Below are 72,089 nucleotides of genomic sequence, written 5' to 3'. Positions count from 1 at the left end.
TTGAAGTCGGTCCCCTAGATTCAAACCAAGTGCTATGGAGGTTATTAATCCTCCAATCACGAAAGGTTGGCGGCCTCTAACACATAGGGTGCGGATATGATGAAATAAGAAAGAAGCAGCGTTTACCTTTGTATCCATTTCAAAGACGCAGTGGAGGAAGAATAATTCCTTGGCGTTGACTTTGTTGTTGTTCGGTCTTCCAAAAACTGTGTTTTGCAGGATGCGGATAAAATACCGGATGGTTGGGTTATGTATATGGGAAGCAAGTAGTGCATCCCAATTATCGGTTTCCACACCGGATATTTTTCTAAAGAGGTCGAAGGCGTGTATGTGCCATTGGGAGTTCGGAGGGATTCTTGGGTGGACTCGGTCTCCTACAGGGAACTGTAGCATGGCACTCAACTGGTCCTGGGATAGTGAGTATTCGGCGTTGAACATGTGGAAGGTTGCGGTACCGGTTAAGTACTCGTCTTCACTGGTAGGAGTGTTGTACGAATAAGAACTTAAAAATTCTAAGGTGAGAGATGGGTAGGTAGGTTGATTGTGTGTGCATAGAAAGGTTAAATCAGCAAGGCGGAGCATCCATTGTATACCCTGAAGTAATCCTAATTCTTGTAGACAGTTTAAATCAGGATACCTGGTAGATACGACACCTCGCTGTTGGAAACGCTCAAACTGCTCCCTTTGATAATTATCATCTTCGGATCGGAAGATGATATTTCCGAATTGTTGCTTTCCCGCCATACTGATAAATGGGTTGAGAGGAGAAGGGATGAAAAAGGATTTTGTATGGAGAAATGTATGTTGGGATGATGTAGAAAGAAAGGTATGGTGGGTATTTATAGGAAATGTTTTGGAAGTTGGAAAGGGAGTGGGTGAAAAATAATTAAATGTGGGTAAATGTGAGTAAATGGGTAAGTGAATGGGGAAGGTAAAAAGTGGGGTGGTGTAATGGTCGTGTCCCCAACGGTTACTAACGTTCACCTAGTCTTAAGGTGTCACGCTCGTGACAGGGGTGTTACGGGCGTCACAAGCACTTGGTGTGACGACCGTGATGGCGTGTGTGACGCTCGTCACACAGTCAGCTTGCAACGGTCACTGCTTGCGTGGGTGCTTCATAATTTGTTTTTATTATTATATTTTATTTTTGTTATTTTGTTTTGCTTATGCTTATTTTATTTTGCTATTGTAATGCTTTTAAATTGCCTTGCATGCTATTCTACTACCATAATATATGTATTTCTTTAACAGGCATAGTAATTATTAGCATATAGTGGATATCCTTACTTGTAATTATAGAAATTGCATAAATCAAAATAAAATAAACCAATAATGCAATAGCTTCATAAAATAATCATAATGTATCATTGGAAAACAAAAGCAAACATGCGAAAGAAAAACAAATACTAATATTAAAAATAATGTGAAACAAAAACTAATAAATAGCCTAAACTAAAACTAAGTAACTAAGAAAAAACAACTTCTAGCCACTTGCAGGATCTCTGGCCGGAGGAGCGAATGAGTTAACACGGTTTAGCAACTCGTGGAATTGATTTGTCATGCTGCTCATGTATCCCAGAAATTCTTGTCCCATATTAGCTAACTCTTCTCTGAGGGCGTCTTGTTCTGACATCAAAGCTTGAATGGTGGTGTTATAATTAGCTCCGGGCATATGATGTCTAAGATCTGGTATTGCCGACTCTTCGGTCGGGATAGGTTGAGGTGGAGGGTCAATATCATAATAACCAGATGGTGTCTGAGGGTCAGACTCAGCATAAGGAATCTGGTCGTCACAAATCTCATAGTCCTGGATGGATTCAGTAGATCTAGCAGGAGAAGGTGTTCCGTTCAGGTTGTAGAGCCAGTTATTGCGGTTATGAACACTAGTCCTCGGACTAGGCAAGGTGAATAGGCAAAGAACTTGGTTGTCAATTATTAGTTCGAACTCTTCAGGCCCGAGGTTTGCTATAAACATAATGTTGAAAAGGAAGGGTATACTCATAGTCGCAATGCCACAAAAAGGGCTTAGGTCAAGCATAGGTTGACGTAATCCGATAGCATTACCAATCATGGTTATCAATCCGCCTATTTGAATCGGTGCTCGTTCATCTTGGATAAGGCGGTCAAAGTTCGCCAACATAAAAGTGGCACCATTCACTGGACGGTTCTGGGAAGCACAAAATATGATGAAGAGTTCATCACGTGATACTGTAGTAGTATTTGACTTCTTCCCAAAAAGGGTGTGGGCCAGGATCTTATGGAAATAACGAAAGGTCGGGTTATGTATGTTTCCAGAAAGAAACTCATGTTCCTCGGGGTCGTCATTTCCAGTCAAACTTCCCCAAAAATGTTCAAGTTCTCTATATTCAAAAAGGTCTTCTTGGCTCACTGTGAATGTATCAAAAGAGGTAGGGAAACCTAAAAGGTTAGTAAAGTCTTGAATGTTAAATTGATACTCCATGTTGAACATTCTGAACTGAATGAAACCTCTGCTTATTCCTTTTCCATGACTGGGTAGATAGATCAGAGAGCTAAGGAATTCCAGAGTCAGTCTCCGGTAAGTGACGAATTGTCTTCGAATAGGAGTGGTTTCCCACCCTATTTGACTCTGCAAATACATGACACTTTCTCTTAGTCCAAGGGCAGTCATTGCCCAGTCATCAGCATACAAGCTAGGTAGCATCTCTCTCTCTGCTAGTTCCTCAAACTTTTGTTTCTGAGCTTTCCTTCTGAATTTGATACCCATGCGATCAATTTGTCCCATCAGGTTAGTGTTAGCTAGAGAAAAGAAAAACAAGAGTTTTAGTCAGGATTTGGCCAAATGCCGAAAGAAGAAAAGAAGAAAAATTTTATGAATTAAAATAAATGAAGAATGAATACTAAATAAAATTTAAAAGAATAGTCAAAGAAGAAATAAAAAAAAATATTTGTGGGTTGTCTCCCACGAAGCGCTTTGTTTAATGTCGCAAGCTCGACATAAAAACTATCAAATATAATCTATAAATTCTGGAGGCATTACGTCTAAGTACAGGACTTGCGAATCTTCATTGCTCTCAGCATAATGATAATGTTTTAGACGCTGCCCGTTTACGATAAATGGTTCAGTAGATTTTCCTTTAATTTCCACCGCTCCACTTGGAAAGACATTGGTGATTTGGAAAGGGCCTGACCATCTAGAACGTAGTTTTCCTGGGAATAACTTAAGTCTAGAGTTGAACAAAAGGACTATATCGCCTTGTTTTAAGATTTTTCTTGATATACGTTTATCATGCCATTTTTTCGTTCTTTCTTTGTAGATTCTGGCATTTTCGTAGGCGTCTTGTCGAAGTTCCTCTAATTCGTTTATGTCAAGAATTCGCTTTTCACCAGCGGCCTTATAGTTTAAATTTAGATTTTTAATAGCCCAGTAGGCCTTATGTTCTAATTCTACCGGGAGGTGGCAAGATTTTCCATAAATAAGCTTAAATGGGGTAGTTCCTATGGGAGTTTTGTAGGCGGTTCAATATGCCCATAAAGCTTCTGATAGTTTTGATGACCAGTCTTTCCTTGAGGTGGCGACTGTTTTTCCTAATATTTGTTTAATTTCTCTGTTAGACACTTCCACTTGTCCGCTGGTTTGAGGATGGTAAGGTGTTGCTACTCGATGCTTTACACCATACTTAAACAGTAGTTTTTCGAGTACCTTAGATATGAAATGCGATCCTCCATCACTGACTACTATTCTTGGGACACCAAATCTTGGGAAAATTATATTCTTAAAGAGTCTAGTTACTACTCGTGTGTCGTTTGTTGGAGAAGCTATAGCTTCAATCCATTTTGATACGTAGTCAACTGCTACGAGTATGTACTTGTTACCAAAAGAGGGCGGAAAAGGTCCCATGAAATCTATTCCCCACACGTCGAAAATCTCTACTTCCAAAATGCCCTTTTGTGGCATCTCGTCACGTCTAGATATGTTTCCTGTGCGTTGACATCTATCACATTTCTTGATGGCATTATGTACATTTTTCCATATGTTTGGCCAATAAAGACCGGCTTGTAGGATTTTAGAACAGGTCTTGGATGTACTTGCATGTCCACCATAAGGAGCGGAGTGACAGTGTTGGATTATATTTTCTATCTCTTCTTCAGGTATATACCGACGAAAAATACCATCGGGGCCTCTTTTGAAAAGTAAAGGGTCATCCCAGTAATAATGTTTTATGTCATTGAAGAATCGTTTCTTTTGTTGGTAAGATAGATTAGGTGGAACTATTCCGGCAGCTAAATAATTGACGAGATCGGCGTACCATGGTGTAACACATATAGCTAGGGTGGTCTCTACCTATTTATCAGCTTTATTTTCTTCCAAAGTAGCTATAAGTTTATCGTACGAGAAATCATCGTTGATCGATGTTCTTTCCGGTTCCAGGTTTTCAAGTCTAGAGAGGTGATCTGCTACTACGTTTTCAGTTCCTTTCTTATCTTTGATATCCAAATCGAATTCTTATAGCAACAAAATCCACCTTAGGAGTCTAGGTTTAGTGTCCTTTTTTGTTAAGAGGTACTTAATGGCGGCGTGGTCAGTGTAAACGATTATTTTAGCTCCGACCAAGTAAGAACGAAATTTATCTAGTGCAAATACTACTGCTAAAAGTTCTTTCTCGGTCGTGGCGTAATTCATTTGTGCTTCGTCTAGGGTTCTACTTGCGTAATATATGACGTGAAGCTTTTTATCCTTTCGTTGTTCTAAAACAGCGCCTACGGCGTAGTCACTTGCGTCACACATTATTTTGAATGGTTCATTCCAATCTGGAGCCTGCATTATGGGCGCGGAGATCAATGCTTGTTTAAGCGTTTGAAATGCTTCTAAACATTTATTGTCGAAGATGAATTCAACATCTTTCATCAATAATCCGGTTAAAGGTTTAGTTATTTTAGAGAAATCTTTAATGAATCGTCGGTAAAAACCGGCATGTCCTAAGAAGCTTCGTACTTCTCTCACAGTTTCCGGAGGTTGAAGGTTTTCGATTACTTCTATTTTGGCTTTGTCTACTTCAATTCCTCTATTTGATATGATGTGTCCTAAAACAATTCCTTCTTGTACCATAAAGTGAAATTTTTCCCAATTAAGTACTAGGTTTACTTTTACACATTGTTCTAGAACTCTTTCTAGGTTTTCAAGACATTCTTCAAAGCTTTGTCCGCATACGGAAAAATCATCCATAAATACTTCCATGATGTTTTCGAGAAAATCGACGAATATTGCCATCATGCACCTTTGGAAGGTTGCAGGAGCATTGCACAAGCCGAACGGCATTCGTCGATAAGCGAAGGTACCAAAAGGACATGTGAATGTTATCTTTTCTTGGTCATCAGGATGAATTGGTATTTGAAAGAAGCCTGAGTATCCGTCTAGATAGCAGAAATGAGAATGTTTTGCTAATCGTTCTAACATCTGGTCAATGAATGGTAAAGGGAAATGATCTTTTCGGGTTGCTTTGTTTAGTTTCCTATAGTCAATGCACATTCTCCATCCCGATTCGATTCGTTTGGTTATAGTTTCTCCTTTTTCATTTTCAATAACTGTTATACCTCCTTTCTTTGGTACTACGTGTACAGGACTAACCCATTTGCTATCAGATATAGGATATATGATACCTGCCTCTAATAACTTTGTTACTTCCTTTTTCACTACCTCACTCAGGATCGGGTTTAGTCTCCTCTGATGTTCCCTAGAAGTTTTACAGTCTTCTTCTAGCATGATGCGGTGCATACAAATAGAAGGACTTATCCCTTTAAGATCGGTGATGTTGTATCCTAGTGCGGTTAGGTATTTTCTTAAGATATGTAGGAGTTTTTCGGTTTCAAGTTTTCCTAGGTCTGCATTAACTATCACTGGTCGTTCAAGTTCTAAGTCTAGGAATTCATATCTCAGATTTTTGGGAAGTGTTTTCAGGTCGAGGTTTGGTTTCTTAAGGCATTGCGTAGGATCCGATGTTATTGCTAAACATTGGTTAAGTCTGTCTTCTACACGATAGTCAGACAATTTGTCATTTTCTAACTCTGTTTCTTTTATGCATTCATCGATGATATCCATGAAGTAACATGTGTCGTCTATTGCAGGTGCTTTCAAAAATTGGGAAAGAATGAACTCAATTTTCTCTTCTCCTACTTCGAAAGTGAGTCGTCCTCGTTTTACGTCTATGATAGCACCGGAGGTTGCTAAGAATGGTCTTCCCAATATAATGGGTGTAACTTCATCTTCTCTTATGTCCATAATTATAAAATCGGTTGGAATGTAGAATTGACCTATGCGTACGGGAACGTTTTCAAGAATTCCTACAGGATATCTAACGGAACGATCTGCTAATTGCACAGACATTTTAGTTGGTCTTAATTCTCCCATTTCCAGTTTCTTGCATATGGATAAAGGCATAACACTGATACCGGCTCCTAAATCGCATAGAGCTTTGTCTATGACAAATTTTCCTATGTGACAGGGTATAGAGAAACTACCAGGATCTTTAAGTTTAGGAGGCATATTCTGGATTATAGCGCTGCATTCAGCAGTGAGTGTAACAGTTTCGCTCTCTTCAAGTTTCCTTTTATTAGAAAGAATTTCTTTTAAGAACTTAGCATATGAGGGCATCTGCGTAATAGCTTCTGTAAAAGGAATTGTGACGTTTAATTGTTTCAGTAAGTCAACAAATTTTTTAAATTGGCCCGCATCTTTGGTTTTAATAAGCCTTTGAGGGTAAGGGATAGGTGGTTTATAAGGTGGTGGAGGTACATAAGGTTCTTTCTTTTCTACGGTTTCCTTATTACTCTCCTCCTTTTCCTTAGGTTTATTTTCTTCCTCAGTTGACTTTTTAGAGTTTTGGTTTTCAATTCTTGGATCAGACGGTCCTTCTACCTCTGTTCCACTTCTCAATATGATTGCATGAGCGTGGCTTTTCGGATTAGGTTGGGGCTGTCCAGGAAATGTACCAGTTGGGGCAGCGGTAGGCGCTTGTTGTTGAGCTACTTGTGATATTTGTGTTTCCATCATTTTGTTATGGGTAGCCAGGGCATCTACTTTACTTGCTAGTTGTTTAATTTGTTCGCTAGTGTGTACATTCTGGTTTAAGAAATCTTTATTGGTTTGCTGTTGAGAAGCTATGAAGTTCTCCATCATGATTTCCAAGTTGGATTTCCTAGGAACATTATTGTTAGGTGTATATGGGGTCGGCTTTTGATATCCAGGGGGTATAGTTGGGGCTTGACTGGGAGCTTGTCCTGGTGCGTATAAAGCATTATTGCTCTTATATGAAAAATTAGGATGGTTCTTCCAGTTTGAGTTATAGGTATGCGAGTAGGGATTTCCTTGAGCATAATTCACTTGCTCTGCTTGGATTCCTGTTAGGAGTTGACAATCTGCAGGAGTGTGACCTTGGATTCCACAGACTTCACAATTTTGAGCTGCGGCAACCACGGTGGCTGGAGGTGATACATTTAAACTTTCAATTTTCTGGGCCAGAGCATCAACTTTTGCATTAACATGATCAAGGCTACTTATCTCGTACATGCCACTTTTCGTTTGAGGTTTCTCTACCATTGTTCGGTCGCTTCCCCACTGATAATGGTTTTGGGCCATGCTCTCGATAAGTTGATAAGCATCGGCATAAGGTTTATCCATAAGCGCACCACCTGCGGCGGCGTCTATTGTTAACCTTGTGTTATATAAGAGACCATTATAGAAGGTATGAATTACTAACCAGTCCTCTAAACCATGGTGTGGACAAAGTCTCATCATGTCTTTGTATCTTTCCCATGCTTCAAAAAGGGACTTGTTATCTTTCTGTTTAAATCCATTTATCTGGGCTCTCAACATAGCTGTTTTGCTTGGAGGAAAATATCGGGCAAGAAAGACTTTCTTCAACTCATTCCATGTGGTGACCGAGTTGGAAGGAAGAGACTGAAGCCATCTTCTAGCTTTATCTCTTAACGAGAAGGGAAAAAGACAAAGTCGAATCGCCTCTGAAGTGACACCATTAGCTTTATCAAGTATTTGTTGTCCATTAAACAATTTTCTCAATTAATTCGAATGAAAAAGGACCATTGGAATCTAGCATTCTGGTGGAACCCCGAATGATTGATCAAAAGGCTTATGTCTCGTTCTCATCAAATGTTCGTCATTCACCTATAAAAAATATTCAACCAATCAAACTATTTTTCGTCGTTGCGCGATCTCAAAAACCTTTTCAAAACGAAAGACATCTCGTCTTAAGATGATGCAAAAAGAAATGCTTCATCCATAACTGTTGAGTTGAGATAAGTGACGTTTTTCTGAATGTTGATTTATAAATCCATTCGATGTGATGTATATGTCCACTCCTCATCTGTTTTGGGTAAAACAATGTTTCTCGTCGATTAATACAAGATAGCTTTCACTAAAATCGACCAACAAACAAACATTTTCTACCCAGAACTACGTAAGCCTTGAACTCTCTATTGCACCCGGAGATACGTAAGAGCAGGATTGCGAAATCTTGTCAGGCCCATTAATAAAAAAATTAGGTTTAGTCCCTTTCTAACCCTAATAGTAAAAACTTTTTTGCATCCTCTTTCATTAATAAAAGTTCTAAAACATTTCTCTTCTCTCTTTTTCTATCCGAAATAAGTAGAAGATTAGAAGCTAACACTCAAATCAAAACTAACTAAACGGTTCCCGTTGAATACAACTGACGTGAGGGGTGTTAATACCTTCCCTTTGTATAACCGACTCCCGAACCCTGATAGTGGTTGCGATGATCATATCTTATCCTTTCTTTTAGGGGTTTTATTAATATTTTCCTTTTCCCTCTTTGGGAATAAATAAAGTTTGGTGGCGACTTTGTTCAGTCCATCCTACGAGCGTGCAATTGCGCTTCGCGAGCGTCGTGTTCTCATTTTTAGAGGTGCGACACTGGGGATGAACATTCATATTTTCCATCACATGTTCTTCCTTTTTCATGGTGTTTGATTTAAAAAGTGGTAAATTTTGTTGGTTTTCGTGTTAGTGGACAGAGAGAATGAGAGAGAAAATCAATGAAGATAGAGAAATGAGAAAGTGAAATGAGAGTGGGGCAGACTTCCCCCTCTTTTGTTTTGTATTTCATCATCTACCCTTGGAGCCAAGTGGCACTCCCTTGTCCTTTGGATGTTCTGACCTTTTCCTTTGACTAGGGGCCTTGTACAGGGAGCCCCACTATAGGTGTCATGTACCCTCATTATCCTTTATTAGATCATGACGAATTCCCCTAGTATTCTGATCAAACCCATCAGAATAGAGTCAACTTTTTTTTGACTCCTTGAATTATGAGGATTCAGCGCCTTGGCCCTACTAGCTTTTGGGCCTGGCCTTTTTTCCACACCTCTTTTTCTTTTCTTTTTTTGTTGACTTTTTTATTGTGTTTATTTCTTTTTTATTTTATTTCCTTTTTGTTTTCCTTTTGTTTTTGTTGGGTGGCCCTTAAGCCCATTTTATTTTCTTTATTTGTCACCTTCCCATTTTTGTAAGAACCTCATTCATTCCTTTTACCTTTTTTCTTATTTTTATTTTATCATCTTATTTTATTTTTATTATTTAACTAGCCAAAAATAATTTAAGTAAATAAATAAGATCAATCTTTTTCTGAGATGAAAAATCAAATACTTTATCAACATCAAGTTGGTTTTTAAAGATACCTCATTACCTCACCATATAATCAAAATTAATCAAATCCTTTTCAAACAAATACGAATAAATACTTGATCAACATCATGTCTTTTTTTTCCAAATTAATAAAAAATGCTTCAATAATCTTTTTTCATAATGAAATTGGATAAAAAAGAACTAGTTGAATGTATATCCCTATTTTCCCCGAATACTTGAATCCATGTTGTATAGCTTGCCTTTCGTGTATATGTCATCCTCAAAAGACGTTAATCATATCAAACTTTTTCGTAATAAATCATATGAAAAAGGACTAGTTGGATGTATATCCCTTTATTCTCGGGTACTTGGATGTCTGTTGTATAACTTGTCTTTCAAGTATTTTCCATCTTTAAAAGACTTCAACACGATCAAATCCTTTTGGCAATTAAATCGGGTGAAAAAAGACTAGTTGGATGTATATCTCTCTCTTCCCCGAATACTTGGATGTCTGATGTATAACTCATATCTAACTATTTCATAATTAATCGGATGAAAAAAGACTAGTTGGATGTATATCCCTGTTTTCCTCGAGTATTTAGATACCAGTTGTATAGCTTGTTGTTTAAATACTCGTCTTCCACCCAAATACAAACTCAACCAATTAAACTCATTTTGCTCCAGTGCAATCAAAATCAAAACCTTTTCCTAAACGAATGATGTTTCATCCGTTCTAGCGTAATACAAACAAACACTTAAGCCTCCCATGCGCAAGCATACAAGCAACGTTTAATTGCTAGAATGCAACCTAAATATCATTCACTAAAATCAACCAACACATACGTGGTTTTCTACCAAGAACTGCGTAGCTTTGAGTTCCCCATCGCACCTGGGGATACGTAGGATCGAGATTCAACATCTTGTTAAGCACACTAATAAAAAAAACATATTTTTTAGTCCTTTATTTCTTTTTTTGTTAGTAAGTAGGAGAAAACAAATACACATTAAGCTAACGTTATATTCTCCAATATAACTAAATCTTTCCCATTTATTACAATAGATATGAGAGGTGTTAATACATTCCCCTCGCATAACTAACTCCCGAACCCGAATTTGGTTGGACGACCATTTTCTTTTTCTTTAAGGTTTTATAGATATTTTACCTTTTCCTTTTGGAATAAATAAGCTTCGGTGGAAACTTTGTTGTTAAATAAGTCCGGGTATTTTTAGCGCCGCGACATGATCCTTCTGTGAAGGTCCAACATATAATTCCCTCGAGGGGTGACAAGGATCCTTCCGTGAATGTCCAACATATAATTTCCTCGAGGGGAGGCAAGGATCCTTTCGTGAAGGTCCAACATATAATTACCTCGAGGGGCATAAATGATTACTATGTGAAGGTCCAACATATAATTGACTCGAGAGGTGGTAAGAACCCTTTTGTTAAGGTTCAAATATATAATTGCCTCGAGGGGAGGCAAGGATCCGTCCATGAAGGTCCAACATATAATTTCCTCGAGGGGAGGCAAAGATCCTTCTATGAAGTTCCAATATATAAGATATTTTAAAGAGGGGGTATCCCTGGTAGAGTAGAATGTCTGAATAATTGTTCAAAATCACACGGGCATAACTTTTATTGGAAAGTTACAAATAACTTTAACTATAATAATAAGTGTGTTCCAGGTTCTGGGTATAAGCGATCTTCAAGCTCTTATAACTTGTACGCTCAGTGAGATAGTTTTTTGTATATGCGATATGGTTCTTCCTAGTTGATCGCGACTTTATAAGTCTATTGGGGTACTAACTGCAAGTGCACAATTCTATCGCGTAGTTTTAAAAGACATCGATCCCACAGGGACTTATGAATCGATATACCGTTTTTCTAAGGTTATTTCGTAAAGCTAAGGCGGGTGATACTTTGATGATTAGGGGGAAAAATAAGACTAATATTGGATCTAATTTAAATATCAATTAAGCGGATATCGGTATGTAGTTCATCGTAATTAGGGAATCAAATTTTCGTTGGTTTCTTGGTTTTTTAAAATAAATCTTTTCAGTAGACACTATTGATTTAAAAGTCTTATCTCAAACTCTCGCTCTGTTGAATAGACTATGACTTTATGCTAACGTAGTTGTCACTTATTAGTTAAGTCCAAAATCACTTTTTGAAAACAACAGAATCTATAGAAACTCTTTTCATTAAAATAATAACCGTTTAAACACCCTCGTCTCAAACTCTCGCTCTATTGACTTAGATTATATAATTAAACTTAAATGCTTAACTCTCGTCCTCACATTTAACCTTTAAAAATACTTTTTGAAAAAGATTAAAATTTAATTAACTCTAAAAATTGCTTTCGCCCTGATTTAGAATTAATGTCCAATTTACACTGTCCAGTTAAAAACTCAAACCGTCGTTCTATTGATTTTAACTTCTTTATGTCTTTTACTTTCGTACAAAAACCTTGGTATTAACTCTGTAAATTGAGACCATAAAAAGAGTGACTTTAATTTTAAATAAATTTAAACCAACTTAGTTTTGATTCCTTATTCCGCTTACTTTACATACCGATATCTAAATTAATTAGCCGGACATGCTAAACAGGTCTGAACAATTATCATGCTTAAATAAAACCATATCAGGCAAACAATATAAATAAACAGTAATGCAGAGCATATATAAATTAAAACAATAAATTAAAGAACCTGAATAATTAATAGAAATTTTGAACACTCCACCACAGACCGGTTAGATTTGTTCTTGCAATCTTCAATCGGACAGGAAAATAAAAGCAAAGGAATAAAATACTATGACCTAACGTAAGGTTAGATCCAGTAAAAGATACACAATAATTTCCGGTGTAGAAACTATTGTGTGAAAAATTAATTAAGTGATCTGAAAATTGACTGGAAAAGAAAATGAAATAAAAATTGCTAATAATAGAAAGCTGTAGAAAATTAATGTTGTAAATGCTTGCACGGCGGAAAAAGAAGCGAGACCGAGCCAGCTGCAGGGTTGGATCTTTGGCTCTATTTATATTACTCTCATTTGTAACCGTTTCCCTTTGGTAGGTTTCTCACGTCAATTGGTCAAGCGAAGAAAGAGGAGGAACGTGCTTCCGTTGCTTCTGTTACGCGTCAAACCCAAAAATATAGGAATGGGGGTGTGACGCTCGTCACACCTTGTGTTATGCTCGTAACACTTAGCAGGGGGCGTGACGCTCGTCACACCTTGTGTGGCGGTCGTCATAGCTTCAGCGCTTCTGGCTTGTAATTGTGGGCTGGGCTTTAGTGGAATTTGCTTTCATCCTCTTTTTGCACCCCATTTTCTTCCTTTTTCACTTATGCTTCAAATAAGTTACCTGAGACAAATAGAAGGGAAAATACCACGTAATATCGAATAATATGAAATAAATTGAAACAAATAATAATATAATTTAATTAAATCGAGTCCAAGAATGTGATATTATTTCATGTTATCAAACTCCCCCATACTTATACCTTTGCTTGTCCTCAAGCAAGATACAGTATAGAAATCAGTTTAAAGTATTAGCCAGATGAAATTTCCAAACACAAATCAAGTCGTAATAGGTTGCAAGTAAATCTCGTTTAGAAATAACCTGAGCTTAACCTTAACATCAACAACTACCGTTACAACCTCAGATAACCCCACCTTATGCAAACCAGTTCGAGTAACGCCATTATAGCTATCCTAGTTCCTTTACTCTTATTTCACCCGTTTTCATTCTAGCGAAATCACATTAAGCCCTTTATCTTTTCGCGCACATAGTGGAGTAACCGGTTAGCGATTCTGATCCCCTTTTTAGCTTGAAGTTCTGGTACATAAGTTGGATAACTTCGTTATTTAGTCCATTGCAGATTGCGGGGGATCAGACCGTAGTCCGCCCTACCAAGTTCAGCACCAGATACCTGCTGAACCAACTCATAATGGATCTTTCGTATTATGCTTTTGTATGATCTGCAACCTTTAGATTAAATGATCTGGTAAGGATCACCTAACTTAATTAGTGCATTTCCTGATATATATATATATATATATATATATATATATATATATATATATATATATATATATATATATATATATATATATATATATATATATATATATATGTTTTTTGTTATTTTGGGAATCATTCACTTATATTCATCGGCTCTCCACGTAGTTTGCTATTAAGATGGTGCTGACTTCTTGTATAAACTACTCGGGGTTACTATAAAACTAAAAGTTCAAGGGATTGGTATAATAGGTACTTTTCTGATCTAACATGTTGAGGTTTGTTTAGAGCGATGGTATGGTAATAATTTTGTCTTGATTTCACTCAAGTTTGATAAAATAAGCAACCTTTATATTTATTGATTGTGTTAAATTTTTGTTATGGCTCAAGAAAATTGAGGGGAATAGATAATAGAAATTTTTCACACTAGGGACTTAACTTAAAATAAATATATATTATAATTATTATTATTATTTTTTTTTAAATAAGGAAGGGAAATAACAATGAAAGGGAAAATAACATACTTGAAAAGGGAAGGTTGAAAGAACAAGGTTTTTCCCCCCACACTTAAATGAAACATTGTCCCCAATGTTTCAAAGAAAACAAAAGAAATAGAAAAAAGAAAAAGAAACTAAAGTCAATGCTGCCTGCCGCCTCTTGTTCTTGGACCTGGTGATCGTTGACGTACTCCTAAGTCGTCAAACCCACTGAGCAACTCGGTGAACCGTTGGTCGGTTATTGCATTCCTCGCTTCCTGTTGTTGTTGCATCTGGCGCATCATTTGCATCAATTCGAGATTCTGCGCTTGCATACCATCAATAGCATCCATGATGTCGTCGTTGGTTGCTGGCCTTCTTCGTCGACGACGTCGTGAGGATGGACCAGTTGCATTATCGGAAGGGTTGAGCGGAATTGATTGTTGCTCAGGACCTTGATCACCTTGCTCCATTTCTTCAAACTCGTCTGGGGGCGGGTTTGCGTGTGTAGGCTCTGTAGCTTCGGGAGCATTAAGGTCGTAGATGAAGCGGTTGGGGTTGGTGACATCTGTGAGGGCAATGTTGGGTAGAAAAACGCTTGGGACTTCGTGGTTATTCACCATAAGATAATACCTTCCGCCTACCCTATTTTTGATTAGGCGGCTGGACCGACAATAGCTTATATCCATAAATAGGGGTGGGAGAGCTTGTAAATTTTGAAGTCGGTCCCCTAGATTCAAACCAAGTGCTATGGAGGTTATTAATCCTCCAATCACGAAAGGTTGGCGGCCTCTAACACATAGGGTGCGGATATGATGAAATAAGAAAGAAGCAGCGTTTACCTTTGTATCCATTTCAAAGACGCAGTGGAGGAAGAATAATTCCTTGGCGTTGACTTTGCTGTTGTTCGGTCTTCCAAAAACTGTGTTTTGCAGGATGCGGATAAAATACCGGATGGTTGGGTTATGTATATGGGAAGCAAGTAGTGCATCCCAATTATTGGTTTCCATACCAGATATTTTTCTAAAGAGGTCGAAGGCGTGTATGTGCCATTGGGAGTTCGGAGGGATTCTTGGGTGGACTCGGTCTCCTACAGGGAACTGTAGCATGGAACTCAACTGATCCTGGGATAGTGAGTATTCGGCGTTGAACATGCGGAAGGTTGCGGTACCGGTTAAGTACTCGTCTTCACTGGTAGGAGTGTTGTACGAATAAGAACTTAAAAATTCTAAGGTGAGAGATGGGTAGGTAGGTTGATTGTGTGTGCATAGAAAGGTTAAATCAGCAAGGCGGAGCATCCATTGTATACCCTGAAGTAATCCTAATTCTTGTAGACAGTTTAAATCAGGATACCTGGTAGATACGATACCTCGCTGTTGGAAACGCTCAAACTGCTCCCTTTGATAATTATCATCTTCGGATCGGAAGATGATATTTCCGAATTGTTGCTTTCCCGCCATACTGATAAATGGGTTGAGAGGAGAAGGGATGAAAAAGGATTTTGTATGGAGAAATGTATGTTGGGATGATGTAGAAAGAAAGGTATGGTGGGTATTTATAGGAAAAGTTTTGGAAGTTGGAAAGGGAGTGGGTGAAAAATAATTAAATGTGGGTAAATGTGAGTAAATGGGTAAGTGAATGGGGAAGGTAAAAAGTGGGGTGGTGTAACGGTCGTGTCCCCAACGGTTACTAACGTTCACCTAGTCTGAAGGTGTCACGCTCGTGACAGGGGTGTTTCGGGCGTCACAGGCACTTGGTGTAACGACCGTGATGGCGTGTGTGACGCTCGTCACACAGTCAGCTTGCAACGGTCACTGCTTGCGTGGGTGCTTCATAATTTGTTTTTATTATTATATTTTATTTTTGTTATTTTGTTTTGCTTATGCTTATTTTATTTTGCTATTGTAATGCTTTTAAATTGCCTTGCATGCTATTCTACTACCATAATATATGTATTTCTTTAACAGGCATAGTAATTATTAGCATATAGTGGATATCATTACTTGTAATTATAGAAATTGCATAGATCAAAATAAAATAAACCAATAATGCAATAGCTTCATAAAACAATCATAATGTAACATTGGAAAACAAAAGCAAACATGCGAAAGAAAAACAAATACTAATATTAAAAATAATGTGAAACAAAAACTAATAAATAGCCTAAACTAAAACTAAGTAACTAAGAAAAAACAACTTCTAGCCACTTGCAGGATCTCTGGCCGGAGGAGCGAATGAGTTAACACGGTTTAGCAACTCGTGGAATTGATTTGTCATGCTGCTCATGTATCCCAGAAATTCTTGTCCCATATTAGCTAACTCTTCTCTGAGGGCGTCTTGTTCTGACATCAAAGCTTGAATGGTGGTGTTATAATTAGCTCCGGGCATATGATGTCTAAGATCTGGTATTGCCGACTCTTCGGTCGGGATAGGTTGAGGTGGAGGGTCAATATCATAATAACCAGATGGTGTCTGAGGGTCTGACTCAGCATAAGGAATCTGGTCGTCACAAATCTCATAGTCCTGGATGGATTCAGTAGATCTAGCAGGAGAAGGTGTTCCGTTCAGGTTGTAGAGCCAGTTATTGCGGTTATGAACACTAGTCCTCGGACTAGGCAAGGTGAATAGGCAAAGAACTTGGTTGTCAATTATTAGTTCGAACTCTTCAGGCCCGAGGTTTGCTATAAACATAATGTTGAAAAGGAAGGGTATACTCATAGTCGCAATGCCACAAAAAGGGCTTAGGTCAAGCATTGGTTGACGTAATCCGATAGCATTACCAATCATGGTTATCAATCCGCCTATTTGAATCGGTGCTCGTTCATCTTGGATAAGGCGGTCAAAGTTCGCCAACATAAAAGTGGTACCATTCACTGGACGGTTCTGGGAAGCACAAAATATGATGAAGAGTTCATCACGTGATACTGTAGTAGTATTTGACTTCTTCCCAAAAAGGGTGTGGGCCAGGATCTTATGGAAATAACGAAAGGTCGGGCTATGTATGTTTCCAGAAAGAAACTCATGTTCCTCAGGGTCGTCATTTCCAGTCAAACTTCCCCAAAAATGTTCAAGTTCTCTATATTCAAAAAGGTCTTCTTGGCTCACTGTGAATGTATCAAAAGAGGTAGGGAAACCTAAAAGGTTAGTAAAGTCTTGAATGTTAAATTGATACTCCATGTTGAACATTCTGAACTGAATGAAACCTCTGCTTATTCCTTTTCCATGACTGGGTAGATAGATCAGAGAGCTAAGGAATTCCAGAGTCAGTCTCCGGTAAGTGACGAATTGTCTTCGAATAGGAGTGGTTTCCCACCCTATTTGACTCTGCAAATACATGACACTTTCTCTTAGTCCAAGGGCAGTCATTGCCCAGTCATCAGCATACAAGCTAGGTAGCATCTCTCTCTCTGCTAGTTCCTCAAACTTTTGTTTCTGAGCTTTCCTTCTGAATTTGATACCCATACGATCAATTTGTCCCATCAGGTTAGTGTTAGCTAGAGAAAAGAAAAACAAGAGTTTTAGTCAGGATTTGGCCAAATGCCGAAAGAAGAAAAGAAGAAAAATTTTATGAATTAAAATAAATGAAGAATGAATACTAAATAAAATTTAAAAGAATAGTCAAAGAAGAAATAAAAAAAAATATTTGTGGGTTGTCTCCCACGAAGCGCTTTGTTTAATGTCGCAAGCTCGACATAAAAACTATCAAATATAATCTATAAATTCTGGAGGCATTACGTCTAAGTGCAGGACTTGCGAATCTTCATTGTTCTCAGCATAATGATAATGTTTTAGACGCTGCCCGTTTACGATAAATGGTTCAGTAGATTTTCCTTTAATTTCCACCGCTCCACTTGGAAAGACATTGGTGATTTGGAAAGGGCCTGACCATCTAGAACGTAGTTTTCCTGGGAATAACTTAAGTCTAGAGTTGAACAAAAGGACTATATCGCCTTGTTTTAAGATTTTTCTTGATATACGTTTATCATGCCATTTTTTCGTTCTTTCTTTGTAGATTCTGGCATTTTCATAGGCGTCTTGTCGAAGTTCCTCTAATTCGTTTATGTCAAGAATTCGCTTTTCACCAGCGGCCTTATAGTTTAAATTTAGATTTTTAATAGCCCAGTAGGCCTTATGTTCTAATTCTACCGGGAGGTGGCAAGATTTTCCATAAATAAGCTTAAATGGGGTTGTTCCTATGGGAGTTTTGTAGGCGGTTCAATATGCCCATAAAGCTTCTGATAGTTTTGATGACCAGTCTTTCCTTGAGGTGGCGACTGTTTTTCCTAATATTTGTTTAATTTCTCTGTTAGACACTTCCACTTGTCCGCTGGTTTGAGGATGGTAAGGTGTTGCTACTCGATGCTTTACACCATACTTAAACAGTAGTTTTTCGAGTACCTTAGATATGAAATGCGATCCTCCATCACTGACTACTATTCTTGGGACACCAAATCTTGGGAAAATTATATTCTTAAAGAGTCTAGTTACTACTCGTGTGTCGTTTGTTGGAGAAGCTATAGCTTCAATCCATTTTGATACGTAGTCAACTGCTACGAGTATGTACTTGTTACCAAAAGAGGGCGGAAAAGGTCCCATGAAATCTATTCCCCACACGTCGAAAATCTCTACTTCCAAAATGCCCTTTTGTGGCATCTCGTCACGTCTAGATATGTTTCCTGTGCGTTGACATCTATCACATTTCTTGATGGCATTATGTACATTTTTCCATATGTTTGGCCAATAAAGACCGGCTTGTAGGATTTTAGAACAGGTCTTGGATGTACTTGCATGTCCACCATAAGGAGCGGAGTGACAGTGTTGGATTATATTTTCTATCTCTTCTTCAGGTATATACCGACGGAAAATACCATCGGGGCCTCTTTTGAAAAGTAAGGGGTCATCCCAGTAATAATGTTTTATGTCATGGAAGAATCGTTTCTTTTGTTGGTAAGATAGATTAGGTGGAACTATTTCGGCAGCTAAATAATTGACGAGATCGGCGTACCATGGTGTAACACATATAGCTAGGGTGGTCTCTACCTATTTATCAGCTTTATTTTCTTCCAAAGTAGCTATAAGTTTATCGTACGAGAAATCATCGTTGATCGATGTTCTTTCCGGTTCCAGGTTTTCAAGTCTAGAGAGGTGATCTGCTACTACGTTTTCAGTTCCTTTCTTATCTTTGATATCCAAATCGAATTCTTGTAGCAACAAAATCCACCTTAGGAGTCTAGGTTTAGCGTCCTTTTTTGTTAAGAGGTACTTAATGGCGGCGTGGTCAGTGTAAACGATTATTTTAGCTCCGACCAAGTAAGAACAAAATTTATCTAGTGCAAATACTACTGCTAAAAGTTCTTTCTCGGTCGTGGCGTAATTCATTTGTGCTTCGTCTAGGGTTCTACTTGCGTAATATATGACGTGAAGCTTTTTATCCTTTCGTTGTTCTAAAACAGCGCCTACGGCGTAGTCACTTGCGTCACACATTATTTTGAATGGTTCATTCCAATCTGGAGCCTGCATTATGGGCGCGGAGATCAATGCTTGTTTAAGCGTTTGAAATGCTTCTAAACATTTATTATCGAAGATGAATTCAACATCTTCCATCAATAATCCGGTTAAAGGTTTAGTTATTTTAGAGAAATCTTTAATGAATCGTCGGTAAAAACCGGCATGTCCTAAGAAGCTTCGTACTTCTCTCACAGTTTCCGGAGGTTGAAGGTTTTCGATTACTTCTATTTTGGCTTTGTCTACTTCAATTCCTCTATTTGATATGATGTGTCCTAAAACAATTCCTTCTTGTAATATAAAGTGAAATTTTTCCCAATTAAGTACTAGGTTTACTTTTACACATTGTTCTAGAACTCTTTCTAGGTTTTCAAGACATTCTTCAAAGCTTTGTCCGCATACGGAAAAATCATCCATAAATACTTCCATGATGTTTTCGAGAAAATCGGCGAATATTGCCATCATGCACCTTTGGAAGGTTGCAGGAGCATTGCACAAGCCGAACGACATTCGTCGATAAGCGAAGGTACCAAAAGGACATGTGAATGTTATCTTTTCTTGGTCATCAGGATGAATTGGTATTTGAAAGAAGCCTGAGTATCCGTCTAGATAGCAGAAATGAGAATGTTTTGCTAATCGTTCTAACATCTGGTCAATGAATGGTAAAGGGAAATGATCTTTTCGGGTTGCTTTGTTTAGTTTCCTATAGTCAATGCACATTCTCCATCCCGATTCGATTCGTTTGGTTATAGTTTCTCCTTTTTCATTTTCAATAACTGTTATACCTCCTTTCTTTGGTACTACGTGTACAGGACTAACCCATTTGCTATCAGATATAGGATATATGATACCTGCCTCTAATAACTTTGTTACTTCCTTTTTCACTACCTCACTCAGGATCGGGTTTAGTCTCCTCTGATGTTCCCTAGAAGTTTTACAGTCTTCTTCTAGCATGATGCGGTGCATACAAATAGAAGGACTTATCCCTTTAAGATCGGTGATGTTGTATCCTAGTGCGGTTAGGTATTTTCTTAAGATATGTAGGAGTTTTTCGGTTTCAAGTTTTCCTAGGTCTGCATTAACTATCACTGGTCGTTCAAGTTCTAAGTCTAGGAATTCATATCTCAGATTTTTGGGAAGTGTTTTCAGGTCGAGGTTTGGTTTCTTAAGGCATTGCGTAGGATCCGATGTTATTGCTAAACATTGGTTAAATCTGTCTTCTACACGATAGTCAGACAATTTGTCATTTTCTAACTCTGTTTCTTTTATGCATTCATCGATGATATCCATGAAGTAACATGTGTCGTCTATTGCAGGTGCTTTCAAAAATTAGGAAAGAATGAACTCAATTTTCTCTTCTCCTACTTCGAAAGTGAGTCGTCCTCGTTTTACGTCTATGATAGCACCGGCGGTTGCTAAGAATGGTCTTCCCAATATAATGGGTGTAACTTCATCTTCTCTTATGTCCATAATTATAAAATCGGTTGGAATGTAGAATTGACCTATGCGCACGGGAACGTTTTCAAGAATTCCTACAGGATATCTAACGGAACGATCTGTTAATTGCACAGACATTTTAGTTGGTCTTAATTCTCCCATTTCCAGTTTCTTGCATATGGATAAAGGCATAACACTGATACCGGCTCCTAAATCGCATAGAGCTTTGTCTATGACAAATTTTCCTATGTGACAGGGTATAGAGAAACTACCAGGATCTTTAAGTTTAGGAGGCATATTCTGGATTATAGCGCTGCATTCAGCAGTGAGTGTAACAGTTTCGCTCTCTTCAAGTTTCCTTTTATTAGAAAGAATTTCTTTTAAGAACTTAGCATATGAGGGCATCTGCGTAATAGCTTCTGTAAAAGGAATTGTGACGTTTAATTGTTTCAGTAAGTCAACAAATTTTTTAAATTGGCCCGCATCTTTGGTTTTAATAAGCCTTTGAGGGTAAGGGATAGGTGGTTTATAAGGTGGTGGAGGTACATAAGGTTCTTTCTTTTCTACGGTTTCCTTATTACTCTCCTCCTTTTCCTTAGGTTTATTTTCTTCCTCAGTTGACTTTTTAGAGTTTTGGTTTTCAATTCTTGGATCAGACGGTCCTTCTACCTCTGTTCCACTTCTCAATATGATTGCATGAGCGTGGCTTTTTGGATTAGGTTGGGGCTGTCCAGGAAATGTACCAGTTGGGGCAGCGGTAGGCGCTTGTTGTTGAGCTACTTGTGATATTTGTGTTTCCAGCATTTTGTTATGGGTAGCCAGGGCATCTACTTTACTTGCTAGCTGTTTAATTTGTTCGCTAGTGTGTACATTCTGGTTTAAGAAATCTTTATTGGTTTGCTGTTGAGAAGCTATGAAGTTCTCCATCATGATTTCCAAGTTGGATTTCCTAGGAACATTATTGTTAGGTGTAGATGGGGTCGACTTTTGATATCCAGGGGGTATAGCTGGGGCTTGACTGGGAGCTTGTCCTGGTGTGTATAAAGCATTATTGCTCTTATATGAAAAATTAGGATGGTTCTTCCAGTTTGAGTTATAGGTATGCGAGTAGGGATTTCCTTGAGCATAATTCACTTGCTCTGCTTGGATTCCTGTTAGGAGTTGACAATCTGCAGGAGTGTGACCTTGGATTCCACAGACTTCGCAATTTTGAGCTGCGGCAACCACGGTGGCTGGAGGTGATACATTTAAACTTTCAATTTTCTGGGCCAGAGCATCAACTTTTGCATTAACATGATCAAGGCTACTTATCTTGTACATGCCACTTTTCGTTTGAGGTTGCTCTACCATTGTTCGGTCGCTTCCCCACTGATAATGGTTTTGGGCCATGCTCTCGATAAGTTGATAAGCATCGGCATAAGGTTTATCCATAAGCGCACCACCTGCGGCGGCGTCTATTGTTAACCTTGTGTTATATAAGAGACCATTATAGAAGGTATGAATTACTAACCAGTCCTCTAAACCATGGTGTGGACAAAGTCTCATCATGTCTTTGTATCTTTCCCATGCTTCGAAAAGGGACTTGTTATCTTTCTGTTTAAATCCATTTATCTGGGCTCTCAACATAGCTGTTTTGCTTGGAGGAAAATATCGGGCAAGAAAGACTTTCTTCAACTCATTCCATGTGGTGACCGAGTTGGAAGGAAGAGACTGAAGCCATCTTCTAGCTTTATCTCTTAACGAGAAGGGAAAAAGACGAAGTCGAATCGCCTCTGAAGTGACACCATTAGCTTTAACAGTATCAGCGTATTGGACAAATACGGATAAATGAAGGTTTGGATCCTCGGTAGGATTTCCAGAGAATTGATTCTGTTGCACTGCTTGTAACAGAGAAGGTTTAAGTTCGAAGTTGTTTGCTTCGATTGCGGGTGGAGCAATACTCGAATGCGGCTCATCTTGCGATGGAGCGGCGTAATCTCGAAGAGCACGAGCTGGTTCTGCCATCTCGGGTATCAGCGAAGGAAGAAGATTTTTGAGGTCGGGCACTTCGATAGGAGGGAGATTGTTTGCAGCACGATATTCCTGAATTCATCGTAAGACTCGGAGATATAGTTCAATGTCGTTGATTCGTAAGTAAAACGGCTCGCCTTGTGAGCGAGTGTGTGGCATACAAATCAACAAAAGAAAGAAAAAAAATTGCCTTAGTCTCTACAACGTAATAGAAGGGTTACGATATCGACTAAATAAAAGTCCCCGGCAACGGCGCCAAAAACTTGATCGCGACTTTATAAGTCTATTGGGGTACTAACTGCAAGTGCACAGTTCTATCGCGTAGTTTTAAAAGATATCGATCCCACAGGGACTTATGAATCGATATACCGTTTTTCTAAGGTTACTTCGTAAAGCTAAGGCGGGTGATACTTTGATGATTAGGGGGAAAAATAAGACTAATATTGGATCTAATTTAAATATCAATTAAGCGGATATCGGTATGTAGTTCGTCGTAATTAGGGAATCAAATCTTCGTTGGTTTCTTGGTTTTTTAAAATAAATCTTTTCAGTAGACACTATTGATTTAAAAGTCTTATCTCAAACTCTCGCTCTGTTGAATAAACTATGACTTTATGTTAACGTAGCTGTCACTTATTAGTTAAGTCCAAAATCACTTTTTGAAAACAACAGAATCTATAGAAACTCTTTTCATTAAAATAATAACCGTTTAAACACCCTCGTCTCAAACTCTCGCTCTATTGACTTAGATTATATAATTAAACTTAAATGCTTAACTCTCGTCCTCACATTTAACCTTTAAAAATACTTTTTGAAAAAGATTAGAATTTAATTAACTCTAAAAATTGCTTTCGCCCTGATTTAGAATTAATGTCCAATTTACACTGTCCAGTTAAAAACTCAAACCGTCGTTCTATTGATTTTAACTTCTTTATGTCTTTTACTTTCGTACAAAAACCTTGATATTAACTCTGTAAATTGAGACCATAAAAAGAGTGACTTTAATTTTAAATAAAATTAAACCAACTTAGTTTTGATTCCTTATTCCGCTTACTTTACATACCGATATCTAAATTAATTAGCCGGACATGCTAAACAGGTCTGAACAATTATCATGCTTAAATAAAACCATATCAGGAAAACAATATAAATAAACAGTAATACAGAGCATATATAAATTAAAACAATAAATTAAAGAACCTGAATAATTAATAGGAATCTTGAACACTCCACCACAGACCGGTTAGATTTGTTCTTGCAATCTTCAATCGGACAGGAAAATAAAAGCAAAGGAATAAAATACTATGACCTAACGTAAGGTTAGATCCAGTAAAAGATACACAATAATTTCCGGTGTAGAAACTATTGTGTGAAAAATTAATTAAGTGATCTGAAAATTGACTGGAAAAGAAAATGAAATAAAAATTGCTAATAATAGAAAGTTGTAGAAAATTAATGCTGCAAATGCTTGCACGGCGGAAAAAGAAGCGAGACCGAGCCAGCTGCAGGGTTGGATCTTTGACTCTATTTATATTACTCTCATTTGTAACCGTTTCCCTTTGGTAGGTTTCTCACGTCAATTGGTCAAGCGAAGAAAGAGGAGGAACGTGCTTCCATTGCTTCTGTTACGCGTCAAACCCAAAAATATAGGAATGGGGGTGTGACGCTCGTCACACCTTGTGTTATGCTCGTAACACTTAGCAGGGGGTGTGACGCTCGTCACACCTTGTGTGGCGGTCGTCATAGCTTCAGCGCTTCTGGCTTGTAATTGTGGGCTGGGCTTTAGTGGAATTTGCTTTCATCCTCTTTTTGCACCCCCTTTTCTTCCTTTTTCACTTATGCTTCAAATAAGTTACCTGAGACAAATAGAAGGGAAAATACCACGTAATATCGAATAATATGAAATAAATTGAAACAAATAATAATATAATTTAATTAAATCGAGTCCAAGAATGTGCTATTATTTCATGTTATCACTAGTTAGGTTGTAGTTTTCCCTGTTGTGTAGGTATAACTACCTCCTTTATTATCAGGTTACCCTCACACATCTCCCCTGGCTTTACCTTGGAGTTGTATCTTCTGGTGGCTCTATATTTGGCTGCAAACTCTTGGACGAGGGAAGATTCTCGTAGCTCATCGATTAGATCCGCCTCACACTTCAATCCTATATTGTTTGCTTCGTCGTTGAAATGGACTCGTCTCCATGGCGACATCTCGATTTCTAAGGGAAGCATCACATACGCCTCATAAACCATGGAAAACGGGGTTTCCTTGGTGGTGGACTGTGGCGTGGTGTGGTACGACCATAATATCTTGTAGAGCAGTTTCGCCCACAAACCTTTGGCGTCGTCGAGTTTCTTCTTGAGTCCTTTGATGATTACCTTGTTCACTGATTCAGCTTATCTGTTGGCTCGGGGGTGTATATTAGACACAAAATTTTCTATATGCCCAAGTCTCTACGTAAGTTAGTAACCACAGTGCTAGAAAATTAGGTTCCGTTGTCCGAGATGATGGCATTAGGGAGGCCGTACCGACACATGATCCTCTTCCAGTAGAAGATTTTGACTCTTTCTGCCGTGATTTTGGCCACTACCTCCGCCTCTATCCATTTGGTGAAGTAGTTTACTCATACTATCAAGAATTTTAGTTGACCTGGTGCTAAAGGAAACAGGACTAGGATGTCCACGCACCACTAGTAGAATGGCCAGGGCTAAGCTAACTGATTGGAGAAACTCTGCAAGGGGTGGTGAAGGTCTACATATCTCTGGCATTTATAACACTTCTTGAAGAAGGTGATGTTCTCTTTCAATTTGGGCAAGTAATACCCCATCCTCAGTAGTTTATAAGTGATGGTCTTTCCTCCGATGTGACTGATGTAGGCTCCCTTATGGACTTTCGCATGGACTAGCGCGACTTCATTCTCCCCTAAGCACATAAACATGGAAGTTTACCTCCCATTTCTATAAATTTTCCTTGAGAGTGAGGTGTATATGAAAGCTTTCCTTCTGATCCTTCTAGCTTCTCCTTTGTTCGTGGGAGTTCGCCCGACTGTAAATAGTGTAGTATGGGCGAAATCCAACTGGACTCGAGAGTAAGTTCCAGGGAGTATGCTTCCTCTACCTCGATATTAGAGGAGGCGAGAGTCTCTTATATGACTGTCCTATTGAACCCCTCGACCTTCGAGGTGGTTAGTTTGGACAAGAGATCCGCCTTGAAATTCTATTCGCGAGGGACTTGTTCTACATCGAAAGAGAGGAAATGTGATGACATATTTTGTAATTTTTTAGATATTTTATCAGTTGAGGCTCTTTGGCCTGATATTATCCCGAGACTTGATTGGCGGCCAATTGAGAATCATTTTTGGCTCTTAGTCTGGTAGTTCCAATTTCCAAGGTGAGGACTATACCGGTGATGTGGGCCTCGTACTTTGCTTGATTATTGTTGGCGATAAACTTTAAATTTAGCGCCTGCTCGATAATTTTATTCCGTGGTCCCTCAAGTATTATTCATGCCCCGCTTCCTTTTACATTGGAGGCGTCATCCACGGATAACACCCATTTTGAAGGTGGCTCTTATTCAATGGGTGAGATGAGTTTGGCTACGAAGTCAGCTAGGGCTTGATATTTGATGCTCCCCCTTGGAATATACTGGATGTCATATTTCGGGATCTATACCGACCAAGATACCATTCATCCCACTAGGTCAGACTTCTTAAATACTTGACGGACGAGATAATTAGTTTTTACCAGGATGGTGTGCCCCTGGAAGTATGGTTAGAGCTTTCTCGCCGCAGTAACAACAACTAATGCGAGCTTCTTAATCTTCTGGTAGCGTGTCTCGGTGCCCTTGAACACTTTTCTTACAAAATACATGTCGTACCTCGGAAAATGAGAGACACGACCTAGCGAAGCGCAATCGCACGCTCGCAATGATAGACTGAACAGATTCGCCACCGAACATTATTTATTCCTTAAAAGGAAAGGGGAAATATCGATAAAACCCAAGAAAGAACGACAATGATATTGGTCGTCGCAACCAATTCAGGATTCGGGAGTCGATTACGCAAGGGGAAGGTATTAGCACCCCTCACATCCGTTGTACTCAACGGGAACCATTAGATTAGTTGTGCGCATTAGTTTGAAATGTTAGGCTTTAAGTTATTAGGTGGGAAAGAAAGAATAAAAGAGAGGAAAATGTTTTTGGATTTTTGCAAAGAAGGGGACTAAACCTAAGTTTTTTATTAATGGGCCTGACAAGATTTACAAATCTTGCTCCTACGTATCTCAATAGAGAAGTAAAGGCTTACGTAGTTCTGGGTAGAAAATGTTTATTTGTTGGTCGATTTTAGCGAAAGTTATCTTGTATTAATCGACGAAGAACATTGTTTTACCCAAAATAGATGAGGAGCAGACATATACCACACATCGAATGGATTCACAAATCAACATTCGTAAAAACGACACTTATCTCAACTCAACAATTGTGGACGAAACATTGCTTTACATCACCTTAAGACAAGATTTATTTCGTTTATGAAAAGGTTTTCCTGATCAATCGCACGACGGCGAAAAAAAGAGTTTGATTGGTTGAATGTATTTTTGGGCTTGAAAGACGAGTATTTATGACTTGCAAGCTCTTACAACTTGGGTCTAATACTCGAGATTACGACTGGATATTCAATCCAGATAATATATTTCTTTCAACTTTATTGAGAAAAGACGTTTGAATATTTACGAATATTTTGAAGAGAAGACGAATACATGGGGCTTACAAGCTCTTACAACTTGGGCCTAATATTCGGGATTACGACTGGATGTTTCATCCAGGTAATCTTTTTCTTCAGATTTTATTGAGAAAAAAGATTTGAATATGAGAGTGTTTTGAAGAGAAGACGAATACTTATGGCTTGCGAGCTCTTACAACTTGGGCCTAATATTCAGGATTACGACTGAATATTTCATCCAAGTAATCTTTTTCTTCGGATTCACTTATGAAAATGATTTGAATATCTGAGCGTTTTGAAGAGAAGACGAAAACATAGGGCTTACAATGTGGGGTACTTTATTTCAATGATGAATCTGGCACTTGATAACTTTTCCACCTCTTCATAAATGGTGACCCTCTTCTCCTCTCTTACCTTCCTTTTCCTTTGCTCCACAGGCTTGGCAGATGGATGGGTGACCAAGCGATGGGTCATGACCTTGGTGCCGATTCCTGGCATGTTTGAGGGGGCCCAAGCAAATAGGTTGACGTTTCTTCAGATTCGGTCAACTAGATCCTCCCATGCAGACAATGAGGTGCGTATCTTTGTGACTTGGTGGAAATGAGGTCCTATTTGGACTTCCTTCAAGTGTTATATGGGTGTGAGTTGTTCTAGCTTCGTACCCAATTTGGGGTTCCAATCCTCGAAGTAAGTATTTGGAACTTCGGGAAGATGGGTATCAACCCGTATGAGCTCTTCTCTGGCTGTGTCTAGGCTACTGAGATAATATTCGCGAGCTACTTGTTGGTCTCCCCGGATGGTGCTCACTAATCCATCTAGGAGTAGATATTCCAGGGTTAAGTATTGAGTGGACACAATCGCCCATAGGATGTTGATGGTCGGGCGCCCTAGGATGATATTGTAAGGTGACACGATGTCTATGATGAGGTAGTTGACGTCAATGGTTTTGGCGTCAACTTCCTCGCCGCAAGTGGTTTTTAGGGTCACATAGCCCATTATATGTATTCGTTCGCACGATAGTCCTGCTAGGGAGCCGGTGAACCTCTGTATTCCCTCCAGATTCAACTATAACCTCTGGAAGGCATCCCAAAATAGGACGTCAGTTAAGTTGCCCAAATCTATCAGGACGCGTTTGATATTCCAATTATCATGTTGAACGGTGATTACCAAAGGATCATTGTCGTGAGGGTTGATGCATACGATATCCTCTAAAGAGAAAATGATGTTTACACCTGCCATTCCCACAATGTTTTTCAGGAAATATAGGGGATATAACGTTCACGAAGAACACCTGCCTTGCGTATCTTCGTCGGGCAGCGCTGGAGAGGCCCCTCCCGACAATACCTATAGCAATGGTGTTCGTTACATGATCTATGATGACCCTATTAGCCATCTCCAGACGAAAAAGGGGGTTGACTAGGCTGAAGTGGAAGATGTTGCCCATGTTAGTTTTACCGAGGGAGCCCACGGTGGGTGACACTGTACTGTCTAAAATGTATAGGGTGTGCGTGTTCTCCCTGCAAGGGCAGGGAGACTCATAAGCCCTAATAGATATATTACAGCTTTGGGGGTGATGGTTAGCTCACAACGGTGAGTAGCCCTGTACGATGGTTTTCGAGGTCGTTTGAGGGACCAACTCACGTGAGGTGAGAATCCCTGTTGGTAGCTAGCGTCACTGGGCGCATACGGGCGGTTGAATTGATGGTGTTATGACTACTCAGAGCGAAGTGCTCTATGAGCAGTAATGGGTGTGTATGACTTGATTTTCTATCCCCTTGAGGGATAATGTATTTATAAGGGTTCCCGATACCTAGAGTTTTCTTGAGAAAGACCATTATCCCTAGTTAAAAGGTGGATATTTGAAACCATATTCCGAAGGCGGGACGTGGTTAGTAACGACTATCACTTTCTCGTCACCCAAGACACGTCTTATGCCACGTTTTCCTCTTCAGGGACGAGGAAAATATTATGTGTATATTTTATTATATTTTTTGTATGATAATTATTTTTATTTTAATTTATATATCAACAAAAAACAAAATATTATTTATTTATAAATATTATTATTTTTTCTTGAAATGAAATTGCTATATATTTATTTTTGTTTTTATTTTTAATTTGCTGACTTTGATAAGAATAAGATTAAAAGGAAGAAATTAATTTGTATTATTTATGTATTCTTTATATATAAAATATTAATAATGAAAAAGAAAAAGAAATTATAGTATTATTATGCTAATGTGGTGGCATGCACTTACTTATAACACTATAATATACTATTTTAAATTTATTTAAGAATACAATTTCATATATATTGTCATTTAGATATAAGATAAAATTGTAAGACATAATTCATATTTTATGCATCAAATTATAAATTTAATTTATAGTATCGTATGAATAACTAATAAAAAATTATGTTGTCCTCTATGAATGTATAACTCTAATTTTTTACTTAAGAAACCTAACCCAAATCATATTGGTTTGGTTTGTTTTTATTTATAAAAATCATCGGAAATGAAACCGAACTGTGCGTTTTTCTCTCTTGTGGTTCGACTCAAAATCGCTCGAATCACCCCTCTTTTATAGACATATAACTAAATTAATCATTAGTTAGTACTTGACTTGAATCAGTTCATCAGCAAAATGGCTGGGACTTTTGAGGATTCGTGCAATCAATTAACAAATTATAGAAATGCTATTAACCATTTTGTCATAGCAATATTTGAGGTATATTTTCTGAAAGTTCTGTTGATGAATCATCCTTTACAAGTTGAAAAAAATCTACCATGACAATCTCATGGTGTAGAAACCATATAAAATACTCTTTATGCTTCCTAATCCGATGATTCTCTTTGCATAAAGCTTTCATGGGACTTTATGCTTCATGGATTCACGGGCAAACAAAGGTATAACGCAGACGCCAACTGCAGTTCAACCTTTTCAAACCCTCTATGACTTGCATCGGAGTCCGAAATTTCACGGCTAGTAGGTTATACATAAACTCCATTGAAAATATTCATTGAAGTTGGTGGTCTTCATGACCTTGCATGATGGTTATCTCTCCTAATTTACATTTTTGTCTAATGCACATGATGCTAAGCATCTTGAAAATTACACAAGATAGCTCGAATATCACCAATAGTCCCCACATGAGCACGATCCATCTTTAAAGTGATGAAACCGATTTGAATCCCTGACAACAATATATCTTTGTTCGATGAGCGACACTAACTTGATAAAGTTATGACAATCTCCACATACCCTTAGATTCTTCACAATCTGGATGGGAATTTCAGGATGTGTAGCTATTAACCCAAAAGCAATAGCTAGCTTTTCGCTGTGCTGAGAAAGAATAGTTTCTTTCTGTTCATCTTCAATATCATGAAAAACAAGGTTTGTATCAGGTTGATAACCCGCGTCTTTCAACCTGATACTTAACTCTGAAAGCTTTGAGTAAATTTCGTTCGACAAAGGGTGTGTCAAATCACCGGCCAAGAATGAGTATGTCTTGTTTTTAACCTCAATCCAACTATACCCTGGTTCTTTTTTCACTTTCCTCTTATCCATCAGTTTTCTCACATTGGTTCTTTCTTGCCAGTTTCCTGCTGCAGCATACATATTGGATAATAGGACATATGCAGCTGAGTCTTCTGGCTGAAGAGAAATAAGTTTCTCAGCAGCAACTTCACCGAGCTCTATGTTACGGTGTACTCGAGCGGCTCCCAGGAGAGTGCGCCACACAGTTGCACCAGGTGGAAATGGCATCTCATTTATGATATCCATGGCTTTTTCCAGCATCCCTGCACGGCTATATAGATCGATCATGCAGGAGTAGTGCTTCATTGTTGGATTAATGTGATGATCATTGATCATTGAATTGAAGTAACTTTGACCTTTTTCCACTAGGCCAGCATGAGTGCAGGCAGTAATGACTCCAATGAATGTTACAGCATCCACTTCCATGTTTCGCTTTTGCATCGCATCAAATACCTCTAAAGCTTTCTTGGCCTGGCCATGCTGTGCATATCCGGAGATCATTGAGTTCCAAGAAACCAAGTCCCTCTCCTTCTGCCTTTTGAAAACTTCATGTGCACTATCAATATTGCCTCTCTTTGCATACATGGTAACAAGAGAACTACAAACACATACAGCATTATTCAATCTCATTTTAATTGCATATGCATGAAACTGTTTTCCTTGTTCTGCTGCCGCGGTAGGAGCAGCACAGGCATTTAAGATGCTGGAAAATGTAAATTCATTTGGTTTAACCCCTTCTTTTATCAATTGGCGGAAGATTTTAGCAGCTTCTTCGGTTTCTCCTGTTTGTGCATATCCTGCTAGCATTGCTGACCATGCCATTAAGTCCTTCGCTTCAATTTTATCGAAAACTTTAATAGCATCGTTAATATTTCCTATCTTAACATATGCATCTAAAAGTGCAGTCCCTACTGATGATGACTTTTCATAATTAGTTTTGATAACTTCAGCATGCATTTCCGAAACAAAAACAGCATGCTGCACAGTAAGGATGGCAGAATATGTGAAATGATTTGGTTTAACATCTTCCCTCCTCATCTGAGAAAACAAACTCACAGCCTGGTCAGTGCCGCCATTCTGCAAGTAGCCACTGATCATAGCAGTCCATGACACCACATTTTTACCTTCTTCCATCAACGAGAATAGACTAAATGCATCGTCCATTTCCTTGCACTTACTCAATGCTACCATGAGTGCAGTTATGACACTTTCGTGTTCGGTAAAACCACTTTTCAAAGCTTTACACTGCATCAATCTTACTAACAACAATTCTCTAAGGCTAGCACATGACTTAATAACACTAGCAAATGTCATGTAAGTAGGTTTAACCCCTGCAAGTTGCATGTTTTTAAAAGTTTCAAAAACCTCCAAATGCTGCCCATTTGTCACATGTCCTGCTATCATGCTATTCCAAGAAACCCAATCCCTGTTCTCCATTTTATCAAAAACATTTCTAGCATCTCTTAACATCCCTGACCTTGAATACATAATAATCAGAGAATTGCAAACAGGTATTGCTCCCTCAAAACCATGTTTCACAACCATGGCATGAATTTGCAATCCTACATCAACAACACCATGATTAGCCAAAGCAGCAATTACAGTAGAAACAGTATACCGATTAGGCAAAAAACCCTCAAATTGCATCTGACAGAACAACTCCCATACATAATCATAAAGCCCGTTCAACGAATAACCCGCGAGCAAAGAAGTCCAAGACACAACATTTCTCTCACCCATTTCATCAAAAACTCTTCTTCCATCTTCAACAGACTCAGTTTTCATATACATATCAACAAGTGAAGTTCCTACACTAACATGATGCACAAGTCCAAATTTAACACATTGACAATGAACTTGTCTACCCATTGTCCCATCAAATGAGCCACTACAAAGTTTGAAAACACAGGAGAATGTTGATTCATCAGGTGGTAAAGAAGAACGAAGAAGGGATATAAATAAATGGAAGGCTTCTTTGGGTTGGTTATTGCGTGAGTAACTGAAGAGTAATTGGTTATGTTGTTTGAGAGTTGCTAGTCTCTGAGGAGTTTTGTCGAACAGGTGTTGTGCATTGTGAGGATCACATAAAAGGATGTTGGAATTGAGTGCAACAGAGTAATAATAATATCTAAGTCTGAGAATTGGGTTTGTTGAAATGTTGGTGAGTGTTCTCAAAGATGAGTTTAGTTTCATGCTCTTTCTGTTTGGAAAAATGTTTCTCCTACTTTGGATATGGAGACAAAGCTTGTTGAAATGTTTATGGCGAAAGAAGGGAAAAAGTGGCGTTTGTTTCGAATGACTGTGACAGTGTTGGTGTTGACGGAGGAACAAGACAGAAAGTGATACGTGGAGTAATAAGCTGAAGCACGCACAACTAGGGGTGGACATAAACCGCCCACCCGGCCCAACCCGGTGAAACCCGAAAAAAAAAAAGAATTTGGGCGAGTTGGATCGGGTCAACGGGTCAATCGGGTTACCAAACCGGGTTACAGGGGGTTCAAAAGAATGGGTCGGGTACCAAAAATGGACTCACGGGTACCCAGACCCGCCCATCTACGAAACACAGCATTTTGTCATAGATTTCTCTTGTTCTCACTTCTCTCACTCTCGTTTTTCCTTTCCATATTCTCTCACTCTCTCGTTCCCTCACTCCACTCGTTCCAGATCTTTCACTCTTTCATTCCAGTTACAATGTGATTAATTGTTTCCTTCCCATATTCTCTAATGTTTCACACACTCTCCGTTAAATCGCTCTTAGTTAGGATTTTTTAATTAGGGTTTCTGAATCTAAGGTTTTTAATTTAGGGTTTATGATGATTGTTGTTGTTACAGGTGATTAAAGGCTTTGGACCAGTTCTCTCACTCTACAGGTGATTAGAGTTTGTGTTTTTTTTGCTTATATTGTTGTTGTTTCGATGAATCTCTTTGTTCTCTCTAACTCTCTAACTTAAAAACTTGATTTGTGCATAATATTTGATTACTTTGGGTTGATCTTTGGAAACTGGAATGTGACTTTTGCTACCCCTGCATGAACCGTGATTTTTGGAACTTAGGTAAAGACACAACTCATGATTTTGCTCTGTTTTCACTCTGTTCCTTCATCTCTTTCCCGCAACATAAGCTATTATACATTATGCTTTGTTAGTTGTTTGAAATATTGAGTTTTATGTCGGTTTCTTTTTTGGTTTATGTTAGAAATATTGAGTTTTATGTCAGTTTTTTTTCCTGCTATGTTATATGATATTTCATGTATCCGGTTTTCTGCGATCCGCTATAAATAACAATTAAACTGGTTGTAGTTGCAGGTGATATTTCAGTTCTCATATCAGTGGCTAGTCTTGCCTTGGCAAATTAAACAAATAAGGTATCATAGTCTTACATGTTTCTACCAAAAGTCTTACATGTTTCTTTTTAATTCTTAATAAACTCATATGATTGAAAACAATTTAAGTCTTACTCATTACTTCATATGGTGTATTGGTTACCCACTGTCCATGAGAAAGGAGGTGTGCCATGTATTATTGTGTGCAAAATAGGTTTTAAAATAGTGAAGTATTATAACCCTTCCATTAATTGTTTATAAATTTTACATTAATACATTGATGGCAACAATATGTATTACCTAATGATGTTATTGATATTTGATTTGGATAGATGGATCAACGTCAAAGTAGCACGGAAAGAGTCTTAGAGCAAGAGCAATGCAATTGTAAGTGTATTTGACTTCGTGTCTTTGAAATATGAATTGGGACTGCTATATGAATTGGGACTGCTATATAACTGCTATATGAATTGGGACTAATTGGGACTGCTATATAACTGCTATATGAATTGGGACTGCTATATAACTGCTATATGAATTGGGACTGCTATATAACTTCGTGTCTTTGAAATATGAATTGGGACTGCTATATGAATTGGGACTGCTATATAACTGCTATATGAATTGGGACTGCTATATAACTTCGTGTCTTTGAAATATGAATTGGGACTGCTATATGAATTGGGACTGCTATATAACTGCTATATGAATTGGGACTGCTATATAACTTCGTGTCTTTGAAATATGAATTGGGACTGCTATATGAATTGGGACTGCTATATAACTGCTATATGAATTGGGACTGCTATATAACTGTTATATGAATTGGGCTTGTTAAGTCACTGTTTTGAGAATTGGGATTGTTAAGTCACTTTTTTGAGAAGTCACTGTTTTGAATATGAATTGCATATGAATTGGGACTGTTAAGTCACTGTTTTGAGAAGTATGTAATATTTTGCTATGGCATTAGAAGATTTGCATAGGTTTATGCGTTTTTATACTAATATGCCTCAACTTTGGCTTTTTGTTTTAGTTGGTTTAGAAGGTATCTTGTGCATTGCATGATTTTTCAAAGTCATAAAAAACATTGAGATGGTATAAGTTGAAAATGAGGATATGCATGATTAGATTTGAAATTTAAAACATGAGATATTTAAATAATTGTCATTCATAGAAACAAGATACGGAACTAAGCCATTCTTCAGTACACGTCCTTCAGTTTAATGGATTCATGTGGATTTGGGGGGTTAAGTGTCAAGGATTTCAACTTTGTAAATTAATTATTTATCAAAAAAAATGTGGATTCATGTGGATACTGTTCTGTTATGTATACTGCTATGTATACTGTTCTTTTATACATAACTGCTATTTACTGCTATGTATAACTGCTATTTACTACTATTTACTGTTATGCATAACTGCTATGTATACTGCTATAACTGCTATTGCTATAACATTGCTATAACTGCTATTTGCCAGCACTGTGCTATCACTGTTATTTGCCAGCACTTCTATTGTTGTCTCTGTTTTATGAATTGGAACCGTTATTTGTTGATTGGTAGTTCTTGATTGGCTCCTTCGTTAGGCTCATTTTATTACTGCGCTTAATGTTCTGTTTAACTTTCAGTCTGCTTTATGTGCTCAACTTTTAGTTTCATAAACTAAAATTTGGTATTACTTTAATTACTCTAATAATTATATTTGCAATTGATTTTAACAGGAAGCTCTACTAAATGCCTTGAATGATGAGACTCAGAGATTACAAGAACAAGTATATTTTGGACAAATAAAATCTCACACTGATGTAAGTTGTTTGATATGTTAAAATAAACAGGTCCATTCCTACACACTGGTCTTTTGTCTTATCATTTGGACTGTTTTTATCCAATGCAGCAATGGATGATTTGAAGCCCGTGACACATCTTTTTGCCGTTGACATCACTTTAGCGAGTGGGATTAAGTTACTTCGCCAAGGCTTTAATTATCTGGTTAATACTGATTTGCATTTCTTTTAAATATTCTTCTATCTTTTATCCTGATGACTGTCATTGGTTGGGTGCAACTCTCGTATGGTTGGGCTTGTTCAGCTATTGCTAAAATCTAATGCCTCAAACAGCTTGATAGAAGATTATGCAGCCTGCCTTGAGGCACGGTCAGAAGAATCTCAGAATGTTGAAAATAATAATAACAATGATGATCCGAGCATTCTTATTCTGCAAGTTCGTCTTCACTCCTTGCATTTGTTTGTTTTCTGTCTTTCCTTTTTTTCATCTTAAAATGCTGTTTATATCTACCTTCTACATGTTGCAGCTTCTAATTGACAACATCAGCAGGCCAGCTCCAAATATCACTCACTTACTACTTAAATTTGATCTAGATACACCTGTAGAGCGGACAATTTTACAGCCTAAATTTTATTACAGGTATTGTCTATTGTCTGTTTCTATTTTAATATCTTGATTCTAGTAAATATAACTGTGATCTTAAAATGTTATCTGCAGTTGCATGAAGGTTATTCTTGATATTCTGGAGAAGCTTTTGAAGCCAGATGTAAATGCATTACTTCATGAATTTAGTTTTCAGGTCAACTGTAGTTGATCTGTTGGGTAACATATCTAAAGTAGTTGTTAAATTTCAGAGAATTCATAACTAAGTTTTATTTGGAATATTCTGTTTTTCATTGATTTCATTGGGAATCACCACTGTATTTAGGAATCTAATCCTGGGCATAGTGCACAGGTTAGGAAAAACAGAATCTAGATCATTCCTCTAACTAACTCTAGTCCTGTGCCGCAGTGCACAAGTTAGATCTAACAGAATCTAGAACCTTCCTAGAATTGACTGTAATCCTGTGCACTATACACAGGTTTGATCTAACAATACAACCCTTGGGTCTGAATCTGGTGTCAATGCTATCTTTACTAATGGAATGGTAATTCTGTCTTTATCTCCTGCCATATTTTATGTCTCAGTTGCTTATGTGTGTATTCATATTTGATTTTTTTCAAAGAATCTCTGCAAGTCCTCCCTGTGTTAACCTTAGCATATATGTTTTACAGGTTACTTGTCCTATTGACGAGGGCACATTTTTGAGTGCTGATCTGCATCTTCTTGAATCGATAGAGCTTAAAAAGAGGACGAAGCATATTGTGGAAATTATTAAACAGTCATTAAACACGTAGTTGCTGATAGTTCAATGTCTATGTATTATTTTCTGCTTTCCATTTCACTCATCTTTCCTCTAAGTTGTGTGTCTGTAAGATTGAGTTTAATTACTTGTCGTACATTAATGGATTCATTAGGCTGCATTCTTAAAATTCTCAGCTGTGATGTTTTATAAGATTTTGTGTACACTTGATTCTTGGAATGTGCTCTATAGATTGAAAGACTAGCAAGTGGTAATAACTGCATATATAAGTTTGTTTTTAACCCGAATAAACCGCTAAAACAAACCCGCAATTCGCACAAACCGAACCCGTCCAAACCGTGTTGATATTGGGCGGAAATGGGCCTTCATATATGAACCGTGGGTTGGACTGGGTGAGGGTTTTGGGCCCGAAACCGCCCGGCCCGGCCTGTTGTCCAGCCCTACTCACAACTTGTTGGTTGGATCCTCTCCAAGACAAAGACTCCCTTTTCTCATTTTGGTTCCTCAATTTCTTTTATAATTTATTATTATTATTTAAATATTTTGGAATTAAAATTGGCTATTATTACTAAGTTCTCTATTTATTTTTTTATTTAAATAATGGAGTTACTTAACTATTTAACTTAAATATATATAGTCTAAGGACACACGATTATTATCGAAGAATCATTTTTCTAACAACAATATTTGATTATAAAAGCAATTATCATTTGAATCTATAATTCTTTTTTATTTGTATAGAATTTTTCCGTTTCAGACATCTTAGGGATTAGTTGATTATCATATTTGTTTAACAAAATTCAATAAATGTGTTTTCATTAAATCCAAAGGATCGTTCAAAGATTGTGATTCTGTTTTTACATATGCACCTTTAATTGAATCCAATTTTTTTCCAAAGATTATGATTCATATTTCACATATGCACCTCCAACTGAATCAAACGTATTATTCAGAGATTGTGTTTTCACAACATCTGCACTTTCAATCGAAGAGTGGTTTGTAAATGCTTTTAAATTATGTGTTAATGGTTGATTACCTGCGATGCACGTAATGAAACTTTTATTTGCATTTGTCAATGGATGATTGCTTGGGATGCAAGAAAGGAAACTGCTTTTTCCATTATTAACTTTATATTACCAAATAGATAATTATTTTGCTGAAATTGATTCGCCTCAGTTGATGTTCAAAAGTCGAGTAAAAATATGACATTTCATTTGCAGAAACCATTAGCATTTAGAAATAATTAATGTTGTTTTGTGATTGAAACAAAGACACTCATGCATAACTCATCTTTCTAAAGTTCAATCTAGATGGCATGTTTAGCTGACAAACTAATTGTTTGGCTCCATATGATGGTAATATGTTGTTTATGAACCTTCTTCCACCTATTGAACCTACTTGTAGATAAGAATTAGTAAAAAAATCCAATGTAGCATCAATTGTAGAGAATTCATTTGATCTTTTGAGACTCAATCTGAATTCTCAATTTACGCAAATGACTAGCTTGATTTTGCCTCTTAAGCCCTTCAATATTTGTCAACTCAAGCATTTTCTTAGGCTTTGTTGGGAGTTTGGAGGGAGGGAAAGACAGTGCTTAAAAAACATTTTTTTAAATATAGAAAAATATTTAATATTTAAAACAAAAGATATTGTATAGAATGATAAAATAGTACTTATCATTAACATATTTTTAATTTTTTATATACTATAATAACAAAAATTGTATTTGAATAACTTATCTAAGTCCTCTAAAACCCCAATTCAATACAATTTTTCAATTCTCCCAAATAAGACGGACTTTTATTTTTGAATAAAAATAAATTCCTCCAAATCATTCTATTTTTTTAACCAAATCCTTCACTTTTTTCAAAGTCACCCTCTTCCTTCTCCTCCAAACTCCCAAACAAAGACTTAGGATAAGCCTTGTCAAGGCCAAGTTGATTTAATGCGACAACAAATTTGTTATGCAACTGACCAGTATCCCAAACAAAATGAGTCTTTTTTTTTTAGTAAAGCTACATGTATCATTATCTTCCTCAAACTCACTTCATTCTTTTCTTTTTTGTCCTAGAGTTTCATTCTTGGCAGCAACATTTTGATCAGATATCGTATCTTGACTACTTACCCTAGCAACATTATCGATAGTCTCCTCATTATTAGTATTAAATATCTTTTTCTAATATTTTCCATCAATCTTCTTTCTCACTACATGTTGTTATATTATCTTCACCTCTACCATTTGTATCAGTTTCAATATATAGTCACTAGCACCGTTCACCATACCGTTCATCATGCTTTCCATATCATCGTGCCCCGTCAACATGATAAAAGGTAGATCCATCTCATCTCCAACATGCTTAAGAAGCTTAAATTCATCCATCTCAGACATGTTAACGTCACAAATAACTAAATAAAAATATATCTTTATTTTCCCTCAATATTTTCAATGCTTTCACTGACTCATAGTTGTAATTGTAGTAACTTTATAATGACATTTGAGAAGCATATTCTCTAACATGTTCAAACAAATTCAATTTTTATCAATGGCAAGAGCATGCATACCAATTGGAAAAAATTCACAAACCAAACCATTCGCCATAACCATGACGAACAAGATTTAAAGATGAGAAACGAAACAAAGACAAGTTCTCTGTTTGTTTTGAATTATTGAGAAGATAAATATTAATCGAATAAAATTATTTCTTCCGATACAATAAATGGTCAATGTTTTTATTATAGTAAAAAACTAATTTATTTTATTAAAAATCAACGTAAAGATTATTGCAAAAATAAAAACAATAAATATTTTAACATTTAATCAAAATTGAGCCAAATTTGAAGTTGTTTAATCTACTTAAACTCTAAACACGTCATTAACTCTATAAACATTCACTCTAAATATTAATAAATCAACAATCTCTTAAGTATGGACATATATGAGGGGTTGGAACTACAAAGTTTTTGCACTAATAAATCTAATAAACATGTCATCTCTCAAATAGGCACCAACTCCAATCTTTTTGTATTCTTCTAAGAACATCACATAAAATGTTGCACCTATAAACGGTAAGTAATCTGAATTACTTTTTTTGTGTGTATGTTGTCCTAGATTGTTGCATTTCTTGCTCTTCTTCTATAAACTCCATCAAGTTACTATGAATATGCATTGTTCCACCACCGACATTGGCTATAGTAAGCTAAACAATTTTTTTCTAATGCTCTAGTATATTGGTGTATCATATTTATAAATGACCACAAATTTAAGTTAAGTCATGTTTGGAAGCTTTTGTTGAAAAACAACAAAACATGTTATGTCGTTTCTCAACTTTATTTATACACAAACATTTGCTCATTGAACTGACACCTTTGTCATCCCAGACAAACCCGGGTTAATAGACGTTGCTCGCAAATATTCACACAAAATTATTTATCATTTGCGGTACTAGTAGCAGCCAAATTACATGTTAATTTCTTTGCATTTTTAGACAATTTATTTTGTGTGAGTTCGTCGAGGCATAACTTGTCAGTAGAACGCACACTATACAAATATTGATCGTCATACTTCTAGACTCTTATTACAAAATAAAAAATACGTGTACCGAGCACGTAATGCATTGTCTGTATACTTATAAGTAGTGTCAAAGTATATTCCAATCGGAAGTTTGTCTTTAATTGAAGCAAGTCGATCTCTAAAAATTAGGTGTAACTTCATAATTGTGTGGAACACCCTAATATTATACTCGTTTTCAATTTTCTACTGTGTACCTTGCTGGAGTAATTACTCCATTCATTCCATAATGAGTGATCCATTTAAAATAAAAGAGTGTTATAAAATGAATGATCTGTTTCAATTTCTAATGCACTTTTTTCAATTTTACCATCTAATTAATATTACTTTCATCATTCTCATTACTTGATTAGAGATACTTTAGTAAAAATATCATTCTCTCTCTTTCATTTATTTATTTTTCATAATCTGTGTCAAATAGTCAACTGGGTCACTCATTGAGGGACGTAGGGAGTACTTATTTCACACCAATTAAGAAAAATGAATAAATGAAAGAAATAATGACATGTTTACTATAGTATCCCTATTCAAGTATTGAGAATGATGAAAGTAATATTAATTATAGGGTAGAATTGAAAAAATGCATTAGAAATTGAAACGAGTCATTCATTTTTAACATTATTTTATTCCAAATGGATCACTCACTGTGGGACGGAGGGAGTAATATATACTATGTTATTTTGAATTTGACTTCCACACCCACATTCTTGCTTGCTAAAGAAGACCTCTGATATTTGAAAGTTCATTTGTTACCGTAAAACTTCTTCATAAATGATAAATATTTTCATCATCGTTGTTGTTTCTCTTTTCGTAACCCTACAAAACAAAAAACAACCATCAATAAGAAAGATGAATGTATACCCCCTTCATACACGAATACCATATAGTTCTCCTATTCATTTTTTTTTATTACTCAAAGAAGTTACCCTTTGTGCACACAAAATGAAAAAATACGAGGATAATAAATCTCCTTACCTAAGACTTATACTCAAAATTATGAGCATGTCTGACTCTTTGTTGATTAAGGGTGACAAATTAGACCCGACCCGTCAGACATACCCATTTTATTTGCACTTTTTCACGAGACATACCAAAGTATTATGTCTACATCCTCTAATATGCTTGTCCCATCCTGTTTCTTTTTTAGATTTTTTGCGGACGCAAATATTAACATAATTTTTTCAATTTTTAGAATTTAAATATGCAATGTCCGTGAAACTATCTCACCCAATTTTTTTTTGCAAGAAGGACAAGACTTTAGACCAATATCCTTAACAATAACCATTTTGCCCTATTTTTTTTTACAGATAAGCTTAAACAAAACAGACATGTTTATTTGCCATTTAATCAATAATTTATATTATATTGGTTTCACACACATTATAACCCATAAACTATAAATGTTTTAATACTCATTAAAATGATTCTTATTTATATTATAGTTAGATTTTATTGATAAAGATAAAAATTCGTGTTTCTTTTTCATTTTTTTTTATAGTTAAATATTAATAATCAAATGATAGGTCAATAGAAAGACTTTGATTTTCTCGTTCAATTTCTTCTTATCAACTACCTCATTCACAATTATATCTTAATTTTTTTTCCAAGTTTTGTCTCCTTTTTATTATTATTATTATTATTATTATTTTTCAAATTTATCTATTATATTATACTTGTTTTAATTTAATATATTAATATTTCTTCTGCGTTGAATTTAAACTTTAACCTATGCTAAACTAACTTTTACAATGAAATTTGACACCCTACACTTTACCATATAGCTGTGAAAATTACTTTTATTTTTGTAAAATTTTAAAATAAAAATATATTTATTTATAATTTTTTAAAATTTATTTTATAAGACAAATCTAAGAGTATATATAAATATATGTTATTAACCAATTTTACTATTGCATTAATAACACAAATGTATGTTATCAACCATTTATTTTACTTATAATTTATTAACTAAATTTATCATTTTATTAATCAATAAAATATATATTAATTAACCAAATTTCTACATTAAAATATAAAATAGAGTATAAAAACTCTATATTTCCTATTTTAATGTCATAACTTAGTTAATGTTATATATTTTATAGATTAATAAAATGATAAGCTTGATTAATAAATTATAAATAAAAAATATAATTAATAATATTTATAATTAATACAACTATAAATTTTGTTAATGACAAATTTATATTTGTATTACAAAACTAATTTTAAAAACAAATTCTTTTATAAATATATGATTAAAAATACTGTTCGCTCATTGGGGAAACTATCAATTAGATTTAATAAAACAGCTTCCAATAGTTAAAAGTAATAATTGAACTCTAATAAAACGGTTTCAAGATTGGTTTTTGCTTTGCTTCTCAAAGTTGTGGGCCTTCATCCTTCTGGTTTATTTTATTTGTTATAATATTATTTTCAATTTTTTTAAAAATATTTTATTTTTGTAAGCAATAAGAAAAACTCTGTTTTATTTATTCTAGGGTTATACAGTTTCGTTTACCCTTTCGAAAAAACAGGTAAACCCTTGTTGAGTATACATGTGTCCAATTCAGTAAATTTAGGTTCTGGTTTCTACACTTGTTTGCTTTCAGAGAAATCATTACGACCAATCTGAGTAACAATCTCCTAGGTTTTCACCACACTGGATGAACTTCTAAGCTCCTTCAACTTCCCCCTAATTCAAATTCAACCTTTTCTTTTATAGAATATAAAAGGAATTGAATTTGCTACAATCACAGTGTAAAAATATTTGATTTTTTTTTCTGGGAAAATGATTGCTGAAAAACCTAGTTGGGTAAGACATGAAGGTATGCAAATTTTCTCCATTGATGTTCAACCGGGTGGACTCAGATTTGCCACTGGTGGTGGTGACCATAAGGTATCAAATTTTGCTCTCAATATGTTTGATCTTTTGACGCATTGAGATTGTTCCTATTTTTCTTGACTTAATGTGTACTTGCATTTCGTGTATGCTTTCTTGTTAAACATTGATTTGCAGGGTAAGGTAAGTATCTTTTTTGTTTGTCAGTTGTTAATCTAGATGGATAATTTAGCTTAAGAAACCACATTTTCGAGGTGTCTTCTGGTGAATCACATTTCATATTGTATTAGATATGGTGCTATAGGGTTGGTTAAGGTTTAGCTTCTATTTGACAACAATTTGTACTAAATAGTGTATCGCGGAACAATAGTGATTTGTTTAAATTCTGCTACACTGTAGGTGCTATTTGACAACACTGACTTGAATTATTTTCCACACATTCACATTGTCAGCTATGTTTTGTGCAGGTTCGCGTATGGAATATGAAGTCTTTTAGTACCGACATGGAGAGTTGTGACTCTTCTCAAAGGCTTCTTGCGACCATGCGTGATCACTTTGGGTCTGTCAATTGTGTTAGGTGGGCCAAGCATGGAAGATTTGTTGCATCAGGGTCTGATGATCAGGCGATATTAATTCACGAGAGAAAGCCTGGTTCAGGAACCACAGAATTTGGCAGTGGAGAGCCTCCGGATATTGAAAACTGGAAAGTCACAATGACTCTGAGAGGGCACTCTGCTGATGTGGTAATGCAATATCTTTTCCTTTTTCAACCTCTCGTCTCTTAAAAATACTTTCAACCAATTAATTTAAATACTGGATTTTCTCTCTATTTGGAATTTTGTGAACCAAATTTGTCATCTAAACAGGCCTCTAGCTCTTTATCAGAATGCTTTTATATTTCAATTATCATCATTAACTTGGGATCTATTTGTCCATGCTTAAAGTAGGTGGATCTTAATTGGTCTCCTGATGATTCTTCTTTGGCAAGTGGGAGTTTGGACAACACTATCCATGTATGGAATATGAACAATGGCATTTGCACTGCTGTTCTAAGGGGCCACTCTAGCCTGGTTAAAGGCGTTGCTTGGGATCCTATTGGCTCTTTTATAGCAAGTCAGTCGGATGATAAAACTGTAATTATTTGGCGAACTAGTGATTGGAGTCTTGCTCATAAGACAGATGGTCATTGGTCAAAATCAGTAAGTTTCTTATTTCTAAAAGTTTTAATTGATATGCACTGTCGGTGTAAATTTTTTTTTTATCACATGCATCTAATTACATTTCATCATTGTGCCACTTTGCTATGCTAGTTCTTAAAATATCTCCACAATTATCTATGTAGTGAGATGTGATCGGATGCATGTGTGGAACTTTTTTACACTGACATTGCATACCAATTGAATTATATTTTTCAGTGTTTTTGATCCAATTCAACTTTCTATTTCCTAATCAACATTTCCTTTTTTTTTTCAGCTTGGATCAACCTTTTTCAGGCGGCTTGGGTGGTCTCCTTGTGGTCATTTCATTACCACTACTCACGGTTTCAAGAAGCCGAGGCATTCTGCTCCCGTTCTTGAAAGAGGGGAATGGTCTGCAACATTTGATTTCTTAGGGCACAATGCTCCGATCATTGTGGTTAAGTTCAACCATTTTATGTTCAGAAAGAATTCATCTAATACTCAAGAAGTGAAGTCTGAACCTGCCGGGTGGACCAACGGTGCTTCCAAGACTGGATGCACAGAACCACAACCTTACAATGTAATTGCCATTGGAAGTCAGGATCGGACTGTAACAGTGTGGACTACTGCAAGTCCCCGTCCTCTATTTGTGGCCAAGCATTTTTTTACTCAAAGTGTTGTGGATTTATCCTGGTATTTCTCTTCATCTGGAATTGTTGCATTTGATACGTTGTGCTATATATAATATTTTAACTTTATTATTTCTCTGATCGAGTTCTCTCTTTTTTCCCTTTTGAAACAGGAGCCCTGATGGATATTCACTTTTTGCATGTTCCTTGGAGGGATCTGTAGCTAAATTTCATTTTGATGTAAAGGAACTTGGTCAGATATTAGGTGATGCTGAACTGGATGAGTTGAAGAGAAGTCGTTACGGTGATGTGAATGGTCGTAAAGTAAACTTAGCAGAATGTCCGGCACAGTTACTTCTAGAAGCAGCTTCTACCAAACAAACATCTAGCAAGAAGGTGGTTTCTGATGTTCAACAAAACAAGACAACGGCAAAGGCTTGTGTTAGTGCAGGGGATGCTATAAAGAATTCCAAGCCTCAAGTTGATAATAATAAGAAGAGTGGAGGTCCTGTAGGGGATAAATCAAACATGCTTACAACCTCTTCTCAAGTTTCTAGGCCCGTTAAGCAAAAAGAGTATAGACGCGCTGATGGCCGTAAAAGGATTATTCCTGAAGTAGTTGGAGTGCCTGTTCAACAAGAAAACATATCTGGTGCAGCTCCGCAAGCACTTGGTTTTCCTCTTGTCTCTTCTGAACACAGAAAGGATTCTGACAGAGCTATACCTAATGATGATGACATGAGAGCAAGTACATTAGGGGGACTGCATATCAGGCATTCAGATTCAAAAGAACGCTCAGGGATTACCGCTAGAGCCACAATTTCCGAGGGCCTGATAATTGAGAAAGTTCCAGATTCTGCTGGTGATGGAAGCATCGATGTTCAGCAGTTGGGCAATTCAACAAATTCTAGTTCTTTAGCTGCTTGTAATGCTAAACTTTCTATTAGAGTATTTGATAAGAAAGGAGGGGAAGATTCTCCACCTCTTCTTTTGGAAGCGCGCCCAAGAGAACACACTGTAAATGATATTGTAGGGCTGGGAAATACGTCAATGATGAAAGAAACAGAAATTGTATGCACAAGGGATGCTCAAACACTTTGGTCTGATAGGATATCAGGAAAAGTCACTGTTTTAGCTGGCAATGCAAATTTCTGGGCAGTTGGGTGTGAAGATGGATGTCTGCAGGTAAATTGCTTTTCTGCAATTATTATGTGTATAAATGGTCTTCTTTTACTACAAATTTTCTGATATAAATCTGTAGGTTGTGGTCGCATAGTTAGCTGTGGCAGTTGTACTGACCACCCTTTATTGATATTTAAGTCTCAATTCAAATAAGTTTGCTTCTGTGTTTGGAGTGAAAAATAGCTAATTTGTATAGAATGTGTGGTGTACATGGTTCTAAATCTCTGAGATTTTAAAACTATGGGCACAATATATGAGTAAAGATCTTATGCTATCTCCACTTTCTGTCTTTTGCTTCCATTTGAGAAGATTTACACAAAGTGTGGGAGACGAGCAATGCCTACCATGATGATGGGGTCATCTGCAACATTTGTAGACTGTGACGAGTGCTGGACATTGATGCTGGTGACAAGAAAAGGATCCCTTTATTTATGGGATTTATTCAACCGAACTTGTCTCCTTCAAGATTCTTTGACTTCTTTAGTTGCTTCAAGTCTGAACTCATCCACTAAAGATGCAGGTATCATATATTTTACGTACAGTACAGTTGTTAGATACGAAGGCAACTTTCCTTGAATTTCTCAACAATTTTAATCGTATTTGGTGACTCTGATCTTTTTGAATTTCACCATTTCTTTGCAGGGACTATTAAAGTTATATCTGCAAAGCTATCAAAATCTGGTTCCCCTCTTGTTGTGTTGGCCACGCGCCATGCTTTCCTATTTGACATGAGTGTCAAGTGTTGGCTTAGGGTTGCAGATGATTGCTTCCCTGCATCAAATTTTGCCAGCTCTTGGAGTTTGGGTTCGATTCAAAGTGGTGAGCTGGCTGCTTTACAGGTTGATCTTAGAAAATATTTGGCTCGAAAGCCTGGTTGGACAAGGTGTGTGTGTATTGATTGTCATCTATTTTTTAAGCAGCCTGTAGTCAATATTCCATTTTTCTAGTTGAACTGTAGTATAGAATGTGATTGTTATCGATTGTTATGTTGTTGGGGTGTCAGTAACTCATAATGATGTATTTACACTTTCAATTTTTGCTTTGAAAAAAAGAAAGAATGTGTTTGTTATCTACATCTCTGACCTCATGTTCTGTATTTATTTTCTTCATACCCACTTTTATTCGATTTTTTATCGTTGAAAGGAACCCTTACTAAATACAAATATCTTGACAGAGTTACTGATGATGGAGTGCAGACACGTGCTCATTTGGAAGCTCAATTGGCTTCTTCCTTGGCTTTGGGATCTCCCAATGAATATCGCCAATGCCTATTGTCCTACGTACGCTTTCTTGCAAGGTATAATTCTTCGATTTTTTGTTTAGATTTTTCTTAGTGCAATTTAAGCACCTTAGTGTTCTTGCATTAAACACACAATCATTTTGTTTTCTTCTTAAATATTATTGAGTGTATTTAACTTGACTAAACATTCAAAAGGTTGCAACAATGAATAGTTTCATCGGTTTTGATGTTTTCTGTTTTCTCTTATAATAAGAAAGGACCAGATGGATTACTTTGTTGTAATTATACATATACATGCATATCTTGTTGTCTTTGTGATTGTGGATTATTGCAGACTAAATAATAATTATGAAATGATTGCAGAGAAGCTGATGAATCTCGATTACGGGAAGTTTGCGAGAGTTTCCTTGGGCCTCCAACAGGGATGGCCGAGGAACCATCTTCAGATTCAAATAACTTAGCATGGAATCCTTTTGTCCTTGTAAGCTTCAAGCTCCAACTTCCCACATTTCTTTAAAAACATGTCAAAACTTTAACAAGATGCTGGAATCTCTATTAACCAACAAAACCTAATTGGTCAAACGCATCATGATCTCAAACTTTTTTTGCTTGATCTTTGCAGGGAATGAGGAAACACAAGCTTCTTAGAGAAGATATTCTTCCATCGATGGCGTCAAACAGAAAAGTCCAGAGATTGCTTAATGAATTCATGGACCTGTTATCTGAGTATGATATAGTTGATGTAAATCAAGACCAATTGAATCTCGTTTTCCGAAAGTCATCTCCACCAGCAACCAAACCAATCGAGAGCAGTTCACTAGCAGCCGACAAAGAAGACAGTGCTCAAGCAAAATTGAATTAGAAGTATTCTTTCTGATGTAGTTGTAGAAAATCAACTCGAAAATGTTGAAACAAAATTTCCATATGACTGATCAAGTTATAACAAAGATGCATGAGTAAAGGAAGCAATAATAAACCGTCTTGAAAGCACTAACACACTCCAAAGGTATAGCAGAAATTGAGCTAAAAAATGGCACATCTCTACCTTCTTCCATCAACTTGGAAATTGCTTCTTGTAAAATGTTGAATAAAGGAAACTAAACTAGAGTTATTTTTTTAGTAGTTGTATCCAATGTTTATTGTATTTTTTGTTTAATTGTTGATTGTGCTGTTTTTCTTGTTCATTTGGAACATGATAAGCTGTTCTTAGAAATTCAAAGCTATTCTAGAGAGAATGTAAATTGATGATGTCACATAACTTATGTAATTTATAATTATTTTTTATTTTAATAATAACATATTTTTCCATTTGAAGAAGAAAAAAGAAAAAAATAAAAAAAAATAGTTTAAGTTACCATAAAATTTTAAATTATATTTATTTTTAAAAAATAAATTGTTTTAATTATATGTAATCTTTTTAATAAAGCTAATTAATTTTACATTACAAAATTTATTTATTTTTGTTTTTTGTGCATTATTATTAGGATAAAAGTAATTATAAATAATATGTAATTTCAGTTATGCTATTTAAGTTATACCACATCAATTTAACTATTACATCATTAAAAATGCCACTCATATGCGATGCCTGATTAGAATTTTGAAAATATTAAAAAAGAAGAGCTGAAATTTCAAATTTTAAAATAAAAAGATCAAAACTTAGAAAATTTTCAAAAATATTAAAAAAAGAATTAAAATACCAAATTTTAAAATAAGAAGATCAAAATTAAAAAAAATGAAAATAAAAAGATTAAAGTGCATTTAAAATCTTTTAATTTTGTTTTCAATATTCTCATGACTTTGTTTATTTGTTTTTTTTATTCTTTCTATTGTTTATATGTTATATTTTTTTATTTCCTTTTCATTTTCTGCTATATACATATAGTCCTAATATTATTTTTTCTATATATTTGCTTTATTTTTAAAATTTTACCTTTCTGTTTAAATTTTTAATCCTACATTTTAGATGCATATTATGTTTAGATATATTTTGTTTTCATTTATTTTACTTTTTCTTTTTTTAAGGGATGCTTTATTTATTTATTTACGAGTTATTGGTATTTACGGTCGTTTGATTATAGATGTGAATAAATTAGACGAGTTAGGCTTTCTCAAGTTTAAGTATGATAAAAAGTCAAGATTTAAGATTGATCTATAATATGTCATGTATTAGAAAAATCGTTAAAGTTAAATGGATCCAGGTCTGAATCGTGAATGATGTCACTTTTCTTAAAAGTATTTCAAGCACTCTCTTTATAGTCTTAGAGTTGGAACACAAGAATACCAAGAATAATTCATCATTCTAAACGAATCTGCACAAGACTGATGAAAATTCGAATGCAGGGAAGAGTGTCTGGAATTATGTGAAAAGGATGCATAATTTTTTGTAATGATTTTCGAATACTGAATAATGTATTCATAGGCCATGCATGTGTTGTTTCACAAGGTTGCAACTCTTGATGAAACAACACCTTTTCAGCATAAGTTTGCATTGGTTTGTCTATGGTTACATTATGCACAACTTCATGAAATGTTGCATATTTCGAATTCAAAATTTTCAAACTTTAAGCAACGATAAAGAATAGGAGCAATAGTTAACATTAACTATAAGTCGCCACTAGCGCCTCTATGCCCACGCCCTCAGACCCGGTCACGGAGCCGGAGCCGGTGTCGTTGGTGGTGACACCGACGAGGGGTTGCTTAGATGAGACACGTGGCATAATGTTTGGGACCATCATATTTGTCCATATGACACTTTATCCTCTCTAACTCCTTTGTTGAGTTTAATGTTTTTAAGTCTTTATAAATGCTTTTAAAGTGAGTACCGCTTTCTATGTGAGACTATTGAAAATGCATTTATTGTCATTAACTTAAGTGCGCACTTCTTGTCATATTGGAACACTCCCATGGACATTGATTGTCCATAATTTCCAACAACCCCCACTTGTTCTAATAATGACAAGTCTAATTCCAGAAAATGAGGTATAAAGAATGTTAATACAGTTAAACATCATTCGATTTAAAACTTAACATTAGTGACGACAACGCAAAGTCTAATCGGAATGTTAGGTAGCAATTCTTTTGAACCATTAATCCATATGATTAGACCGACGCTACCCTACACACATTTTTTAAGGGTTCTTCCCCTGCATATCTCGCCTAAACACTTATTCATGGCCATGCGCTCTCCTGTTTCATGAATTTTTCATGAAAGAAAGTCCAACTCTCACTTTGAGACGATGCCATCTCGAAATTGACATAGGTGAAATTCATGTTGTATCCTTTTCCATGAGATACTTATTCTCGGTATTGAATTTCATTAAGAGTTTGGAAAAACTCAACCCTTAATTGAAAATAGTTAACATTATTATCAAATGCCCGACAAACATCCAAATCAACGACTTGTTTTTACCCATTAAATCTTGAGGTTAATGTTCTGTTAACATAAGATTGAGTTATCACCGCTGTTGGAACTCTTATTTAAGGAGTTTCAACCCCATACCTCTCGAGGCTGTCTTTACTAAGTCTCTAACCAATGACTTAGTAAATGGACCAACAATATTATAGCTCGTTCGTATATAGGTGAGTTAATTGATTTCATCCTTAATCAATTTTTTCACGAAGGAGTGTCTAAGTCTTACATGTCTATACTTTCCATTATACACTTCGCTAAATGCTCTAGTTAAAGAGGCTTGGCTATCGCAGTGTATAAAAACCTTTGAAACATTGTCTTTTGCCAATGGAAATTCCAATAGAAGGTTCCTCAACCATTTTGCTTCTTGACCAACGGAAGCAAGAGCCACAAACTCCAATTCCATGGTTGAAAGAGTAATGCATGTTTGTTTCTTGCTCTTATGAGAAATTGCTCCTTCAGCTAGTGTAAATATCCACCCAGTTGTGAATTTGTGATCACCCAAATTAGATATCCGACTCGCATCGGCATATCCTTTTAGTATAACGGAGAACCTACCATGGTGAAGTCCAAGATTTTTGGTTTTCAGTAGATAGCCAAAAATCCTAGTGATTTCCTTCCAATATTCATTATTTGGTGAAATTCTGGTATGTAGATCTTGGATGTCGTACATGACACCAGGGTCAACACATAGTCATACTACAAATAATAATAGGATTTAAATAAAAGCACGAAAGAAAAGAACACAAGCGGTTGTTAACCCAGTTCGGTGCAACGTCACCTACATCTGGGGATTACCAAGCCAGGAAGGAAATCCACTAACACAGAATTAGTTCGAAGTTCTAAACAACCTCAGGTTTTATAAACTTCTCACCTAATATCTACCCGTGGACGTTTCAATCTAAGACTCTTCTAGATCCGAGACCTCTCTCACTTCCCTTCAATCATACAACAGAGACAACAACTTATAATAGAAAATACAATACACTCTTGCTTAAAAGCTTCTGAGGGATTGACAGTTACAACTCAATAAACCATGCCCAATTCAAGTATCAAGGAGACACTCGAATGGCTCACACAATACAAAGACACGAAACCTTAACACATATAATATTCAACGTTGCTTCAATGCCTGCTTAGGTTTATAAACGATTTATATATAGCATTTGAACGACATGGGCTTCAGGCTTGATTCACAGTAGATCCAAGGACTTTGCACAATCTTCTGCATATTTGATTTCAATCAGATCAGATGTTCCCAAAAATGTTTTGACATCTTTACCTCATAAACAAGTCAAGGCAAAACAGTCTTTTGCTTTTTAGAAAACGCTATACTTGACTCACATAATTCGTGAACTAAATCTTCAGCGTATCTTCAGATATCTCACAAAAGGAAACAAATATTATAAGAAGGAAATCCACTAACACATAATAAGTTAGAATTTCTAAACGATCTCAGGTTTTACAAACTTCTCACCTAATCTCTACCCGTGAACGTTTCTATCTAAGACTCTTCTAGATCTGAGACCTCTCTCACTTCCCTTCAATCATACAACAAAGACAACAACTTATAATAGAAAATACTATCCATTCTTGTTTAAAAGCTTCTGAGGGATTAACAGTTATAACTCAATAAACCGGGTCTAATTCAAGTATCAAGGAGATACTCGAATGACTCACACAATACAAAGACACAAAACCCTAACACATACAATATTCAACATTACTTCGATGCCTACTTAGGTTCAGAAACGATCTATATATAGCATTTGAATGACATGGGCTTCGGGCTTGATTCACAGCAGATCCAAGGACTATGCACAATCTTCCGCATATTTGATTTCAATCAGATCAGATGTTCCCAAAAATGTTATGACATCTTTACTTCATAAACAAGTCAAGGCAAAATAGTCTTTTGCTTTTTAGAAAACACTTTACTTGACTCACATATTTCGTGAACTAAATCATTAGTGTATCTTCAGATATCTCATAAAAGGAAACAAATCTTACAAGATACTAAAACAGGCCAGAGTCCAATATTGAACCAACATGTCAGGACATCTTGTTCAACATCTGACTAAAATACTTGTTTTTCCAAAATGCAGCCAATCACTACATACCAGACCTAATAATCCCCCCCTTTGACAAATTTTGGCTAAAACAACCTTTGCATAGACCAAGATGAATGAGGGTAAGGATCATAGCAACAAACCACTGTACAAGTATAAAAAAACAAAATCCTTTCCCCCCAAAACACCAGAGGCAAGCGCAGAAGAAAATAACATTGCCTTATGCCAGAGAGATAAACTCTCACACGAAGAACCTGCTTAGGAGAAAACTAAAATCTCTTTACTCAGGATGTCAAGACATTTTTCCTGACATTATTAACACTGGCGGCCCATAAGTATATCATTATAGGCAAAAAAAATGACCCCCCTGAGTAGCAGATCCAGGGGCAAGAGCTACTCCCTCTCCATACGTTCTCCCCCTCAATGGGCAAGAGACAGGGCAACCTACCAACCAGTCAAACACAACTACAGAACTAATAAATCACAATCACATCATAACTACTCCCCCTTTTTAGCCAAAAAGTTGACAAACACAACCAAACATGAGAGTTAGCAGAGCAATAAAAAAATAGGTTACAAACCAAGAGCACTATAAAGTGCATAAATATTCTGGGCATATCCCACAAAAAAAGAATGCAATCAACACATAGAAGAACCAGAGCCATAGTGCTTTTGTCCTCATCACTGCTGGTAGTTTCTTCATCATCACTTGTATTAGTACCTTCTTCATTTGCATCTTCTTCACCTGTTCCATCACCTTTCAAGTTTCCTTCTTCTTCAAACAAGGACTTTATCAAAATTTCAAGCCTGCTCTTCCTCTTAGTACAACTTTTGATAGCTTCATCCAAGGTTTTGCAAGTATCTTTTAGATTAGCAAGGATACCTGTTCTAGTAGTAGGCCTGGAAGATTTCTGACCAAATGTCATGACAATATCTGGAACATATTTCCCAGTGAACAACCTATAATGTAATGATATGGGAGGGTCTCTTTTGCAGATACTATCAGAACTAATTAAAATACTTGGGTGTTGAATCAGTATAACACCACAAATTAATGAGGGAAAGACTATTGGCATCTTCACAGCAAAAGAGGCAGAATACTTCATAGTTTGATCAAAGACATAGGATCAAAAATCAAAACTTAACTTTGCCCCTACAATATAAATGAACTTACCCAATCCTGTAGCAATGTTGGAGGTATGATTAATTGACACCCAATTAGCAGCTCCAATTCTGTGAAGTACAACATACTTCACACACAAATCACTTGTTGAAAACTTCCCTTTCCTTGTCCATTTCTTTACTTGTTTAGCAGTGATCTCTCTGTAGATAACATTGTCAGAGACTTCCACTTCAACTTGTTCTTCTTCATTTTTGCCCAAAAACCTATTTATGATTTCAGGAGAAAAATCCACACATCTTCCTCTGACATACACTTTTCTAAACTCCTCGCTCCTCTTGTTATCACATTCTTTAAAGATTCACAATAAATTCTTTAACAAGAATTTCATAACACTTTCCAAATCCAGTTACAGTTTTCACTAATCCAATCTCTTGAATCAGACTCATCACCTCTCTGCATTCAAAAGCATCTTTTCCTAGTTCTATTTCTAGTGCTAGTCTTCTTTGATAAACAAATATCCATTTTTCTACATTCTCCACAGAGTGAAAGGAAATGTTGTCAATTGGAACTTCAGGAACATTTGTTGGAATCTTCTTCCCAGAAGCTTGCTTTCTGACAGTAGAAACGATGTCCTGAACATTATGTTCGACATCATGGTCAGATTCACTAGACTCAGAAGGAACTTCCTTCCTTTTAAGATATTTATTCTTAGAAACAGGAGTAACAACTTTGCTCTATCTTTTTGTAGGGCCAACACTAGTTCTTCTCTTGAGAGATTTAGAGGGTGGGTTAGAGGATTCAATAGCTTGACCTTTTCTGTTCTTCAACCTTTTAGCTATTCCCGGAGCCAGTATTTGACCAATGTGCACATCATCAGATTCAAAATCCTCTATATTCACTGTGTCAGTAGATTGATCCTTTTTCTCTATAGAGTTTTCATTTTTGTCAGCCAGATCACCAGACATCCCATCAGACTCCTCTTTGTCTTTCGATTTTTCAGGAGATAAAGTAGACACATTGACATCAGATTTACCTAGAGGGGTTTTAGTAGTGTTATCAGGTTGGGCCAAGTATGTGGAGACATCGGGAAACAACACCAGTCTTATGGTCAATACCCAAAACTTGAGAGATCAACACATGCATATTCTTATCTATGTTGTCTCTGTCCGTAACGATCATGCTAGATTTACTCAAACTAGTAACATGCCTAGGTCTACTACTAGTTTAAGAGGCTTCAACATCTTCCATAACATTTGGTATAGTAGGACATTCTTCAGAAGCACCAACATTAGGTTCGGCATTAATGGGATCAAGGTACAAGCTAGTCATAGAATATGGTTTCTTTACAGTAGTAGAGGGTTCAAGAATTTTTACATTTCTAGAAGTCATGGATGTAAAGGAAGAGATACTTACTTTAGAGGGATTACCTTTCCTCGAAGAAGATGTTCTAGCCTTCCTTATAGGGGTTGCATGGCCAGGAACCATCGAGAGGGGAATGACATCAGTAATGACATCAGAGAGATCTATCTCAGTACCAACATTTTTAGGGTTCGATTGCTCCTTGGTGTGATTGCTGGGAGTTGAGACAGAAGGTTGATACATTTTGGATATTTGAGGCATGGACTTCACAGAGAAGATATATCGATGAGAGTGAATGAGAGTAAGGTTGATATATATATATATATATATATATATATATATATATATATATATATATATATATATATATATAGATAGATAGATAGATAGATAGATAGATAGATAGATAGAGAGAGAGAGAGAGAGAGAGAGAGAGAGAGAGAGAGAGAGAGAGAGAGATAAAGTAAAAGAGGTAGCATGAATGATGTTGATAGAGTAGCTAGGATGGTGCGTTGGGAAAATAAGGAAGATTTGTAATGATATTACTTGAGTTTTGTGCACCATTAAATGGAGGGAAGAGAAAATTTGATTTCCATATATCCATATCAATAATTGCTATAATTTTTGAAGCATGCAAATGCCCAATTCACCCCTTAATTTTTCAAACTGATTCGCATCTAAAGCTTTAGTGAAAATATCTGCCAGTTGCTTCTCAGTGGTTACATGCTCAAGAGTAACAATTTTATCTTCAACAAGATCCTTGATAAAATGATGACAAATATCAATATTCTTAGTTCTATTGTTTTGAATAGGATTATTAGATATGTTGATAGAACTTAGGTTGTCATAATATAATGTCATGACATCTTGCTGGACATTGTATTCCTCTAACATTTGTTTCATCCAAATTAATTGAGAACAACTGCTTCCTGCTGCAATATATTCAGCCTCAACCATAGATAAAGACACACTATTTTGCTTCTTGATGAACCAAGATATAATATTATTTCCCAAGAAGAAACATCCTCCAGAAGTGCTCTTCCTTTCATTAACACTTCCTGCCCAATCTGCATCATAATATCCTATAAGCAAGGAATTTGTATTATGAGAATACAACATTCCATAGTCACTAGTTCCATTGATGTACTTTAGGATCCCTTTCACTTGAGTAATATGAATCATTTTGGGTTCAGACTGATAACTTTCACATACTCCTATAACAAATGTAATGTCATGTCTGCAAGCTGTAAGATACAACAAACTACCAATCATACTCCAATACATACTTTGATCAATATTTACACCTTTTTCATCTTTCGTCAATTTCAAGTGGGTTGGTGCAAGTGTCATTTTATGACTAGCATTTTCCATGCCAAAATTCTTTATTATACTCTTAGAATACATGCTTTGAGAGATAAAGATAATGTCATCCATTTGTTTGACTTGGAGCCCAAGAAAGTAAGTCAATTCACCAACAAGAATCATTTCAAATTCAAATTGCATCTGTTTGACAAATTGTTGGACCATATGGTTCGATATCCCTCCAAACACAATGTCATCAACATATATTTGAGCTATCACGAGTTTACTATGCTATTCTTTAACAAACAATGTCTTGTTTGTTCCTCATTTCCTGTATCCATTGTTGACAAGGAACTCAATGAGCCTTTCATACCAGGCCATAGGTGCTTACTTTAATCAATAAAGAGCTTTCCTTAGTTTGTAAACATGATCTAGAAAGTTAGGATCTATGGACCCCCTGGGTTGTTCAACATAGACTTATTCATTCAAGTACCCATTTAAGAAGGCACTTTTCATATCCATTTGAAATAACTTAAATTTAAGCAAACAAGCCACTCCTAACAGTAGTCTTATTGACTCGATGAAAGCAACAGGAGAAAAAGTATTATCAAAGTCAACCCCTTCAATTTGAGTGTATCCTTGAGCAACAAGTCTAGCCTTATTTCTGGTCACAATTCCTTTTTCATCAGATTTATTCTTGTAGATCCATTTTGTCCCAATAACATTCATTCCTTTAGGCCTAGGAACTAAGTCCCATACTTCATTTCTTATAAACTGCCTAGTTCTTCTTGCATAACATTGATCCAAAATTCATCAATCAAGGCTTCCTTCACATTTTTAGGTTCAAACTTTAAGACAAAACAAGCATTTGATATCACATCTCTAGATCTAGTGGTTACCCCTTCATTAAGATTTCCAATAATGAGTTATGTTGGGTAATCTTTCTGAATTCTGATAGAGGGACCTTTGTTGACTTGGTGGTTGTCTGGTTCATTTCCTCCTGGTTCACTATCTGACTCAATAAGTCCCTCATTTTTAGAAGTGTCAATTTGCTAAAATGATGTGCCAACATCTTCATCAACATCGGTCCCTTTTTCTGTGATATTATCATCCACTACAACATTGATGGATTCCATCATGACTTTGGTTATGGAATTAAAAACTCTATAGGCTCTATTATTTGTAGAGTACCCCTGAAATATTCCTTCATCACTCTTGGGATCCATCTTTCTTCTTTGTTCACGATCAACCAAAATGTAGCATTTGCTTCCAAGTACATGAAAGTATTTGACAACAGGCTTCCTTTCTTTCCATAGTTCATGAAGAGTAGCTGAAGTACTAGTTCTTAGAGTAACTCTATTATGAATATAGCACATAATATTCATTGCTTCAGCCAAAAATGGTAGGGTAGTTGCTTAGCATGAAGCATGACTCTAGTTGATTCTTGTAGAGTCATGTTTTTGTATTAAACCACTCCATTTTGCTGAAGGGTGATGGGAGAAGAGAACTCATGACCAATACCTTCAGAGGAGCAAAGTTCAACAAATTTTCTATTTTCATATTCTTTTCCATGGTCACTTCTAATCATGACAATTCCATACTGCTTCTCTCTTTGAAGCCTTTGACATAAATCTTTGTAAACCTCAAAGACATCTGATTTTTTTTGATGAAGTTTACCCAAGTGAATCTTGAAAAATCATCAACAACCACATAGTAATACCTTTTCCCACCAAGGCTTTCAACCTGCATAGGCCCCATTAGGTCCATATGAAGAAGTTCCATAACTTTTGAAGTGGTCTGATGTTGTAAGTTAGGATGGGACATCTTGGTTTACTTCCCAATTTGACACTCACCATTGACTTTACCTTCTTCAATCTTGAGCTTAGGAATACCTCTGATGGATTCTTTTGATACAATCTTTTTCATGCCTTTAATATGTAGATGTCCAAGTTTTTGGTCCCATAGGTTGACTTCATCTTTTTTAGATATTAAGCATGTGGAAGAGCCAATTAATTTCTTGAGATGTCCATAAGTAACAACTGTCCTTAGACCTGTATCCCCTTATAAGAACTTCATTTTTCTCATCAGTGGCCAAACACTCATATTTTGTGAAATTAACTTTAAGACCCTCATCACATAGCTGACCGATACTAATCAAATTAGTATTCAGACCTTTTACCAACAGGACATTATCAAGACTCGGGAATCCTGTACAGGCTAGTCTTCCATCTCCTTTAATTTCACCTATAGCCCAATCTCCAAAAGTGATATAACCGGTTGAGTAGGACTTGGTGTTTTCCAAGGACTTCTTGACACCTGTCATGTGTCTAGAACATCCACCATCAAAATACCAGTCTTCTCGAGCGAAGCTCTAAGAGAGGTGTGAGCTATGAGACTAGTGTTATCCACAGATTTTAGGAATTCCACCATCCTTGCCTTCTAATATTCATAGTTGGAGCCATCTAAGATGGGGGATCTGTTAATAAATCCTCCTTCCTTGTCCATGGTACCATAAAGTATCTTCCCCGGATCTCACCCAGAAATAGAGCAGGATGCCTGCTCTGATACCAATTGAAATTCTGGTATACAAATCCAGGATGTCGTAGACGATGTCACGACACCAAGGTCAACACATAGTTATACCATAAATAATAATAAGATTTAAATAAACGCATGAAAGAAAAGAATACAAGTAGTTGTTAACCCAATTTGGTGCAACGTCACCTACATCTGGGGGCTACAAAGCTAGGAAGGAAATCCACTAACACATAATTAGTTTAAAGTTCTAAACAACCTCAGGTTTTATAAACTTCTCACCTAATCTCTACCCGTGGATGTTTCTATCTAAGACTCTCCTAGATATGAGAAGCCTCTCACTTTCCTTCGATCATACAACATAGACAATAACTTATAACTGAAAACACAATCGATTCTTGCTTAAAAGCTTTTGAGGGATTTACTGTTACAACTCAATAAAATAGGTCCAATTCAAGTATCGAGGAGATACTTGAATGACTCACACAATACAAAGACACGAAACCCTAACACAGACAATATTCCGTGTTGCTTTGATGCCTACTTAGGTTTAGAAACAATCTATATATAACATTTGAATAACATGGGCTTCGGGCTTGATTCACAGCAGATCCAAGGACTCTTCACAATCTTCTGCAGATTTGATTTCAATCAGATCAGATGTTCCCTAAAATGTTTTGAAATCTTTACTTTGTACACAAGTCAAGGCGAAACAGTCTTTTAGGTTTTAGAAAATGCTCTACTTGACTCACATATTTCGTGAACTAAATCTTCAGAGTATCTTCAGATATCTCATAAAAGGAAATAAATCTTACAAGATTCTAAAACAGGTCACACTCCAATGTCGAACCAACTTGTCAGGACATCTTGTTCAACATCTGACTAGAATATTTGTTTTTCCAAAATGCAGCCAATCACTACATATCAGACCTAACATTTGGATTACTAGTAAATATACTCATTTTACTAACTACAAATGATATATCGGGTTTGGTACATTACATTAAATACATAAGACACCCTATTGCACTTGTATATTCTAATTGAGCCAATGCTCTTCCATTGTTCTTTTGAAGTTTGATGCCATGATCAAATGGAGTATTTACTTCTTTAAAGCATAGGTGTTTGAACTAATCGAGCATTTTTTCAATATAGTGTGTTTGAAGAAGTTCATAACCCCCACTATTTCGCTTTACTTTGATCCCTAAAATTATGTCAACTAATCTAAGATCTTTCATCTTGAAAGTGGAAGTTATAAACCTCTTTATCTCTAAAATTCCATTCATATCATTTCTAATTATCAACATATCATCAACATAGAGACAAAGGAATATTACGACGTCCTTGCGCACCTTTGTGTATAAACACTTGTCACAAAAATTGGGAATAAAGTCATTTGAAAGTATGACAACGTCAAAATTTTGATGCCATTGTTTAGGTGCTTGTTTTAGTCCATATAAGGATTTGACAAGCTTACACACCTTTTGTTCCTTTCTAGGGAGCACATAGCCTTCTGGTTGTTTCATGTAGATTTTCTCAACGAGATCTCCATTTAGGAATGTTGTTTTAACATCTATTTGATGAAATATAAGGTCATTCAAATAGGCTAAGGAAAACAATACTCTAATTGTTGTTGTCCTTGCCATTGATGCATATGTGTCGAAGTAATCAACATATTCCTTTTATCTAAATCCTTTTGATATTAATTTGGCCTTATAAGTGTTTAGAGTACCATCACTATGATACTTCTTTTTAAACATCCACTTGCATTTAATGGGCCTTGACCCCTTTGATAAATTAACAAGTTTCCAAGTGTGATTTAACATAATTGAATCCATTTCATCTTGAATGGCGTCCTTCCAAAAGGAAGAGTCCCTTGAAGTCACCACTTCTTTGTAGGTTTTAGGATCATCATTTACTTGAATAATAATAGGAATGTTTCAAACATAACTCTCACAATTTCCTTCAACTAGATAAAAGGAAATAAGTTAAGGATCAATTTCGTTCGGTCCTAGAGCCTTTGTTTTCCAAATTCTCTTGCTTATCCTAGGCTCGAGTTGTGTTTCAATAATCCAGAAGTACTTTCAGGCTGTAACTCTACAATCCGAGAAGAATATTCTTCACAAGATTCTTTATTTGCGGGAAACTCTGATTCCTTATCCTTAGTAATAATATTTTCAAAAAATTATACATCTCGGGATTCTACAATTACATTAGACTCTAAGTTTAAAAGTCTATATGCTTTACTATTTGGTGCATATCCTATAAATGCACATTTTATCCCCCGAGGACCCAATTTAGTTCTTTTAGGGTCTATGGTTTTATAGTAGGCCACACACCACCGCACTCTAAAATAACCAATATGTTATACGATAGACCTATATCTAGAGGGGGGTGAATAGATCCCAGATTAAAAAATTATTTGAAAATTTTGATTTAGGAAAGTTTATGGCGCGAAAGCAAGTTTAAACTAAATAAACAACACAACATAGTAGATAATATAGAGGCAATTTGACAACACATCATTTAAACATATTGCCAACATCATACTTCTCCCATTTGAACACATCATACTTCTCCCATTTGACAACATCAAAAAGAGACTAAGCACATAATTAGAAGAATCACATATACATAGTAGATAATATAGAGGCAATTTGCAAAGGTAAGAAATGTGCTCACATGTATACAACATATATGATAACACACAAACTAAATAAACAACACAACAATAACAACAATCATAAGTACTTAATACAACAAACATTGTTAAATCCACACATTTAAAGAGCCATTATTAATACATAAATCAAGAGCCAAACAAACCATAATCTAAAAGGCATATGCATAAAGATACCAAACATGAATTAACAAAATATATAACATCATAAGACACCAAACATAAACGGACACCACCAAACCAATCTCACAACACATCATTTAAACACCAATCTATCTCTCCCCCGTCCTCTTGGTGCACCTCTTTGCCAACCCTATTGATAAGTGGTCTTTGCACCTTATTTTACCGTTAATGTTATTTAATCTTTTCACAGGTTTTAATCAATTTGATTCCATTTTCCACATTTATGATTTGGTTGTGTGTCTTTACTATTTTCAGGATCAAATAAATATTCAAGAAGGATTTTGACAAAAAACTGTGAAGAATCGGAAAGTATAGCCCAAGGAATAGTGGGCTGCTACGGCCACCCGTAGTGCATGCTACGGGCCATAGCAGAGGAGCAATTGAAACCCCTCTTTCAAAGGAAAAGGCACAACAAACAGTGGTTTGCTACAACCACTCGTAGCAGACATAACCCCCATCTTCATTTGGCAAGCCAAAACTAGTGGCCTGCTATGGCCACCCGTAGCACCGACCACAGGCCATAGTAGGCAGGCGTGTGATTTTCGGAAACTTTCCCTTTTTAGGCCAGATTTGGAAATTATTGGTGATTTGGCTATTTTCAGACCTGATCTTATTTTCTAGAAAAATCTGATTTATTAGGGGAATATGAAAAAGGGGTATTTTTCTATTTAAGCGGGCTTGCTATCAGATTTGAAGGGACTCTTCTTGGAACGATAAAAATACAGAGAGAAATATTGAAGAACGCAGAAGCTTTGGTGGAAGGAGGATTTTCATGAACAAAAGCGATTGAGGACTCATTTTCATCTTAGTATCTGTAATGTCTAAACTTTGTATTTTGTTTTCATTGAATATTATGAGTAGCTAAACCCCCAAATTCTAGGGGGTGTCCCTGATTCGGATTTGTAATGACTATGATCATCTATTTGCAATAAAAATATATTTTTCATACTTAAATTATGCTCTTGATGTTTGTAATGCTTTCTCTTTCGGAAAAATTGAGATTGATGTATGATTAATAACGAGGCTGGACCATCGTTGGTAGTGCTTTCTTGAGAGTTTGCTACAGTATATATTTCCAAGGACTAGGGTTACATCGTAGTAACCAGATAACTCTTGATATAATAATGCTTAATTTCATCAGTAATTATCTACGGACATAGTAATTGGGGGTGAATGATTAAAGGTTTTCTCACTGAGGCTTTAGGAGAAAACAACTTTAAGAACTGATGTTGATTATGTAAAATGTGTTGTTGCAATGTGGATTCATAGTTGTTATAAGAAATAATCATACACTCTCCCTAGAATGATACTCATATTTGTCAAAACCGTTTAAATCATCTCTTTATGTAATTCACAATTATTTTTATAAATTCGTACAACAAACCCCAACTTTCGTTTTTGTTTGATTGAACGACAATTAGAACTCATTATTGATACGCATTCCTTGAGATTGACATTCGGGGAAACCTCCTCATTATTACTACAGAGGCTAAAATAGTACACTTGCTCTTTTACCGATCAAGTTTTTGGCGCCATTGCCGGGGGCTGCCAAAATATAGAGTTTAAATTAAGTTCAATTGAAAATTTGTTGCTCTGCAACTAAAATTTAATTTTTGTTATTTTTATTTTGATCTTTATCAACTAATATGTTTTTGATATTTTTATGCGAGGTAAGGTCTCAGCTGATTTTCCTTTTGACGCATAAATCGAAAGGACTTTGCGTGCAAGACTCAGACAAGCTAAATTAACATGACTGGAATTAGATGAAAAACATCCTTACATTCGCTACGACTCAGATTCAGATAAAGAGGTCGAAATAATGGGTGAAAATCCACCACCTCCAGAAATACTATTAGGTGACCATGGGATGGATAATGCACCGGGTGGTGGAATAACAATTGTGAATCAATAAGTGAATATGCCTAACTTTCAGCGGCATCCTAGCACCATTAGTCAACTTGAGAGGATGCCTTTTTCGGGAAAAATCAACGAAGATGCAAATAAACATCTATAAAGGTTTCTGACTATGAGCACCACTCTAAAGATAGATGGCACACTGAAGAGACAAAGAAGTTGAGAATGTTTCCTTTTACCTTATCTGAAGATGCAGAAGAATGGTTTTACTCATTACCTGCTGGGAGTATTACCACTTGGGAACAAATGGAAACAACTTTTCTGCCAGAGTATTTTCTAGCTTCAGTTTCCCTCATGAAAAGATACGACATTATGAACTTCAAATAAAAAGAGGGTGAATCACTTGGTGATTCATACAAGAGATTCAAGAGGTTACTTGTTGCTTGTCCTACACACAACTTGGATCAGACTGAGAAAATGCATATGTTTGTCAATGATCTCTGATTGAAAACAAAATAATTGATTAATACAACATCTGGTGGCTCATCAAACTTTTCAACAGCCACGTGTATTAAAAAGATCATTGAGGAAATAACTGTAAACGAGTATTTAGAGTTGTATGATAGGTGTTCAAGAAAATCTGAAAGGGTTATTGATCTGAAGCTTGAAACAAATAAAATTAGGATAGACGACACAATTGCTGTAGAAGTTGAAAAGAAACTTAAAGTAATGAATATTGGTACACAACAGGTATCTCAAATTCAGTCGATCTAGAATGTTAGTTGTGAAACTTGTTACGGACCTCATTTGACTGTATACTGTGTTGGAATTGCAAAACAAATAGAGGAGATAAACTTTTTGAGGCAGAACAACCCTTATTCTAACATGTATAATACAGGGTGGAAAAATCGTCCTAACTTCTCCTGGAAAGATAAGAAAGGGAATGTTCAACAATAGGGTCAATGTCAATACCATAATCAGTTTCAACAACAACAAGCTCCTAAGAAAGTAGATTGGGAAATAGCCATTGAAAAGATGGCAGCTCACAATATTCAATTCTAAGGAGAGACCAGAAATAATCAGAGAAACACCACAACTTCTATAAAAAATCTTGAAGTTTAAATGACACAAATAGCACAACAACTAGCTAGTTCCCAAACACCAGGTACACTACCTAGTGGAACTATAATAAATCCTAGAGAACGTAATAATATGAGTGTTGTTGTGACCAGAATTGGTAAGTCTGATAGGAGTTATGAGAATAAACAAGTGGAAGAAGACGGTTTATTGGAAGTGGATTTAGAAATTAGAGATTATGAGAAAAAGCAAGAGGAGGTTGTTGCATTACTAGTGGTTGAGAAAGAGAAACATAAAGATCCTAAATCAACCATCAGACCTCCATATCCCCAAAGAACAAAGAAGAAGAATAATGAGAAAATTTTCGAGAAATTCTTAGAGATGTTTAAGAAACTTGAAATTAACATTCCTTTATTTGAGGCTTTGGAGAAAATTCTCTTATATGCAAAGTTCATGAAATACATCATCTCAAAGAAGCGTCCCACTAACACTAATCCTATTCTTTTAGCCGAAACCTGTAGTGTTATTTTGCAGGGAATGAAGATAGAAATGAAGAAGAAAGATAGATGATCAGTTACTATTCCATGCACTATACGGAATACGACCTTCAAAAAGGCGCTTATTGATTTATGAGCTAGTGTAAGTCTGATGACTTTATCTATTTACAAAAAATTGGGTATTGGCACGATCAAAGACACTAGGATGACACTTCAGTTTGCTGATCACTCAGTTAAGCGACCTTATGGAGTGGTAGAAGATGTTCTGGTGAAGATAGACAAATTTGTCTTCCTAGTAGACTTTGTGATTCTTGAGATGCCTGAAGATGAAGAGATTCCTCTCATTTTAGGCAGACCATTTTTAGAGACTGGAAGGTGTATGATAGACATAGAGGAAGGTACGATGACTTTAAAAGTCTATGATAAAGAATTGAAAATTGATGTTCGAAACACTATGAAGTAAAAAAATGATGTTGGTACAAGTCATACAATAGAGGTGATAGATCAAGTGATTGCTCAAGGTAGTCCGATGAAAACGCAACAGTTACCTTTGGAATGGGTCTTGGGCCTGTCGATTTTTAAAAGTGATGAAGATAGAGACGAGAAAGAGTCAAAAGTGCAAGCCATGATGGAAGGAAAACCTCAGTGGATTAAATCTAAACCACACTGGTGGGAAGATTTAAGACCACCATAGTCGTTAGAAGAAAAGCATGAATCTAAAAAGGGGACGAAGTTGAAACAACTACATGAGAATCTAAAATATGTTTTCCTTGACACTAAAGAGAAGTGTCCAACTATAATAAATTCTAGTCTCAAAAGTTTCCAAGAGGAGAAACTCATCCAAGTACTAAAAGAATACAAAAGTGTTATTGGATGGGCCATCAAAGATTTGAAAGGTATTAGCCTGACAGTTTGCATTCACAAGACACTGATGGAGAATGATCACAAGCCGGTCATCCAACCACGAAAGAGACTTAATCTCGACATGAAAGAAGTGGTTCACAAAGAAGCTGTGAAGTTTTTAGATGCATGTCTTATTTACCCTATATCTGGTAGCTCATAGGTGAGCCCCATGCACATGGTACCAAAGAATGGAGGAAGTACCTTCATCATGAATGAAAAAATGACTTGATTCCTATAACGATTGTTACAGGGTGGAGAGTGTGCATTGACTATAAAAGATTAAACACTGCAACAAGAAAATATCACTTTCCTTTTCTATTCACTAATCAAATGTTGGAGAGGTAGACTGGTCACAATTACTATTGTTTCCTTGATGGATACTCAAGGTATAATCAGATCGCAGTAGCTCTTAAAGATCAAGAGAAGACGGAATTCACATGCCCATATGGTATCTTTTCCTATAGAAGAATGTCATTTGGGTTGTGCAATGCACCAACTCTATTTCAGAGGTGTATGACATCCATTTTTGCTGACATGCTTGAAAAGCATATGGAAGTGTTCATGGATGATTTTTCTGTTTTTGGTTCCTCTTTTGATAATTGTTTGACTAACTTGTCCCTTGTTTTAGAAAGATGCCAGCAAACCAACTTGATTCTCAATTGGGAGAAATGCCATGCCATGGTACGTGAATGCATAATATTAGGTCACAAAATTTCCCTTATGGGGATAGAAGTTGATAAAGAAAAAGTGGAGGTAATATTAAAATTTCCCATGCAGTTTTTTACCGTAGATTCATAAGAGTTTTCTCTAAAATAGCTAAACCATTAACAAGTTTGCTTGTGAAAGACAAACCTTTCGTGTTTGATAAAGAATGTGTCGATGCCTTTGAAACATTAAAGAGTAAGCTAGTGTCGGCACCATTAGTGATTGCCCCCGATTGGCCTCTCCCATTTGAGATCATGTGTGATGCTAGTGACATTGCAGTAAGAGCAATACTAGGACAACAAAGAGATAAGTTGTTACATGTGATTTATTATACTAGTCATATTTTAATCCTACACAGATGAATTATGCAACTATTGAGAAGGAGTTGCTAGCAGTGGTTGATGCTTTTGACAAGTTTAGGTCATATCTGTTAGGATCTAAAGTAGTTGTTTATACTGACCATGTTGCTTTGAAGTATTTGTTTGCTAAGCAGGAATCCAAGCCGAGGCTACTGAGATGGATACTACTCCTTCAGGAGTTTGATATGGAAGTCTTGGACAAAAAGGGATGCGAAAACACTGTTGCTAATCACGTATCCCGGATGTCCCCGATTGAAGAAACAGAAGAGAAACACCCAATTAAGGATGAGTTTGCTGATGAACACATCTTGGATATTACTGGAATTCCATGGTTTACAGACTACACAAATTATTTGGTAGGTGGTGTAATCCATGATAATTTTGATTATAACAAAAAGAAAAAGTTTGTGTATGATTGCAAGTTGTATTTATGGGATGACCCATTCTTGTACAAGAAGGGAATAAACAGACTGGTTCGAAGATGTGTTCCGGAGGAAGAGCATCGAGACATATTAAAAGCATGCCATAACTCAGAATATGGAGGACACTTTAATGGGGATAAGACAACAACAAAAGTCCTCCAGTCTGGGTTGTACTGGCCTACACTTTTCAAAGATGCCCATTGCATAGTTAAGGAATGTGACAGATGTCAGAGAACAGGTAATACTTCAAAAAGAAATCAAATGTCTCAGAATGCCATGTTAACGGTAGAGTTGTTTGATGCATGGGGAATAGATTTTATGGGACCATTTCCAGCGTTGTTTGGAAAGAATTACATTTTAGTGGCAGTGGATTATGTATCTAAATGGGTAGAAGATATGGCCTTGCCTACTAATGATGCTAAAGTGGTGGTTAAGTTTCTGAGGGCTAACATATTTGCAAGGTTTGGGGGTATTGATAGCTTTGATAAGCGATGAAGGAACACACTTCCTAAATCGCCTTATGGAAAATCTGCCAAGAAGTACAATGTGAAACACAACATTGCTACCCCTTACCATCCTCAGACCAGTGGCCAAGTGGAAGTTTCTAATCGGCAACTCAAGCAAATACTAGAAAAGACTGTGAATACCTCAAGGAAGGATTGGGCAACCCAGTTGGATGTTGCTTTGTGGGCATACAAAACCGCATTCAAAACACCAATAAGTATGTCTCCAAATCAGTTAGTTTATGGAAAAGCTTGTCATTTGCCTTTAGAGTTGAAACACAAAGCATTGTGGGCCTCAAAATTTCTGAATTATGATCTCTCAAAAGCAAGAGATTCCAGAATCCTTCAACTTCATGAGTTGGAAGAGTTTAGGAATCAAGCTTACGAGAATGCCAAACTTTTATAAAGAACAAACAAAAAAATGGCATGATCAAAAAATTCAAAAGAAGGAATTTTGGGAAGGACAGTTGCTTCTCTTATTTAATACCAGGTTGAAGCTGTTTCCTGAAAAGCTGAAGTCTAGTTGGTCTGAGCCATTTGTTGTCAACAAAGTGTTCCCTCATGGTGCAATAGAGTTGAAGAATCAGGCGAATGGGGACACTTTTAAAGTTAATGGGAAAAGAGTGAAACCTTATTACCAAGGATAAGAAATTGGCCTGGTAGAGGATGCTCGTCTCAAAGGATAGTGTGGTAAACCATCGAGTCATGTGACGTTAAATGAAGCACTACGTGGGAGGTAACCCACGCTTCTAATTGCTGAACTATTTTCTTTTTGTTATTTGTTTTGTTTCTTAGTCAGGTGATAAACATGTTCTTACATGGGGAAGAAGAAGCATGCGATACATTAAAAAAATTGAAAATGGTTTGATACAGAGAATTATACCCGGAATAAACAGGCAGAATCATCAAGAAAAACCAGAGTTGGAGGAGGTATCAGACTCCTACTATGGGTGCCCGTAGTAGCTGCTACGACCCGTAGCATACCTTAGCCCAGACACCCTTAAACCAACAATAATTTCATCCAAGACAGAGTCCTGCTACGGTCTCCCGTAGCGCGTGCTATGGCCCGTAGCATGCATGACCTCCAAAATCCTCAAAGGAAAAACCCAACAGATTCGATACATACTACGGGTGCCAGTAGAAGCTTCTATGGCCAATAACATGCCCTGCAAGAAAAATATGATTTTTTTTTCAAATCTTTTTGAATTTTGTTAGAATCTCCATTTTCTCTTACCTTGTCCCCACCCACCAATTACCATCCAATGATTTGCAATCAAATCCCATTAATCCCAATAAACTCAAAGTTTCCACCATTCACTCTTTCATTTTCTCTATCCAAACTTACTATCTTCATCTCCTACACTCACTCTCTCTCTCTCTCTCTCTCTCTCTCTCTCTCTCTAAAAAAAACCTAAAACTCCATTAAAACCCAAAGCCTAGAGCTCCCACCTTTAACCTCACACCCACTCCAAACCATAAACACCCTTCACAAAACCTTTGTATTTTTTCATCCTCATCAATATTCCAGGTACCAATCTTTCCAAATCACAAGTTCAAAATCTTCATATTTCCACAAGTGCAAACATGCCCCTCAAAAGAAGTGCTCAAGGAAAGCAAGTGTCGGAAACCTTAAGAACTAGAAAGAGAAGCACCTGGACGGCCAATCCTCATAACATTATCTTCCAAGACGATGATCAAGCAAAAAGGTACTCGATACTTATTTGGAGAAAAATAACTCCTACAAAGGTATATGTGTGAACAAACCTTGAATAATTTAGGGTTGAAGTTTGAAATTTATAGGATGTTCCATGCTATACGGTTGTTAGAGTTTATGTATTTGGAAGAGCAAACCTATGAACGTATAACCCTTGAATTCCTTAGTACTCTTGATTTTCATTTACAGAAAAAATGGCTCTGTGATGTGAGGTACTACTTTGGCACTCTCAAATTCCGCATCTTTAACCAAAACCATGAGTTATTCGTTGAGGATTTAGGAAGTATCCTCCAACTGCCTATTTACGGGCCCAAAGATGTTCCAGATGTATTTCCTGTGAAACAATTCTAGACTGACATTACAGGTAATTTGTGTTACAGTTCCGCAACCACTAAAGCCTCGGGTATTAAGAATCCCTGTTTTTGGTACGCCCCAAAAGGCCTTGCTTACACTTTATTTGGCAGGGGTGACATTACCGGTGTGGCCTCTCAAAGAGAATTATTTCCTGTATGCCATGGCTAATAATGAGTTAGTCAATGCCGCTGCCTTTGCAACTAATTATTTGGGAAGAGTTGCTCGTGCACCCACCAGTGGCATTTCCATAAGGGGTATGATTTGGCTCTTATTTGTCTGACGTTTCTCCAGTTGTAGGTAAGACTAAGATTGATATGGAGTCCCTTATTCACCAGGGTATGATTGTTGTTTTCGGTAACACCTACTCGATGATGACCCGTAACCAGTTTAACCTTGAACTACCCAACCCGAGCAGAGTAAGTGTTGATGATCAAAATAACTAGTTGTATATAGGGCCCGACCATCTTCAGGATTTATCCAACGAAGAGGACGACCAAAATATTGAGAATTTTGTTGCAGGTAACACCATGGAAGAGGATGAGACTTCCCAATAGTAGTTTGTACCTCCTCCATTGTATCATACAC

At 36.4% G+C, this 72,089-nt stretch overlaps 2 protein-coding genes, 1 long non-coding RNA gene and 2 other non-coding genes across 8 annotated transcripts; 4 read left to right on the top strand and 1 right to left on the bottom strand.

Annotated features, from left to right (window-relative positions):
• The first annotated feature begins 7,745 nt into the window (after positions 1-7,745).
• On the top strand, positions 7,746-7,852 carry LOC127090170 (small nucleolar RNA R71). The gene has a single exon (XR_007791699.1). It is a non-coding gene; the product is annotated as a small nucleolar RNA R71 (small nucleolar RNA).
• Positions 7,853-22,590: 14,738 nt separating this feature from the next.
• Positions 22,591-22,697, top strand: LOC127088578 (small nucleolar RNA R71). Its single transcript, XR_007790409.1, has one exon. It is a non-coding gene; the product is annotated as a small nucleolar RNA R71 (small nucleolar RNA).
• A 7,845-nt stretch (positions 22,698-30,542) lies between these two features.
• On the bottom strand, positions 30,543-33,933 carry LOC127086609 (pentatricopeptide repeat-containing protein At2g27610). The gene has a single exon (XM_051027392.1). It carries the CDS (start codon positions 33,730-33,732, stop codon positions 30,940-30,942), a length of 2,793 nt encoding a protein of 930 aa, XP_050883349.1. The 5' UTR covers positions 33,733-33,933; the 3' UTR covers positions 30,543-30,939.
• Positions 33,934-34,006: 73 nt separating this feature from the next.
• LOC127086610 (uncharacterized) lies at positions 34,007-37,913 on the top strand. 3 transcript variants are annotated; one of them, XR_007789523.1, is made up of 9 exons: positions 34,007-34,037; positions 34,177-34,397; positions 34,644-34,708; positions 34,999-35,053; positions 36,387-36,470; positions 36,560-36,885; positions 36,977-37,089; positions 37,168-37,598; positions 37,726-37,913. It is a non-coding gene; the product is annotated as an uncharacterized LOC127086610 (long non-coding RNA). The 3 variants fall into 3 exon arrangements; XR_007789522.1 differs by lacking the exon at positions 34,007-34,037 and having other exon boundaries at positions 34,072-34,397; positions 36,560-36,654; positions 36,783-36,885; XR_007789521.1 differs by lacking the exon at positions 34,007-34,037 and having other exon boundaries at positions 34,072-34,397.
• Positions 37,914-43,887: 5,974 nt separating this feature from the next.
• On the top strand, positions 43,888-49,761 carry LOC127086608 (protein HIRA). 2 transcript variants are annotated; one of them, XM_051027390.1, is made up of 10 exons: positions 43,888-44,281; positions 44,692-44,967; positions 45,172-45,423; positions 45,698-46,095; positions 46,205-47,216; positions 47,523-47,733; positions 47,856-48,096; positions 48,388-48,510; positions 48,817-48,934; positions 49,076-49,761. In XM_051027390.1, exons 1-10 carry the CDS (start codon positions 44,174-44,176, stop codon positions 49,313-49,315), a joined length of 2,979 nt encoding a protein of 992 aa, XP_050883347.1. In that variant the 5' UTR covers positions 43,888-44,173; the 3' UTR covers positions 49,316-49,761. The 2 variants fall into 2 exon arrangements, with proteins under 2 accessions (XP_050883347.1, XP_050883348.1); XM_051027391.1 differs by lacking the exon at positions 43,888-44,281 and having other exon boundaries at positions 44,749-44,967; positions 45,169-45,423.
• The last annotated feature ends 22,328 nt before the right edge of the window (positions 49,762-72,089 follow it).

Source organism: Lathyrus oleraceus, chromosome 5 (genome assembly GCF_024323335.1).
Source record: "Lathyrus oleraceus cultivar Zhongwan6 chromosome 5, CAAS_Psat_ZW6_1.0, whole genome shotgun sequence".
NCBI classification, from domain to species: Eukaryota; Viridiplantae; Streptophyta; class Magnoliopsida; order Fabales; family Fabaceae; genus Lathyrus; species Lathyrus oleraceus.
The sequence above is the reverse complement of the archived record's forward strand: the minus strand, read 5'-3'. Positions and strand labels throughout refer to the sequence as shown.

Coding starts and splice junctions, on each gene's coding strand:
- LOC127086608 (XM_051027390.1), top strand. CDS start 44,174: ATGATTGCTGAAAAACCTAGTTGGGTAAGACATGAAGGTATGCAAATT. Junction 44,968..45,171: donor GAGGGCACTCTGCTGATGTG/GTAATGCAATAT, acceptor TGCTTAAAGTAG/GTGGATCTTAATTGGTCTCC. Junction 48,511..48,816: donor TACGTACGCTTTCTTGCAAG/GTATAATTCTTC, acceptor AAATGATTGCAG/AGAAGCTGATGAATCTCGAT.
- LOC127086609 (XM_051027392.1), bottom strand. CDS start 33,732: ATGTCCACCCCTAGTTGTGCGTGCTTCAGCTTATTACTCCACGTATCA.